General features: G+C 50.2%; 3 protein-coding genes across 5 annotated transcripts; all 3 read left to right on the top strand.

The window, feature by feature from the left end:
* The first annotated feature begins 9,189 nt into the window (after nt 1-9,189).
* MLEC (malectin) lies at nt 9,190-24,431 on the top strand. 2 transcript variants are annotated; one of them, XM_065903937.1, is made up of 5 exons: nt 9,191-9,576; nt 15,784-15,962; nt 17,008-17,184; nt 17,302-17,359; nt 18,825-24,431. In XM_065903937.1, exons 1-5 carry the CDS (start codon nt 9,369-9,371, stop codon nt 19,052-19,054), a joined length of 852 nt encoding a protein of 283 aa, XP_065760009.1. In that variant the 5' UTR covers nt 9,191-9,368; the 3' UTR covers nt 19,055-24,431. The 2 variants fall into 2 exon arrangements, with proteins under 2 accessions (XP_065760010.1, XP_065760009.1); XM_065903938.1 differs by lacking the exons at nt 17,008-17,184; nt 17,302-17,359 and having other exon boundaries at nt 9,190-9,576.
* Nucleotides 24,432-30,974: 6,543 nt separating this feature from the next.
* UNC119B (unc-119 lipid binding chaperone B) lies at nt 30,975-42,650 on the top strand. 2 transcript variants are annotated; one of them, XM_065904441.1, is made up of 5 exons: nt 30,975-31,246; nt 33,782-33,895; nt 36,710-36,830; nt 36,964-37,136; nt 39,197-42,650. In XM_065904441.1, exons 1-5 carry the CDS (start codon nt 31,003-31,005, stop codon nt 39,307-39,309), a joined length of 765 nt encoding a protein of 254 aa, XP_065760513.1. In that variant the 5' UTR covers nt 30,975-31,002; the 3' UTR covers nt 39,310-42,650. The 2 variants fall into 2 exon arrangements, with proteins under 2 accessions (XP_065760513.1, XP_065760514.1); XM_065904442.1 differs by lacking the exon at nt 33,782-33,895.
* A 2,090-nt stretch (nt 42,651-44,740) lies between these two features.
* ACADS (acyl-CoA dehydrogenase short chain) lies at nt 44,741-61,824 on the top strand. The gene is made up of 10 exons (XM_065904116.1): nt 44,741-44,897; nt 46,168-46,331; nt 58,666-58,815; nt 59,031-59,142; nt 59,501-59,652; nt 59,943-60,113; nt 60,203-60,340; nt 60,519-60,614; nt 60,812-60,868; nt 61,045-61,824. Exons 1-10 carry the CDS (start codon nt 44,852-44,854, stop codon nt 61,195-61,197), a joined length of 1,239 nt encoding a protein of 412 aa, XP_065760188.1. The 5' UTR covers nt 44,741-44,851; the 3' UTR covers nt 61,198-61,824.
* Nucleotides 61,825-68,150: the final 6,326 nt, after the last annotated feature.

Genomic DNA, 68,150 nt, shown 5'->3' with positions numbered 1-68,150 from the left:
GGGATCTGGCTCTCTGACCAGGCAGTGACAGTCTGCATGCTGTGGGCCTGTGAAGCGGCCCTGATGCTGTTGGCTGTGCCTGCGGCTTGGGCTGTGGGGCCAGGACATCCCTTCACCCCTCTGGAGGTGTCTGCCACCTGCTCCCATGATCTAGCTGATGTCTGTCTTTTCTAGAAGGAGGACAAAGGGGCTGAGGTTCATGATCAAGGCATGGGCTTTGATGATAATATGAACTTGTTTTCTAGCCCATCTCTGCCACTTAACCAAGTGAAGGGATACAGGTGTTAAGGGAGTCTCTCTTCCTTTTTGAGCCTTGTTATCCATTAGTTATGATAATAAGTGCATGTACCTGGGTAGGGGGGGCGGTTGGAGAAGTACCCCATGCATGATGCTTAATAGAGGGCCTGGCTCAGGGCCTTCACATATGCTGTTCCCTCTGCTGGGAGTGCTTTTCCCTGCATTCATTGAGTGGCTGGATCTTTCTCATTTCTTGGGGTTGGGCTTAAATAGTTCCTTGGCTTCCCTTCTTAAGGAAGAAAGGAAGCCACCACCACATCTTGTTTATATTCTTTAGAGCATATGTGACATTTCTGGCCTGACATAGTTTATTATATTACAGTATATTCTTCTTTTCATTCTTTGACACCTCCTGCCCCTCACTAGAATTGAGACTCTCCACGTTGGCAGGGACCACCTCTACCTTGTTCACTGCAGTATCTCCAGTGTCTAGTAGGTACCTGGCAATTATTTACTGAGAAAAATCCACAAACCTATAAATATGCATTATTTGCTTCTCTGCAGCCTGTCTTTTCTGACGGGTTTGTGAGGGACATAAGCACAAGGATCTTGCCTGACCGGTTCTCCGCTGTGTCTCCTGAGCCCCTTGCACTGGTCAGCGTGCACTGCATGGTCTGCAAATACTTGTCAGGTGGACAGGAGCCGGGGCTGCAGAGGGTGGCAGGCATCTGGGACCACTGCTCTCAGGTGCAGGAAGCACTCCAGGCCCTGTCCCTGGTGGCTTCTTGACTCAGGTCTCACTCTGTTCCAATGCTGGATTTTTGCGGACTATTTCTTTGTGCTGCGGGGCCCTCAAAGTGACAGGCAGTGCCCTGTATTGGGAAAACAGACAGCGGATTGGGAGTTGGGCAGACCTAGACGCTAGTCTCTGATGATCAGTCGTTAACAGTCTCTGGGACCTCGAGTCACTTGCTGAAGCTTCCGTTTTCTCATCTGTAACATTGTCCAATATGGTGTGACTATTTAAGTGAAGGCAAATTCAGTAAAAATTTACTTCCCTAGTCGTACCAGCCACATCTCATGTGTTCAACAGCCACGTGTGGCCAGTGGTCGCTGTGTTAGATGGTGCAGATACAGTACGCTTCCATCATGGTGGGAAGTTCAAGTCTAAAGGGACAACTGACAAGCAAACTGGCGTGCAAGTGCTGACTGTTACATTTCTTCTTGCTTCCCTAGTTTGCCCATCTCACGGGGAGGGAGTGGAAAGGATACAGCAGCTGCTTCATTTGTTTATACAGTGTTGCTGGGGGTGTTAAGTCCTTTTCATCCCTCATTTCACTCCATCTATATAACCACTCTATTTTACCGACGAGGAAACTGGGGTTCAAAGAGAGGTATGACTTGTCAAGACTGTCCCTGGTGTTCCCAACTCCAAAAAATTGTGTCCTTAACACAAGAATAGTCTGGGAGATAGTAAGAACAGCTAATATGTAGGAAGAGCTGATGATGGCTGTGTGAGACCCTCTTGGAAATTCACTTTATATAAATCTCATCCCAACCCTGGGCGGCTGAGCATTCTCACCACCTCATTTACAGGTGAGGAAACCAAAAACGCAGAGAGGAAGTGACTTGCCCATGGCAACCCAGATTGGAAGACGCTTGTTGTTTCTGACCTTGTCCCAGGCAACTTTCCCGTGACTCATATCCTCCTGTGGGAAGCCAAGAAAAGCCAAGTCCATACTCCCTCCTGTGAACTTGGAGACCCAGCCAGGTTTCTCTTGGTCCAAGCTGCCTATTTGGGACAGGACCAGGAGACACCATGGGCTGGTTCCCTGCCTCTCTGGGTGGCTCTGGTCTCCCTGCTGTCAAACTGCTGGAGGCCCTGGGCATGGAAACTTGGCTTGGGGACCAGACCACCCACCTCCAAGACCAAGGGCTGGCAGGGTGGGCTGAGCAGAAGGCAGGGCTGGCCCCCGCCCTCTCTCTGTGTTTACCTTTTGAACTTTTATTGTGAGCTTATCTTTAAAGTGGAAAAATATTCCATAAACTTAAAATAGGCAAGACTTAATTAATAGCATGCTTTGTTCTTCTGATCCTTATCCGTACAGGAAGACACACCCCTTTTCGGTTTTGTGGGTCAAGGTGAAATTACCCCTGGGGGCTTCCAAACAGCTGCTCTATTTTCTACTTTTGAACTCGGAGACCTTTTGGCTTTTCCCTGCCTGGGGTGGAAAGGTTTTTCCCAACTCATTAGCCTAAGGATTTCACCAGGGCCTTTTCTATTTACCATATCACTATTCTTACATGTTATAATTACTTCTTCTCATGTGATTAATAGCTACTATGCATTGAAGACCTACTTTGTTAAGGGCTCCTAACACTCTTACATGGTAGATCTTATTTCCATTTTACAGATGAGGAAACAGATCCGAAGAGGAAAAATTACTTTCCCAAGTCTGCACAACTCTTAAGATGTGGAGTTTGGCTTTGAATCTGGGCTCCATGCCTCCATAAACCCATGACTAATATTTTGCTGACTGCTTAGCTCTGAACTCAAGGGTCTAAAACACATCTTTTTTATTTTCCTTGTTTAAAACATCTCTTTTTACTTCTTACAGTCCCACAAGTCATGTATAATTATTCTCACCATTTCACAGATGAGGAAACTTTGGCTCAGAGAGGTGAATTCATTTACCCAGAGTCAATGCTGGAGCTGTGATTTGCACCAAGCTGTGTCTGATAGGTAGCTTGGCTCAGGAAAAGTAGTAGATTAGAAGCCAAAACCCCCCACAGATTTTGGCTCCTCATTGTGTGGGCAATCCACTTAAGCCTTCTGAACTTCATTTCTTATCTGCGAAATGGGGACACTTTGTTTTCCTAACTTCTTGAGGTGGTTGTGAGAATCAAATGGCTGGGAAACAGGTGATTCTTGAGAACTGTTCCCTCAGGGCCTGAGTTTATCCCAGTTTTGGATGGAACTGTGGTAAATTTTGTCTTTGTGAAATTCTCTTCTGAGTTTTCCAACAAAATGTGTATCTCTCTTCCACGAACAGAGAAAAATAATTTATGTCCTTTTTTAAACCATCTCATTCAATCCTTACAACAGTCGTGAGATGGATGATCTTTTTTGCATTTTAGGAGAGAAGTGATTAGAAAGAAAAGGAGTGACAGAGCTGGGAAGCTGCTGAGAAAGGAAGTGAACCCAGTTCTGTCTGACCATCAAATCTCCATGCACATCACTTCATAGAGGGCAAATCCTCCATTCTTAGAAGGTTCTGGAGAGTTTGGAGTAGTATTTTTTTTTTTTTTTTAGATAGACTTTATATTTTAGAGCAGTTTTAGGTTCACATCAAAGCCGAATGGAAAGCACTTAGAGTTCCCTTATTACTCCCCATCCTTACTCCATACACAGTTAGTTGTTCTGCCATCAACATCTCTCATCAGAGTGCTCCATTTGTTACAACTGTTGAACCTACACTGACATGTCATTATCACCTAAAGTCCAGTTTAACCTGAGAGTCACTCTTTAGTGCTGTATATTCTATGGCTTTAGACAAAAGTATAATGAATGGCATGTCCCTGGAGGAGGGCAAGGCAACCCACTCCAGTATTCTTGCCTGGAGAATCCCATGGACAGAGGAGTCTGGAGCACCACAGTCCATAGGGTGACAAAGAGTTGGACAGGACTGAAGCGACTTAGCAAACACACACACACACACACACACACACACACACACACACATAATGACATGTGTCCACTGTTACAATATTATACGGGGTAGTTTCGCTGCTATGACACGACTGAAGCAACTTAGCATGCATGCATGAATGCAAAACTTCTCTGTCCTTTGCTTATTCATTCCCCCATTCCCCACAATAACCCCCGGCAACCACGGTGTCTCCATAGTTTCAGCATTATACAGTATGTAACCTTCTCAGATTGGCTTCTTTCACTTAGTACTGTGCATTGAAGGTTCTTCCACATCTTTTCATGGCTTGCTAGCTCATTTCTTTTTTAAGCACTGAATAATATTAGAATATTGTAGAATATTGCATTGTTTGGAGATACCATAGTTAATTTATCCATTCACCTACTGAAGGACATCTTGGTTGCCTCCACGTTTTGTCAGTTATGAACAGAACTGCTGTCAACATCTGTGTGCAGGTTTTTGTGTGGATGTGGGTGTTCACCTCCTTTGGATAAATACCCAGGAGTTTGATTCCTGAATCTCACAGTAAGAGCATGCTGAGTTTAGTAAGAAGCTGCCAAACTGTTTTCCAAAGCGGCTTACCATTCTCACCAGCAGTGAATGAGCACTTCTCCTCTGAAGAGCTGAAGTAGTTTTTGGAGAAAACCAGCCCCAGTTGAAGGGGGCAGGGATGCAGCCACTCTGAGAGCCCTTGTGCTCTGAGGTGGGGCTGACCTTCCACAACGGGCAGGAGACATTGGAAGCTGGAGAGAAATGCCTGGGCCCAATGCCACCAGGGAACTGACACCCTTCTCTGCTTTCCTAGAGCTCACATTCCCTGCCATGTGGACAGCCAGCCTTGAGAGGAGGCCCAGGGCTATTTGGGGACTACTAGGTCAGCGACTTGGGATGTAATCCTGCCTTGGGATCAGGCCCTGCAGTCTGGCTTGGCAGCCGGGACCCTAACACTTTGGTCTCCCCCCCACCCCCACCCCAGGGGGCTTCCCTGTGGCTTAGATGGTAAAGAATCTGCCTGCAATGCAGGAGACCTGGGTTCGATCCCTGGGTTGGGAAGATCCCCTGGAGTGGCAACCCTCTCCAGTATTCTTGCCTGGAGAATCCCATGGATGGAAGAGCAGGGCAGGCTACAGTACATGGGGTTGCAGAGTCGGACATGACTGAGCCACTAACGCATTCATTCAACGTCACCCGCATCCCAGCCCTGAGTCCCGCTCCTGATAACTCTTCAGCTGCTAGAAGCTTAACTCCCCCAATCTCTATCACCACTTGCTTCCGTAAAACTGCCCCTGAATCACACTATCTCAGATAAGACTCACTCTATAGGTGCCAGCTTCTTCTTGCAGAAGCAATGCCTGCCATTTGAAATCTGCTGGCCCCTATCCCTGCAGGCTTGCTTTCTCAGTTATATGAGGAGAGTAGGTATGGGGCTTTCAAACGTTGTAAGAATCTCACACGGCTTCCCTGGTGGCTCAGTGGTAAAGAATCAGCCTGCCAATGCAGGAGACCCAGGTTTTATCCCTGTTTCAGGAAGATCCCATGAAGGAGGACATGGCAACCCACTCCAGTATTCTTGCCTGGAGAATCCCATGGAAAGAGGAGCCTGGCAGTCTACAGTGCATAGGGTCGCAAAAGAGTCAGACATGACTTAGCAACTAAACAAGAATGTCATGAGATAAGAAAAGATAAAGAGCTTGGTGAGTCGAGGGGCCCAATACTTCTGTTAGGAAATCCCCTGTTAAGTAGTACCACCAAATTTCACCAGCCCCAGGGTTATGGGGTGTCAGCTACAGAAGACAAGGGGCATAGGGCCCTTCAGCAGAAAGGAATTTGAAGAGGTTGCAGCTTCAGTGATTATACTTACCACTCCTGGCATTCCTAAGAAAGCCTAACTTTGGCAGCCTTTCATAGGACAGGTGAGGGTACAAATTGCAGAAAGCAAGAACTCAGGGACCCTTTCATTCCAGGATAACAACTGGCTGAGTGCCTGACTTGTGCCAGGCACTACTCTAATCTCTACTCTAAAGTACATCAACTTCTCTTCTTCCTCCTCTGCTCCCTCCTCTTACTCCTTTATCTTCTTTTTGGTATCAGTTTTATTTAAGTATAATTCACAAACCAGACAATTCATCTGCTTAACATGTACAAATCAGTGGTTTAGTACATTCACAGAATTTGTGCAACCATACCACAATCTATTTTAGATATTTTTGTTACCCAAAAGGACACCTCATACTCTAGTTATCACTCCCCAATCTCCCTACTTCCCCAGCCCCAGGCAACCACTAATCTACTTTCTGTCACTATAGATTTGCCTATTCTGGACATTTTATATAAATGCAGTATTAGATTTTATTTAGAGCCTTTCTTTTTTCTGGCTTCTTTCTCTCAATACAGTGTTTTCAAGGGTCATCCATGTTGTAGTCTGTACTGGTACTTTGTTACTTTTTCTGGCCGAATAGTCTATTGTACAGATACACCACATTTAAAACCCATCCAGTAGTTGATAGGCATCTGGGTTGCTTCCAGTTTTGGGCCATTATGAATAATGCTGCTATGAACATTCATGTACAATTGTTGGTGTGAACATGTGTTTTCATTTCTCTTGGGTGAAATGGAGTGAAATTGCTGAGTCAAATGATTGGATTACTTTCTCTAGTTCTACATCTACCCTTTGAAGTCGAAACTATCTTTAAGTCACAATTGAGGAAACTTGAAACTCAGAGAGGTTGCCTAAGACCACATGGTGAGTGAATGGTAGAACAGGACTTGGAACTCAGGCAGTCTAACTCAGATCCCCTGCTTCTCATCCCACTTTCAGGGTCTTAAAACTTCTGTTTTACCTAAGAGGTAGCCTCAACTACAAGCATCTGAATCTCAAAAATGGGCCCAGGCCTCTGGGTACTGGAAGATAGCCCAGCCAGGAATGAACTCTGAAGAGCCTAGTTTTGGGGAGGGGTTTGGAGTGGAGAAAAATCAGGTATCTTGTTCATCGCCTGGGGTGACCAAGGATCTAAGGTACTGAGAGAAGACTTAAGTTTAGGCTTTCTGTGTGTGTGTGTGTGTGTGTGTGTGTGTGTGTGTGTGTGTGGTCAGTCATGTCTGACTCTTCATAACCCCATGGACTGTAGTCCACCAGGCTCCTCTGTCCATGAGATTTCCCAGGCAAGAATGGGAGTAACGAATAATGCTGCTACGGAGTGGAGTGGGTTACTACTTTCTACCCCATGGAATCTTCCTGACCCAGGGATCGAACCCCAGTCTCTAGTGTCTCCTGTGTTGGCAGGTGGATTCTTTACCATTGTGCCACCTGGGTCCTCTTCAAAAGTTTAACGGTTTCTTAAAAAGTTTAACGGTTTTTGTGATAGTTTCTTTTAGACTAGACTGCCTTGAGGATGAAATAAACATGAATTTCTGGAAGCAGTGTAGTAAATGGTCGGTACATGGACTTTACAGGTCAACTGCCCAGGAGGGAGAAGTCCCCATCACCTCCCTGGGGCTGTGTTCCCCCACTTGCACTACACCCTGCTCTGGGGGCTCTTTAAGCTCTGATTTGTCAGGTTCCTCCAAAGCTGACAGTTTTCAGAGGAAAGTAGGATTAGAAACTCCAGAGCAGGACCCCAGAGGCCTTTGGAGGAGAAACAGGTCCCTGGAAGGAAACAAGTTCATATTCTTGCAAAAGAAGGGGGGAGACATAGGACTAAGAAGAGGATACTTCAAAAATGATCTCTGTGGGAATCTGCCCTTGGGTGCTGGGGAAGCAATTCAGGTGCATTTAAATTTACTACCTAGCACTTCTCTGGCAGTCCAATGTTTAAGACTCTGTGCTCCCATTGCAGGGGTCACAGGTTCCATCCCTGGTCTGATAACTAAGACCCTGCCGTGTTTCCCGGCAGGCACTCCATCCGCCGGGCCAAAAAGAAAAATTCCCCCAACTATACTTCACTTTGGTACCTCACTTTGTTCCTTTAGTACTCATCATTGTTCTAACTTAATAATTGAGTAAGGACTGTGATTCTCATGTGAGATCCGGAGTGTAGTTTTGTTCACGGCTGCCAAAAACTCATTGTCTGGCAGGTAGTAGGCAGCATTGTCAGAAAAAAATCCAAAAAGCCCAGTTAGATTTCAGTTTTAGATAAGCAGTAAATTATTTTTAGTGTATGTTCCATTTATTTGAAATTCAAATTTAACTGTGCTTCCTGTATTTTACCTGCTAAATCTGACAACCCTAGTAGGGTCTCGATAAATATTTGTGGAACAAATGGATAAAGGAGGTTTTGCCTTGGCTCCGCCCTATACTTGTGGTTTGACCGTTTGAGCAACTCTCGGTCCCTCTCTGGGCCTGTTTCTCTGACAGGTGGGAGTTCCGGCGGCGACCACAGCGCAGGATCGCCAAGGCAGGAGAGCGTGGTGTGAACTGCCAAAGAAAAGGAGGAAACTAGGGTCATCTCTGTGTGGGGCAGTCTGGACCTCCGGACTGGGTACCGCTCTCAAGTCCTTCTGCCGGGGCCGGGGAAGCCCCAGTCCCGCCCCTCCATAGCTGCGGCCAGCCTGAGGCTGTCGCCATGGAGATACGGGTAGCCTGGAGCCCCTCCCCGCCAGGCCACGCGTTTCCGCTGCGTTGGAGCCTCCTGATTGGACGGTCATCTGGACGCTACCACCAGCCCAGAGCCTGCTAAGGGGTGGGGGCGGGATCTTGTCCTCGTGGGACCCTTGCCCTGAAAACCTGTGCATGTAGCCTTTCTAGTGGAGGATGGGTTCTCTGCCTCACGTGGGGAAAAAGGCTGGGTATCAGGTCGGAAGCGTGATCATTGCTTCTCCTACTAGAGCTTATGTTCATGCCTCTCCCTGAGAAAGAAAGCGGGGATCGGGAAAGTCGGTAACGCCCCCCTCGAGAGCCTATTCGGCCCCCAAAATCTGGAGCACCGGAAGTGCTGGCGACGTGTCAGTGCGCCCTATCCTAAACCTTCCCCCCTAGGCCACATTTCCTATTCAGCTGCGGGATTCCGGGGCCGCCTGGGCGCTGCACCCCGCCACTTCCGCATTGAACCGCCGCTTCAACCGAACTCCCAGCCTCTGCGCGCGCTCCCTCTCAGGCCTGATGGTTGGGCTGGCGCCTGAGAGTAGCCACGCCCTCTCCCGCTCCTAGCAGCCAATGGGCGGGCGCCTCCCGGCGGGGTGGTGAGTAATTAATGAGGACCGGGCGCTGGTTGGCTACAGGGTCGTGGCCGGGGGCTGGGCGGTGGGGTAGGTTGTTCCTAAGGTGGGAGGCGGCACCCGTGGCTGAGAAGGAGGCCTGAGAGCGACATGTCCCCGGCGGCTGAGGCACGGCGGCCCGTGGCGCTGTTTCTTTGAGTCCGGGGCGGCCTGGCGGCCGGCTGAGAACAAGACTCGGCGGAGGCTGCCCCCGCTGCGAAGGCCGCCATGCTAGGCGCTCGGGCGGTTGAGGGAGCCGCCGTGGCGCTCCTGCGACTGCTGCTGCTGCTGCTGCCGGCGCTCGGCGTGGTCCGTTTGGCGGGGGCCGGGCTGCCCGAGAGCGTGATTTGGGCCGTCAACGCGGGCGGGGAAGCGCATGTGGACGTGCACGGGATCCACTTCCGCAAGGACCCTTTGGAAGGCCGGGTGGGCCGAGGTGAGAGCCCCTCGGCCGAGCCGCGGGATCCCGGGCCTGCCGTGACGGGCGCAGCGCGCCAAGGGCTGTGGGCCCCGAACCCCTTTCTCAACCTCAGGGCCACGTCTCTGAAGCCAAGTTTCTTTCTACAGTTTCCTCGGGGGCCCGGTCAGAGCCTAGAGACTGGCACTGGCTCGAAGCAACCAAGAGCCATCGAGGCAGAGAGTTGGCGAGAAGTTATATTTGGACCTCGCACCTTGTATTTTCTTAACCCCTCACCTCCAACCGCACTGGGAAAGTAAAGTCGGGGGCGGCCTATTGCCACCTCGAGGCTTCACCGGTTTTTCGGTTTTTCGCTATTCCTGGCCTGGTGGTTCTGCTCTCCAGTCAGTTTCGGGTAGATTTCTGCCGCCCCAGAAATCGGCCGCTCTCCTTACCCTCTCTGCAGGAGCGGAGCTTGATTCTTAGCCAGAATGGAAAGGAATCTTCGAAGAGGATGGGCCAGGAAAGTTTGATGGTAGCCTCCTCCCCCGCCCGCCCCCCTTTTGGAGCGGGGCATATGTGTGCTTAAAAGTAGAAGTTTTAAGGCCCTTCCCGGAGGGTGGTTATGTCGCCAACCCTACTGCATGCATGTGGGGCTGGTGTGTTAGCCGGGTCATCCGTGTAAGGTCTGAATATTCTGCCTGCCTCTGCGGAGAGCCTACCCCTCAGTGGTCCTGAGAGGTGTGATTCCAGCTTACGGGAAAATTGCTTTTGGCTTAACTGATTGAGCAACAGTAGTTTTGAGAGAGCTGCACAGTTAGTGTAAGAATTGCTGGGGGAGCTGCTTCAAAATGCAAATTCTAGACCTGTAGATGAAACCCAGGTTTCTGCAGCCCTGGGGCTTCTGATGTAGGTCGTCTGCAGACCACTCTTCGGAAAATCTAGACTTTGTTTCTTCTGTTCCTAGGATTGGAAAACAGGTTTAAGAAGGAAGTTCCCCGCTTCAGCTTCATATGTTGGAAGATTTATGCTGTAGGCTTGGTTCAGAGGCTGCCAGCTTGGCAACAGGCCATCTCCAGAAAAGTAGGAAACAAACTTTCTCACTCTTTTTGCCGCGATGCCCAGATTTGGCTCTTGCCTTTCCTAAAAGGTTTAACTTGGTTCTTCCAACCAAGTTAATTGCCCTGGCCTCCCTGGAATTTGTTGTATGGGGGGCAGTTTATTGCTTCCATAGACGTGGGGGTGTTGGGGCACAGAGCAGTTTTCCAAAGCTCCACGTTTGTCTTCACTTTAGCTCTGGAATTTATTTAGCCCTGGCATGTAGGTCTCCATAGCCTGGGTTCAGCTGAGTCAGGGCCCTGGTCTTCAGCAGCCGTCACAGCAGCCAAAGGCAGACTTAATAGCAGGAGGTGGTTGTTATCTTCAGCCTGGACCCTTCCTCTTTCTTCATGGGTGTGGGCAGGGCGGAAGGAGCCCTTGAGGAAATTATAGACCGTTTGTGGACTTCGCCTCTAGAGATAGCTGTGGTGAGGCCATGTACAGATGGTTCCTTTTCAATTAACAAATACCAGGCTTTTCATAGGTGACCTTATTCTCTTTGGTCCCTAGTGCAGAGGAGGGAGCTAAGACCATACAGGTTTAGGCCCCAGCTACTCTACTTCCCTTATTCAGAAATCCTGGTTTTCATTTGCTGGTGCGAGTGGGTTTGGTCTTTTTCTTTTTTTTTTTTTGAGCCTTATCAGCAGTCAGCCAGGCTGTCTGTCCTTAGGTTACTGGATCATAGTTGCAGTGCCTTTGGAAGAGTTTATTGTAGCAGGTAAAAGTGTGCGACTTACCATATTACCAAAGCTCACTTGTTCTGGAATCCTGACTGGAACCCTGGCACTCTAAATGGAGGTTCCCTGCTCCACGCTGGTAGTCTAGTCCACTTGGGTATGAATTGCAGCAGTGTTAAGGGTTGGATGAGAGTGGAGGGTGGTTGTCAGCCTGTAGGTTGATGTAGCTTGGGCCAGCCAGTTGCAACCTTGCACTTGGAGGGCTCCTGAGGGCAGCATTTTGCTGGCTGTAGGTCTGGGGAGAAGTGATTAGTCTTTCTCAGAAGGCAGCTCTTTAGATTCTTTCTGTGCAGGGGAGTCAGTACCACGAAGGGAAGTGCAGCTGCTGCCTCTGCCTGCCCTTGACTGGCTCTGTTTGGATAAGGGTGTGCCAAGTATTTGGAGACCCTCACCCCTGCCCCCCGCCACCGCCCCCACCTGCTGCTGTTTACACTAATTTCTGTCGGAGCTGAACGTCTTTATTTCTTTACCCGAGGAAAGTCCATTTTCGTGTTTAATGAATTCAGGTATTTGTTGCCGAGTTAATCCAGATAAGAGTTTGGCCTGCTTTTGAACTTGCTGTCTCTCCATAGTGTCTTTGTAGTTTGGCATTCTCAGAACTGTGAGTGGCCCAAGGCACCTAGTGGCTTCTGCTTTCAAAGGCACTTCACATTGTGTGTTGAGTTTCATTTCTGCCTTGAGGATAGCTAGTGCTCATAGAAGATGCTGACAGCCTGGGAAAGGCTTTTTTTCAACCTGTGTGCTTCAGCAGACAGAGGTACCACTATGGAGAGTGATTCAGAAGCGCTCTCTGTGTGGGATTCTGGCGTGCTCTGCATCCCAGGTTCTTCATAACTTGCTGTCTGTGGGTTCCTCTTGACTCTGATGGAAAAGACTTGGTTATTTGGCCTGAGGGCATAGAGGTTGGCTCGATTTTAGGAAAAAGGCTATTTCTTCTTCATAGAAAGATGCCCGCTAGTTAATTGTATGGCCTTGATGAATTTGCATTCCCTCTCTGAACCTTGTTTTCCTTCTTCATAAAACTTGTCATGCTTTAGGAATCAGTGACATGAGTCTGAAAATTCTCCTGTCCAGGGTAGGTTCAAGTGTCTGTCTTTTCTTTGCTCGAAGATCTTTTACAAGGAATTACAAGTGGAGCAGAACGTGGCTTTGGAGGGGAAAAAGCTGGCCAGGGGCCTGAGCCTATCAGATTACTAATTCTCTAGACCTAAGGAAGACGCTGCAGAGGCTTCCCTGGTGGCAGTGGTAAGGAATCTGCCTGCTAATGCAGGAGGTGCAGGTTCGATTACTGGGTCGGGAAGATCCCCTGGAGAAGGAAATGGCAACCCACTCCAGTATTCTTGCCTGGGAGAATCCCATGGACAGAGGAGCCTGGTGGGCTACATTCCATAGGGTTGCAAAAGATTCACACAGGACTGAGCAACTAAAGAACAACAAAGAATACTCTTCCCTTTTGGCTGGGGAAGGATTTGGCTTTGGGGAGATAAGAGCTTGAAAGATAATGTGAGAGAGACACTGCTACTTCTGATTTGCTTAAGGCCAAGGGATTTGTTTAAAATTCTCTTCCTATACTGCTTCCCTGATGGCTCAGACGGTAAAGAATCTGCCTGCAGTGCAGAGACCTGGGTTGGGACGATCCCCTGGAGAAAAGAATGCAACCCACTCCAGCATTCTTGCCTGGAGAATCCCATGGACAGAGGAACCTGGCGATCTACAGTCTATGGGGTCACAAAGAGTCAGACACAACTGAATGACTAATACTTTCATATACTGCTACATAAGAGGCCAGTTTCATTTGCAGGCCCTCCTAGGAGCAGTTCACTGGCGGAAAATTTAGGTAGATGATACCCTGTTTTCCAGATGAAAAAACACCTAGAGACAACAGCATGTTCTACATCACATAGTAGGTGGCAGAGCCAGAATTCAAATCCAGGCCCATCTTCCCCTCAAACCTGGACTGAGTTTTTCAAGTAGCCTGGTGACTCCATTGTCTAAAGCTAAGAAGCTGTGGACAGTGTGTGGCCCCTCTGGCCCCCTTTTATCTTTGGTTAACTGTCTGACCTCATTCGGGCTAACTCGAAATTTTAATTCCAGCTGCCATTGTATGCTCCTTGTGTCCACTTCACTGCTAAGGTAGCCATGAAGGCAAAAAGGCTCGGAGGGGAAGTTGCTATTGTCTCTCTTGAGACTAGGGCAAATTCAGCTTTGCATGTGGCAAATTTCTTGGGAAAGCCACTTGGAAAGCTTTTAAAGGTAATTCCAAGATTGTTGAGTAGTTCTTTGCTCACACGGCTGCATTTTCTTAGCTGTGAGACTGAGCCTGCCACAGATTACGCTACCGTCAGTTCCTCAGTTTTTCCGTGCCGGGAGGGGGAAGAGGTTCTCCAAACATGCGTGACATCTTATGTGTCTCCGAAAAGCAAATTGGGTGACCATTCCAAATTTGTAAGGATCACGGTCCTCGTGAACGAGGGAGATTCTTAGAACTCAGTTGGAAGAGGATCGGCAATCTTTTAATCTTTATAAGTTTGTGGTCTGAGCCTGGGGGATGGATCTGGGGCAGTTGGCAGCACATCCTTTGTAGAGCTACTCAGTACCACCACCACCCCCGCTCCGCCCACCGCCCCTTTGATTTTTCGAGAAGAAATAGGAAGAAAAAATGTCTGGAGACAAAAGTGCAATGAGTTTCCTGTTCATTGTCTCATCAGTCCATCTGATCTGGCTGCTATTCACTTACAGGAACTGTTAACAGTTCTGTTTATTTTTCTGGAAGGCTTGACCTTAGCCACTGGATCTTCTAGTTACTCTCTTACCTCCCGTGGAGATAAAAGATCCTATCTCTTGGAGTCTTGGAAGATAAAGCTGCCAGGGTGACCCTCTCAAACATTGCCCTGGGGATCCAGGTGCCAGATGTCTTCAGAGTCACCCTGTGAAGTTGGAAGGTGGTCTTGACACCTTAGCTCCAAGACTCCTCCCAGGTGGAGGAGAGACTAGGCCCGTGTACCAAAATCACTGCCAAGTCTGTGGTTTGGAAAGTAGATGGATAGAGCTCTGGAAGGCATAGCTATTCACCTCTGGGCCCTGAGTGTGGGATCATATTTTAGGAAGGACCCGGGTTTAGTTTGTTGTGTGGGAGAAAGAAAAACACACACAGAGTCATCTCCCTGTAAGACTGGGGGCAGCCTGAGGGCAGTAGAGGATTTTGGCTCTTCTGATGCCCACCCACAAGTAAGAACTTCTTATTTTACTCTGCCTTCTTCCTCATCTGTTTGAAATGGGAAAGGTGGCTCAGTGGTAAAGAATCAAGCCTGCCAATGGAGGAGAAGCAGGTTCAATCCTTGGGTTGGAAAGATCCTCTGGAGGAGGAAATGGCAACCCACTCCAGTATTTGGACAGAGGAGCCTGGCGGGCTGGAGTCCGTGGGGTCGCAGAGTCAGACACGACTGAGTGACTGAGCGCACACATGCACGCATTCCTCATCTGTCTGAAATGGGGAAGGTGGCTCCTGGACCTGGGCATCTGAGGCCAGAGATGCGACGGGACCGTGGACCCCTGCTAGGATGGCTCTGGCCCCATGGAGAGGAGCGTGTGACTTTACTACGCTGCGGGCACCTCCTTTGTTGCCATTTGTTTCTTCAGTGGATCACACTGAGCATGCTGACAAATGTGCCCAGGACGATGTTAGGTGCTGGGGATACAGCGGGAATCTTGTTTCTTCTTTCATTTTGTTGGGGGGAGTGTTCGAGACCTCGGGTGAGGTTGAGTTCTGTGAGTGTGGGAAGTAAGGTGTTAGACCCAGAGGAAATTAGAGAGCATCAAATCCTTTTTTTAACGACCTTGTTGCTTTTGACCAGCCCTGGAACTTTTTGAATGAAAACGTTGTAAAAAGCAATGAAAGCTGGTTTCTTATTTGCAGTAAGGACAATGAAGAATGACTTTCATAACAGATATCCTGTTTTTTTCACTTAGACTGAGCCTTCCAAATGAAGAAAAAAAAATTCTTTGAACTTAATCATCTTGCAGTGTTCCTGGCCATCCCCCTGCTTTTACGAGGTTTCTCTGAAGCCCCGCAGCTGTAGGGCAGTGCTTTGTTGTAGTAGTGAGAGACTTGTAGCCTTCCCATCACTCTGGATATAGCTGGGGAGAAGTCAGTTTCACGAATGTTTGAAAGTTTTGCTGTGAGGGTGATGGGAGCTTGTTGGGGTGATTGCTGTGTTGGTTTCTTTCATTTTATTCTTCCTTGGTAACAACTACCTGACTCCTGCCTTCGTGGCTGGTCTCTTTGGAGCCAGGTGCAGCGGGGGAGGGTTATTAGCTTTGCCCGGGGAAATGCCCCGGCCATTCTGGGGTCTCCTGCTCTTCATTTGTGTTTGACCTCTGATGTGGTTTCTCTCGTGTCTCTTGTCCCCAGCCTCTGACTATGGCATGAAGCTGCCAATCCTGCGTTCCAACCCGGAGGACCAGATCCTGTACCAGACGGAGCGGTACAACGAGGAGACCTTCGGCTACGAGGTGCCCATCAAGGAGGAGGGGGACTACGTGCTGGTGCTGAAGTTTGCCGAGGTCTACTTTGCGCAGTCCCAGCAGAAGGTGAGGCGGCTCAGGCCCCTACTCAGCCAGTAGGACCTCGCCACTCTGGAAGAGCGCTCCCAGAGAATGTAGGTGCTTAGGAGGGAGGAACAGTTGAGGTTTGAGAAGAAGCTGGGTTTTCTTTTTTAAGGTCACGCCACACAGCTTGTGGGATCTCAGTTCCCCGACCAAGGACTGAACCCCAGGCCACCACAGTGAAAGCCCGGAATCCTAACCACTAGGCCGCCAGGGAACTCCCAAAGCTGGATTCCTCTTGCCCAGCTATGTCCTGTCACTACGAGGCTGCATTTGCCTTGGGTTGACAGAAGGTACTTGTGACAGAAAGAACCTGATGCTGGGAAAGATTGAAGGCCAGAGGAGAAGGGGACGAAAGAGGATGGGATGGTTGGATGGCATCACCGACATGATGGACATGAGTTTGAGCAAGCTCTGGGAGTTGGTGATGGACAGGGAAGCCTGGTGTGCTGCAGTCCATGGGGTTGCAAAGAGTCAGACACGACTGAGCGACTGAACTGAACTAAACTGACAGAAGGCAATGCCAGAATCCTGGATCTTAGCAATTAACTAATCTTCTTAAGGTCCTCCTGGTCATAACCTCTCCCTTCTTGGTTGTCCGCACCTTCTTGTTTTTCACCGTGATATTTTCCTGTCCCTTCTTCTGACTTTCCTTCTTTTCACCTTGAGTTTTTTGTTTGCACTCTTTGTTCCCAGTTAGCAACCTTGACAGTGAAGGAATGTGCCTTTAGTTTGGCTCAGGTAAAGGTCTCTAGCCACCCTGAAGTCTACACAGCCCTGCCTGTCGTTCCTTAAATTATTTTTGAACCTGAAGCCCAGGCAGGTGCCTAATGTCCCAACCGCTGAGGGAGTGTGAAGCAGATGGTTTTTTGTTTGCTTGTTTCGGCTGTGTCGAATGGCATGGAAAACTTGCCCTACCAGGGATCGAACCTGCAACCCATACGTTAGAAGCACAGAGCCTTAACCACTGGACCCCCAGGGGAGTCTGAAGCAGGTGGTTTTGACACCGTCTCCTTGTCTGTCTTGGCAGGTGTTTGATGTGCGGTTGAACGGCCACGTGGTGGTGAAGGACCTAGATATCTTTGATCGCGTAGGGCACAGTACCGCCCACGATGAGATCATCCCGATGAGCATCCGGAAGGGGAAGCTGAGCGTCCAGGGCGAGGTGTCCACCTTCACAGGCAAACTCTACATCGAGTTTGTCAAGGTAACACTCCTCCTCTGCCCCTTTGCAGCCGAGGATAAGTTGAAAAGGATGGGTGCCAGGGGCAGGGGGGAGCTGTTTGCTGCTGTGTGGGGGTGACCGCTGTTTCCCTTACTTTAGGGATACTATGACAACCCCAAAGTCTGTGCACTCTACATCATGGCTGGGACAGTGGATGGTAAGTTGTGTTTCTGGTCTGCTTTTTAAAAAAAAGTATTTATTTTTGGCTGTGCTGGCTCTTCATTGCGGTGCGGGCTTTTCTCTAGTTGTGGCGAGCGGAGGCTCCTCTCTAGTTGTGGTATGCAGGCTCCTCATTGTGGTGGCTTCTCTTTGATGGAGCACAGTCTCAGGTACTCAGGCTTCAGCAGTTGCGGCCCAGGTGGGCTCCTGGGCTCTAGGGGACAGGCTCAGTAGTTGTGGCGCAGCGGCTTAGTTGTTCCCCCGCATGTGGGATCTTCCCGGACCAGGGGTCAAACCCATGTCTCCTGCATCGGCAGGTAGATTCTCTACACTGAGCCATCTGGGAAGCTCCTCTGATCTGCTCTTTGACGTGGGCTGAAGGATAGGTTTGAGGGAACCGCTAGGGGGTGATTTAGCTGATCACTGTTTTGAAAACACTAACACTTAAAACCATAACATGAGGAACCTGGAGTCAGGTGGCCCTAGCTGAAGTGTAGCAAGCACCGTGCTAGCCCTAAGCTTTGCAGCAGGGTCTGTGTTCAGATCTTCCTGTCACCATTAAATCAGTGAATTGGTTTTAGACAAAAATCCTTTTAACTGCTCTGTAAATCAGACTGGGTGTGCCCTGACCCTTGTAGTCATTTGGAATTGCCTAAACGGCACCCTTGTTCTGTTTCTTTGACTTCTATGAATGAAGGGCGGGGCGGGTAGGTAGAAAGAAGGAGGAGGCAGAGGAAGGGCCCTGAGTGTTTGGTGTGCTCTGAGCACAGTGTCGCTGGGCTGCCCTGAGCAGAGGTTCACTTGTTAATGTCTCCTTGTTCCTGGGATCCAGCCCCAAAGTCCATCTCTTTCTCAGGGTTGAAGGTCCTGTCTGCCAGCTTTCCCAGGCTGGTTTTTGCAGAGAAGGCGTCTGTCTCAGTGACTTTGCTCCCCCATCCCACCTCCATGCCTTTCCCCACCTCATCTGGAGGCACATCCCAGAGGATGTCTTACTCCCAGACTGATGGGTAGCCAGAATCCCTTGGGAGGGGACAGTGAACAGAGGGGGACGGTGTGTGGAGAACCCAGAACTCCGTGGATCAGCTTTTCCTCGGTTGCTTTGTGCATCAGAAGGGAATGTGGGGTTGAGGAGGGAGAAGGAAAGATTTGAAAGGTTAAGCTTGGGGTGTTGGGTCACTGTCCTTGTCCAGTCTGGTTCTCTCCAGGCTCTGAAGAGGTAGGATAGGGAAGGGAGACAGGTAGTCTTTCAGGGTGCAAGGCTTCTACTCCGTTTTAGTTAAATCTCAGAAAGACCCGTGTTTGCAGCGATCTGCTCTTCTCCAGGCTGGGAACTGTGACTGCTCCTTCCTGTGGATCCTGCTTGAGGTCATAGGGTCTCTTTCTTGTGGCTCATGTACTTCTCTTAAGGGCCTCATTTAAATGCCGTGAGTCTTACTTAAAAGGTGTTCTTGTTCTCGTGTCAGATGTACCAAAGCTGCAGCCTCATCCAGGACTGGAAAAGAAAGAAGAGGAGGAGGAGGAAGAAGAATATGATGAAGGGTCTAATCTCAAGAGACAGACCAATAAGAACCGAGTGCAGTCGGGCCCCCGCACGCCCAACCCCTATGCCTCGGACAACAGCAGCCTCATGTTTCCCATCCTCGTGGCCTTCGGAGTCTTCATTCCAACCCTCTTCTGCCTCTGCCGGTTGTGAGAACTGATCACCATCCTGAACAGGTGGAGGGGTGTGGGAAAGAAACCGAACGTGTTGGTTTGAGTTTCTATATTTTTTACAGTGATTAACAAAAACAAATGAGAAAACATACACACACACATACACACACATACGCACCCAAAATTAAAGGAGATGAAAAGAGGCGGAGTGACTAGAGAGCAACCCTCATCCACCACCTGGTCCCAGACCTGCTCTAGTCCTCGTCCTCTCCCTGGGGCAGCCCCCCAGCTATCTCTTTCTTCTCTAGGGTACATAGGGTAAACTGGATCCCACCTGGCCAAGGGTCTTCGTCCAGTGCAAGGGACTCTGAACTCAGAGCCGACCTGGTTCCTTATTTTAGGTTAGAAATTAACAGCAGGGAAATATGATCTTACTCCAGAAGACCAGTGCTGGGAGTTGGGTATGTTCTGAAGTGATGTCCAGGGAAGTTTTCAGACGTCCTGGGATTCCAAGTGGGTGTGTGGTGTGTGTGTGTGTGTGTGTGTGAAGGTGTATAATTTGTATGATAAGACAAAAACTGAAGGGGGATTCAAAAGGAGAAAAGTCGATACTTCTTACACGGAAGCCTGTCTGGTTTTAGCCCAGTGATGGTTCCACCTTAAGTGTTTGAGCTTTGTCATCGCTTGTCTCCCTGACACGTGCCAGTTAGAGGACTGTCTGGTATCCAAGACGATTCGTTTCTATCAGGTCCTCGAGTTGCCTCTGACTTCTTACTACAGCAGATCATTTGTTTTCAGTGCCTGTTGGGGACTTGGTTTCTTCTCTCTCTCTCTTTATTTTCTGAACCTGGCTCATTTGTAAATCTCTTCTCGCTCGCTCTCAACCATCCTGCTAAGTTATTGCCAAGAAGGGAAGGAGACATTGGGGATCTGGAGTTCCCTCTGCTTGAATGTCTTCTCCTCCACCACCTCACCTTACTGGTACCTCCCTCCCTGGATCTCTGAGCCAGCAGCCAGGAGGACCTGAGCGAGCAGCTCTTTTACTGGCCCCTTTGTAGGGGCTTGCTGCCAGGGGACAGAGGCTTTCCAGCCTGCAGCCACAGAACACTTGACCTTAAAAGTCTCTTCTGGTCTTTGGATTGGAAAAGGCTTACGTTAGCATAACTTAAGAGCAACCTCAGAGACCTGAGCCCTACTAAGTGACTGACCACTGTTGAGACTATCTAGTATCCGACGTTCATTGATTCCCTTGTTGTCCTACGTCACGGTTCAGCCAGTTTTGGTTTAAGGCTCGAGCTGCCCCAAGAAGCTAGACCGATTGTATCTGGCCCAGTGACGCCTCTCACTGACCTTAAGAGTGTGCCCTTATGACCTTTCATTTCCCTGTCCAGGTTGCTGCCAAGTTCTTGGTGTGATGGGGCAGGAAGATTACCAGGCAGCCCTAGTCCTGGCAGCCCCGGATATGTCTGTCTTGAATTCCCTGCGAAAATTTTCTGCGGGAAGTAAGGCTCCTCTGTTGTCCTCTTTTCTGATCCTCGTCATCCTTCTCCCCGTTAGGGGAGTAGTGAGCTGGGACCCAGCCAAGCTACAAGGAGTTTTGTGGATGGAGAGCCGCAGGACGAGCCGCTGCTGGGGCTGGAACAGCAGAGATTATCAGGCCAGGCCCATCTTTAGAACCTGTTGAATTTTGAGTTTGCCCTTTCGTTTCTGGTTTCCAAGAGCTCTGCATATTTGAGCTGCTCGTTTTGGGACAAAGGAAGTAGCCCCTGGGCTCCCGTCCTGGGTTTTTGGTTCTGACCGAAGTTACTCCAGGTCTGCCTTTTAGTCCTTCGAGAGAGTCAGAGCCCTTCATTTGAGCTGTGACTTAGACGTCTGTCCTCGGGCACAGAGCTAGGCAGCCTGCTGGCTGCGGCCTGAAGCTGTAGCCAGAGGCGCACTTGGAGTGCTTCACAAAGCCGCCCGCGTTTCGGGGGTACGTCCTGAAGCCTCTGTCCTGGGGACTGCCTGCCTGGGGCGGTGGGCGTCCCGACGGTCCCTCGGGCTTCTGACGGTGGCCTGGATTCCCGTCCCGTCGCCGCTCTCCTGAGGCCCCTGCCCACGGGTAAACAGGATGCAGGAGGGCCTGCGGCCGCCATCTTGCCTTGTCCATTCGTTTGCTGGGTCTCTCTGAGGAAGGCGGGCTCCCTGCCTCCTCACCTCGACCCTTTCCTCCAGTGACTCAGAGTCTCAGAAGGAAACCCCGACTCCTGGGGCCATTTCCTCACGGTACTGTAAGCCAAGCAGCCTTGCTTCTGCCTCTGTTTCCCAGCCCACCCTTTCCCTGAGCTCAGGGGCAGGGATGGGCGCTTTCCTCTTTGGTCGTGTCTGAAAGGAAGGAACAGCTTTCTGTGGCTCATAAAATCTAAAGGGGAAGCGAGGAAACAGGAAGAAGTATGGCGGGGGCTGGGGTCAAGTCCCCTGTAGCCAAGCCCACCCAGCTCTCAGAGCCGCCCAGGGCTGGTCACGGTTGGCTTGGAATGCTGAACTTGAAAGCTTTTTTTTGGTTTTTTTTTTTTTTTTTGCTCCTTCAAGATGTTATAGGTACATGAAGTTTAGGTTAAAGGGGTGGGGATGGGGTACTGTTTATTTCTATTTTTTGTATTGTGTGTGTCAAGAATTACTCTGTTGTTTATCCTTTGCTCTTTGCACTGTTTGTCCCCGCGTCTGTGTCTTGAGCTGGTGCTAGGGCTGAGAGTCTGCGCTGTAGGGGAGTTGCTGGCTGGGGTTGGGGAGGTGAGAAGTCAGGCCCGTTAGGGGGTGGGAAAGGAGAAGCCTCAACTCTTCTCTACGGGATCCACGTTCTGTCCGAGCTTCTGAGATCCTCCTCAGCCCAGGTGGCCAAAGCCAAGAGCAGACGCTAAGTGAGATGAAACTCCTGGTGCCAGAAGTGTGGCTCAGGTCCAGTTTCCATTTGGACCGGGCACAGATGTCCGTGGGAGGTGGGCTGAGTCTGCAGTGTCGCCCTGATGGGGGTCAGGGACCAGCTGGCCTCCAATCAGACTTTTAGGGGGCTTCACTCAATGCTGATGGAAACATCATGCCAGGAAACAAATCTGCAGGACCCACGTACCCTAAACCAGATATGTTGTTCTGGGGGAAAAAAAAACAACAGAAAAACCTGTATGATCGAGAAGAAGCTGCTCAATGTTTACCTTGCGTTCCAGTGACTTGAAAGATGGTTCTCTTTGTTTCAGTGGTGTTAGGACCACAGGGCCTGCAGGCCCCCCTGTCGCTTGGAGAGCGTGATCTTGTTTTCCTGTTCCCACCATTTACCTAAGAGATACTGGCCAGAAATTGGAGGATCATATTAGAAGTCACTTAGGCTTTGAAGAGATGGGGTAAAGTTTGAGTTAAGTTAACCGCCCCCTTTCTGTGCCTGGAGACTGTTTAATCCAGTTTTAGAATCGCGTTGTGACTTCTTTTCTTTTTGGAGAAGCTTCTGTTTTAAGGAATTTCTCGCCCCTCACATCCTGCTTTTGCCCTCTCCTGGGAAGGCCTGGCTTTGGCTTCTGGGATCTGAGTTGAACTTCGGAAAGCAGCAGCAGTATTTTCCCTTTCCTAGCACTTACGCTCCTTTCCCTAGAAATGGGCTCACCTTGGGAAGCCCAGGGGGAGAATCAGCAGGTTCTCCACCCTCCCTGGGGGTTGGGGAAGGACCCGCCCGGTCAGCACAGTGCCTTTTCCTCTCCTGCTCTGAGCCAGGATGGGTGTTCCCACGAGATTCAGGTCTGGGCAGGGGGTCTCACTGTTCCCGCCATGGGGCTGCCTCCCCGTCCCTTCCCTCTCTTCCCCTTTGCTGGCCGGCTCTGACCTAGTCCAAGTGTCTTCTTGCCTTGGGGAGCCTTAATGGCATCAAGTGGCAACATGTAATGCTGTCCTCCACGCCTCTCCAAAAAGACTTAGAGGAGCAGGTGAGCTTTTCAGAATGAGAGACTAATAAGAGATACTCCTGTGTCACAAAAACAAGGTGAGGAGGGAGGGTAAGCTTAGGGCCTCCTTCTGCTGTGACCCTGGGGGAGGGAGCCTAGGGATGGTGCAGAAGTAGAACCAGAGACACCCGGGATCCATTCAGAAACCAGAGAAGCAGTCTGCTCCTCTTCTATGGGAAGACACAATTAGGGATGAAAGAGCTCTAAGAAAATTGCAAAGAAGCCTTAACATTCAAGCTTCAGAGAGATCTGAGTCGTTTCTCCCTTTCAGTCCAAGCTAGGGCTCCTTCTGTATTTAGACCTCTCCTGGGGCAAGAGAGCTAGATTTCCTCGTTTTGTTACAAGACTAGGTTGGCACCAGTGGGTCCACTGCCAGGCGAGGGTGGTTTCTTCTCTATTACGTGGGTGGCTTACTGCCAATCTGGTATGTCCTTACCTAGCAGCCTTTGGCTAGCTGGCTTTCAGCTGCCAGACCATTTGGATAAGGGCAAGCAATTTGGGGCCTGGATGGGTTGGCAGGGAAAGAGCAAGATGGATCTCCTGGGACGGGTTCCCCGCTCCTGCCCCCGCCCCCCAGGAGTATAAAAACGAGGAGCCAGGATGGTGCTGGCAGCCAGGGAAACAGTGGTGCCTGCTGGAGTTGGCAGAGAGGCCCTTGGCACTCTTGCATCCAGGCAGTCTTGTGAGGCGGGGGCACACAGCACCAGGAAAAGCAGGACTCCATTCCATCTCTATTTTGAGCTTTGGGCCTTCATGTCAGTATGAGGAAAAACAACAACAATCTGAAGTGCGCCTTCCGTCCTTTGAAAGGACAACTGTCAGGAAAGGAGGGCTGAGTTGCCAGGTGGGAGAGGGGAGTTGGCAGGGCGAGGCAGGAGGACAGACCCGGGGGTGCGACACCCTTGACTCCTCTCTTCCCTGGTGCGTTGTGATCTGGGGAATGAAAAGAAATTGGACCCTGGATCAGTCCCCTCCGAGGATTTTCCTTCCCCCAAGCTCTTCCACACTTGGACCAGCTGTCCCTTCAGAGCTCAGGGCAGCCCCTTCAACTGTCACCCGCCTGAGCTGGGCTTGTCAGGACGCCAGCCTGCCCCTCTTGGTCGGTCGATTCTGTACCAAGTGCTGGAGCCACAGTGTCCGGTTCATGGTAGCCCCCGTAGCTCCTGTTCTAGAAGCCCATCCTCTCCCTGTGGAGGCCAAACCTGCTCTGTCTGTAGCCACAACATGCATTTACAGCAACACAGCGGGGTGTGACTGAGGAGCTTTGAACCTGGCTGGCCCGGGAAAGCTGCCGCGAGCGCAGAGCTGTCTTTCCTTCCGGGCTGTCTCATCTGTCCCTACCCCTCCCATGCCCCCACCCAACTCCCACCAAAAAGTGGAAAAAAAAAAAAATCAGGATGTTTTTCACTGTCCATTGCTTTGTGTTTTAATAAACAATTTGCAGTGACACTCAGTGTTGGGATTGAGTTTGAACTTGATCGCAAAGAAGTGAGGTGGAGACCCAGGGGTTCTCTTGGCTGCAAAGGGTTCTCCCGTGATGTGTCAGGGAGCTTTCTTTTCTCTTCACCAGCATGTTTGGCTAAGGGAACGAAGTTTTGTAAAATGGTTTTGTAAAATGCTGCTGGGCCTTTTCAACTGGCAGCAGCTCGCTCAAGGGAAAATAAACAGTTATTTTGTTTCCACTTTCACTGGAACACCAGGCCAGGACTCTTACTTCCAAGACACACTGAACCTGTTGCTGCCTCCCCCCTGGTTTTCCCCGCAGCTTCCACAGTAACCCGTGGACAGACTCGGCTGTGAGACAGTTTTCTCTGCTTTCTCCTCTTCTGGTGTGCTGTCAGTGTCGACAAGCTCAGGAACACGAAGCTCAAAAAACTTCAGAAATTTACCCCAGACTAGTCAGTAAATGGTCAAGCCAGGATTCAAACCCAGTCTGTCCAGCTGCAAAGCCCATGATCTTGCTAAGGCTATAGGAATAATCCTTACAGATAGCTTTGACTGAGCTTTTGAAATGGGCCTGGCAGAAGGCCCAGCACTTCCACAGATGTTAATCTGTTTAGTCTTTAACAAACGAGTTGGTATTCACCTTTAAGAAGTGAAGTGACTCGCCGAAGGTCACAAAGCCAGCAAAAGGCAGTCCTGAGGTTTTACACCAGGACTCTCGCTCTTGACCATGACTCTCTGGCCTTCCATACCTCCTCCGACGCCATGTTCTGTGTTTCTCCAAGCAGGAACCAAGGCTGCTGGTTTGGGGAGGGGGAGGGAGAGCGTGGCCTGCCTCCCCTCAGTTATCCCTTGAAGGGCAGAATTCAGCACTCGGCTCCAAGAATGAAACCACTGTTGATGGAGTCTGTTCTCAGGGCTCAAATAAGCCAGGAGGCCCACAGAGCCTCATTCTTAGCTTGAGCCCACCCATAACTAGAGTTCTTGACTAATTTAGACTTGGCTGTTACTATTTCAAGTAGCTTCGTGTGAGCTGCCAAACGGGGAAGAGACCTGAAGAAGCCCTACTCTAGGGACTCACAGGGAGGGAAATTGTCTGACAGAAGGTCTTGGGCCAAGTGCCGGGGGTTGGGTTAAACCACTCTTGGGTCCAGATCTTAATCTCGCTGAGGAAATCAGGCTCCCGGTTGGCTGGAGCCGATGTGTCGGACCTTTCTCCATACTTAGTACCCCACGCCCCTCCACCGCCCCCATAGAGGAAGAAAGAAAGAGTTTTTCCAACATTTACTGGAATGCCTGTTGCCATAGCAATGGTAAGAGGTCAAGGCAGAACTGAAGCGAAGCATGGAGGTCTGGATCAGGCGGGCCTCTGCTTTCTAGCAACTGGAAATGGTAGGTACCTCACCGTGGTTATTTGGCCCAAGACTCTTAGTTTTGTTTGTTGTTAACCACTTATATTAGTGAAAAACAAACCCACTTGTTTTTTGGCTTGGGCCTTAAGACTCCTCCTGAGTTTTTTTTTTTGGCCATGTGGTATGTGGGATCTTAGTTCCCTGACCAGGGTGTGAACCTGAGCCCCCTGCCTTGGAAGTGTGGGGTCTTAACCACTGGATTACCAGGGAAGCCCTCTCCTGGGTTTTCTCTGGCTTCTACTTGACCTCCCGTCTGTTGCTTCCTTAAACGTTGGTCCCCCGCGCATCTCCTCTGTGCTGACCTGACTGTTCTTTCAGTCATTGCACTGCACTCTCCCATCCAGCTCCATGACTTCTCCCTGCCCAGGGTGCCTGCCTTCAGCAGAGGGCTCGTGGAGAAAGTGGGCTGAAATGTATTGCCATAGCGACTGTTCATGAGACACTCTCACTGGCGCCAGCCGAGTGCTTTTCATTGCTGTTTTCATCTCCTCTCAACCCCAAGAAAGACCAGTCACTGGCCTGACGTGTAAATAAGAAAACAAAGGCTCAGAGGGCATATGTGACCTACCCTGTGTTTTTTAACATCATGATGTATTACTTTTTTTTTTTTTGAGATGGAGTTTTAATTAAAATTATTTTTCTTTTTTAAATTATGAAAGTATGATAAAACATTTATAGGAAACTTGGAAATACAGAACAAGGTTACATATAGTTCTATATATTACAATTATCTTTTTAAGTAGATTAAGATTTTTAGTTGGTGTTTCAATATCAAACTCTCAAAAATTAATAGAATGAATATACAGAGAAGTAGAAGGATATAGTAGACTTGAAAAGCACTATGAACCAGTTCCACATAATTGAGATTTTATACAGTATTCAAGTTCCCATAGACTGTAAACCAGGATATGTCCAGGGACATAAAACATGATGTACTATTTTTAAGAAGGAACCTTTTGAGGGTAGATAATTCAGGAAGCTGGGTGTTGGTTACACGGAGGTTTATTATATTCTTTCTTGGAAAAAGAAAAGTAACCTTTTAAGGCTTAGTGATACAAAGTGCAAAAGTACATTTAAAAATTTTATATGGGGTACAGGATGTGAAAAAGATTCATCTGTCTTAGCCCTACCTCTTTAATCCCTAGAGGATGATACAAATTATCATGTTTGGTGTATATCTTCCATTTTATATGTATTTATATATATTTATATGTACGTATACAGTTGGAGTCAGACACGACTGAAGCGACTGAGCACACATGCATACACATATTTACATATGTATTTATTTTGCACATGTGCAAATGTGCCTTTAGAATTCCATTAAGGAATTACTGAAAACAGTATATGCAAACAGTATACGGTTAAGACTCCTTGGTTCCACTGCAGGCACTGCAGGTTCGTTCCTTGGTTGGGAAACTAAGATCCTGTGTGCCATATGGTACAGCCAAAACAAAAATCAAAATCAATATATGCACTTAAAATGTTGACATGTCTGCCCTCAAGAAGACTACACGAATGTCCACCCACCAGTCTTGTGCTGTATGGCTTTGGAATATAGAACGAATCTTTTTTGGAAGCAGGTGGGATAAAAGTAATAAATGAATGCTTAAAAGAGCCCTCAGCTAGGGAGAGAAGTGACTTGGGTACTAGGGAAATTCCTAGCTCTCAGTTTCCCAGACCACAAGGCCCGCCTGCAGTCCCAGCCATAACCCGCCGATTCAATGGATGTCACCTCAGGGAGGCAGCAGGAAGGAGGACTGAACTTCCCCGTCAGCAGAAAGAAGCCCTGTGGTGTCCTGCTTACCTCGGCTGCACCAGCTCTGGGCCCCACCTGCCTGGCCTGATTTGAGGCCGACTGCCTGGCAACTCTGAGACTGTCCTGGAAAACAGCCACTACCACACCTCTCAGAGAAGAAACTAACCAGCTGAAGGAGAGGGACCTGAAGAGGAACCGAGTTGGGGTGAAAGGGAGGCCAGCCTCTCCACTCCTGTCTCCCCGTGTTCTGGCCCAGGCAGACACGGGGGCTGTTATTTAATGCAGTAAATCTATATTTTCCTTTTTCCACCAAACAGGGAATGAGAAGACGTACTTTTCAAAAAAACACTTTTTATTTAAGAGCCTTTTGATATAGCTAAGGAAGATTTGGTGAGGAGAGGCAGATTGGAGTTTACAGCCCTGATTTTTCCAACTCCTTTTTAAAAAGGAATAATCACAGATATTTTTTCTTTCTTTTTGGTGTGCTTGCTATTCTCCTAAAGACATAATCCTTTTAACCACAGTTTACAGATAGTGATCAGAGAGAGTACAGGTCTCAACTCCCATATATGGCAGTATTTATTTAAATTTCTTTTTGAACAGAAAAAAGTGATCCAGTCTGAGGTAGCTTTCAAGTTTTTAAGAGATAATAAGGCTACTTTGACTTAGAATCTACCTCCAAGACACAGATCCAAAGTTATTTATTTATTTATTTCAAAGTAAACAAGCAGCCCATGATCATGTGCTTCTTGTGATAAAATAGCATAGAAAAAAAGAAAAAATAAAATAGCATAGAAGCAGCTCAAGGGTGTTGAAAGAGAATATATCCCCCTTCAGTCCCTTCTAATACTCTGCTCCCCAATGGGAACCTCACTTAATACTTTATATCCAAACCCCTTCCATTGCAGTCACATATAAATATTCATGTACTTTTAAATTTTAAGTGAATGAGATTGTATGCCTTGTCCACCTCCCCCCACAAACTTAATCTATCTTTGAGGTCTCTCCATACTAGTACATAGAGATGGATCTCATTCTTTTTAATAGCTGTATGACATGAATAGATGCAACTTACTGTTAACTTTTCAGTGTTAGAATGATCCAGCATCTTTGTGAATACATACCGGCTAAATTCCTGGATGTGGAATTGCAAGTAAAGGGGTCAACACGCTTGTCATCATCCCTAAAAAGAGAAAAGCCGGGATCCAGGTAACTCGAGTTCTGGTGCTCTGAGAACAAAGATTCATGGAGCAAGTGATTGTGGGAAATGGCTGTATGCTCACCCCCGCCCCGCCCCTCACCATCTTAGTGATTCACAATCAAGTAGCATATTAACAGTTCTGGAAATTCTTCAGTAGTTACTTACCGCTGAGTAGTTTAAAAAGAATTGTTTGCAAAGGGAAAGAACTTAATTTTCTGTACACATCTTAAAATTCCCTGAACAGTTTGAGAAGTCCCACCCGGGGCAGAGGAGGGAGGTAATCTCTCCAAGACAGGACAGTGTTTTGATAGGAACTTGACCACATACTGTTTCACCCTGCTGGGCAACTGAGGTGGAGTCAGGTTTGGATTTTATCCAGAAACCAGATGAGGCTTATCAGCCGCTCCCAAACCCCTCATATCAGGTGAGAGGGCCCAGCAAGTCCTGCATAAATCCAGTCTTTTGAGGCTAAGGCTCAAAAGAGAGTCAGAGAGACTCGTAGAGAGATGGGTAGAGTTTCACTTTGGCCTGAGCCTAACAGGTGACATCAGCCTTGCAGACACATTTTGCAGCACTCAGGCCAGGGGCCTCCCAACACAGAAGAGAGCGGATCCTGACTCGAGCGAAGGAGCCACTTGCGGTGTAAGGGAGCAGCATCTTCCCCGTCCCACTCACCTCCAGTTGACATAGCAGTGAATTTCCAATTTTCAGTGCAGAAATTACCCCTGAAGCCTCTCTCCCACCCCCCAGACCTCTCCTGTGTACTCTGCTAGCACCTCTGCTGCCACAGTTAGCAGTCTGGTTTGTCCTCTAGTTCGTCCACACTAGGCTGGTCAAGAGGAAGGGCCATGTAGTGAATTATGTACCTCAGGCTTCCCCAGCAAAGTGGGAGCTCTTCCACAGCACTGTGCTGTGCAAGCCTTCCTTCACTCCTTCATTCATTGTCAGTCAGTCATTACTGAGCACCTGGTGCTTTCAAATTGTGCCGCTGGAGAAGACTCTTGAGAATTCCTTAGCAAGGAGAGGAAAGCAGCCAATCCTAAAGGAAATCAAACCTGAATATTTGTTGGAAAGACTGAATCTGAAACTTGAATACTTTGGCCACCTGATGCGAAGAGTCGACTCACTGGAAAAGACCCTGAAGCTGGGAAAGATTGAGGGCAGGGGAAGGGGGCGACAGAGGATAAGATGGTTGGATGGCATCACCAACTCGATGGATATGAGTTTGAGCAAGCTCCAGGAGGCAGTGAAGGACAGGAAAGCCTGGAGTGCTGCAGTCCATGGGGTCTCAGAGAGACAGGACTTAGCCACTGAACAACAGGCATAGCTCAGTTCCGTTCAGTCGCTCAGTTGTGTCCGACTCTGCGACCCCATGAATTGCAGCACGCCGGGCCTCCCTGTCCATCACCAACTCCCGGAGTGTACTCAAACTCATGTCCATTGAGTCGGTGATGCCATCCAACCATCTCATCCTCTGTTGTCCCCTTCTCCTCCCGCCTTCAGTCTTTCCCAGCATCAGGGTCTTTTCAAATGAGTCAGTTCTTCCTGTCAGGTGGCCAAAGTATTGGAGTTTCAGCTTCAACATCAGTCTTTCCAAAGAATATTCAGGACGGATCTCCTTTAGGATGGACTGGTTGGATCTCCTTGCTGTCCAAGGGACTCTCAAGAGTCTTCTCCAACACCGCAGTTCAAAAGCATCAGTTCTTTGGTGCTCAGCTTTCTTTATAGGGTGCCGAAATACAGTGGTGAATACAGCAGTCTCAATCCCTGCCCCCTTTCATATTCTTACATTCCTTGTAGCCTAGTTCAGTGTCTAGCCCAAAGCCTGACGCAGTAGGGTTTAAGAATGGCAATCTAATCGGAAAGCTGCTTTTGCACAGCACACAGTCTTACCTTCTAGGCTGCAGATGAAAACACATTTTCTCAAGATGCCTTGTTTACATTTTACGTGCTAGAAAGTCATTTGACCGTACGAAATATATGTTAGATGTTTGAGGTGACTTCGGGGGCCAAGAGGAGAGTCCCGAGTACTAAGGTGGCGGCCCACCTGGCTGGACCAGCGCTGGAGGGGCGGGCGGGGTGGCGCCATCGACGCGGCTCGCAGGCCCCGCCCACCTCGGCCCCGCCTCCAGGTCCCGACCCGGTCCCGCCCCCTCTCTCCATAGTTACGGCTGCGGAGGCGGCGGCCATCTTGGCGGCAGAGCGATGAGCGGGTCGAATTCGAAGGCTGCGGCCGTGGGGTCGGCTGTTGGGCCCGGGGGGCTGGTAACTGGCAAGGAAGAGAAGAAGAAGGCGGGGGGCGGCGTCCTAAACAGGCTCAAGGCGCGGCGGCAGGCGCCCCACCACGCGGCAGACGACGGCATCGGGGCAGCGGTCACGGAGCAGGAGCTGCTGGCTCTGGACACCATCCGGCCCGAGCACGTCCTGCGCCTCAGCCGGGTCACCGAGAGTGAGTGCGGGGCCGGCCGCGTCCTCCCCTCGGCGCCGGGCCCCTGGGCCCCCGGGCCCCGTGTCGCCTTCCGCGGAGCCGGCCGCTCGCCGCTCGGCGGGTCCAGGGGGTCCACCCAGGCGCCCCCGACTGGCCAGGCCTCGCTGCCCACTGCTCCGCCCGGCCGAGTCGGCGCTCCCCACCTTCACCTACACCTGGTTGGGATGGGTCCCCTTGAGCTCGACTGCCCTCTCCTGACTCCGGCCACGCCAGGCTTCCCTGTGGCCCGTCCCGGTTGGGCCCTCAGGCCCGGCCGACCGTTCTCCTCCGCTGGATCTCTTTGGGTGGGGACGGACCCCGTCTTGTCTTCTTAACTAGCTCCTGACCCTGGCCAGTGGGCCGCTGCCGCTCCCCCACTCTTTCAGCCCCCAGCTCCCTGCTATTAGTGAAGTTCCTGCTCAGCTTGACCCCCTCGATCTGAACCAGCCTCTGCTGCCCTCTGCTAGCCCAGACCCCTACCTGCTTTCTCCGCGTTTCCCTCCACTCCGGCCCCCCGGACAGCCCCTCCAGGTTCCAGCCTGCCTTGGCTCCCTGCCTCTGCCCCCTGCCTCTTTTGGGTCCCAAGCGTTGCCCTCTTTGTGTGCAGGTGGACTCTTCCTTAAGTATATTGCCGCGGCGGTTCCTGCCGCATTTATATGTAAATAATGTATATATTAATAAAGTTTCAGTTCCACGTATAAAACCAGAATGTGAATCCTGCTTTTGACACTTGTTCTAGTGTTGAAGAATATGTCAGAGTATCAGAAATGCATTTCTTGCATAGAATGCAGCGGTTTTACACCTTTTATTGATAGGAGAAATATATAGCCCGCTCGCTGTCCTGGTTCTCCGCCCTCTTCCTGTTCTCTTCCAGGTCATTCTCTGACTTGATGCCCTTTCTCTTGCTGCTACCTCCCCCTGAGTTTCCAGTCTGTAGGTTAGATCCTGCTTGCCCAGCCCACCCACCTGCCCCATCCTCTAGATGGCCCTCAGGAAGCTGAAGGCCACCCCAGTGATTTGAGGGTGGCAGTTTGAGGGGATGGGCCTTGGTTCAGCTTGTGTGAAACGGAATGCCCATCTTCTAAGACAGTTTTAATTTGATTCTGAGTATTGTCATGTGTCCGTTTTCAATCACTGTTTGGCTCGGGACTATCCTTTGCACACCTGAGTGTGTCTTTAGAAGGTCTTGCTATTCTGTTTCATAGAAACATTGTGAAAAAGCTGCTTCTGTTCTGACCCAGTTACCACCAGGGGTTCTGAAAGTAAGGAAATGCTCACCACCTCACCTTTTCTCACCACCTGCTTTCTCGTGATAGCAAGAGTGAATCCAGCCGCTAGTGCCTGATGCTGAGTGGCATGCTCAGAGGGCATTCAGGCCTGTGTAGGAACTTGAGCTTGGTACCGTTGCTTCCGAACACCTCTGCAGCTTCTTGGAGAAAGTAGTAAGTCAGCTTGGTGACCTCTGGATTTTGTTACTTAAAGTCTGTTCCGTTTAGCAGGGTATTTATTGAGGCCCCTGTAAAGGTGTAGAACCAATATCAGTGCCTTGGGAAGTTATGGAATAATCAGTAGCTGTCAATTTTGCCATCTTATTGGAGAGGCAGCTTGTAAAACACAAAACAGCGAACACAGCGGGCAGTAACTGTGGAGAAGATGCTCTCAGGAGTCATGGTAGAAAGGAAGAAATGAAATCATCTTTGGTCAATACTGTCTTGATTAACATGTTGATGAAGCTATTGGAGGCTCCATTTCCCTTTGGCCTCATGCCCTCTCCAGCAAATCTGTCCTGCCACCTGGGTGGGTATGGCCCACCACCTGGTTTTGTGCAGTCCACAATCCAAGAATGATTTTTATCTTTTCAGATGGTTGGGGGAAAAAATCTCTTGGGACACACGGTTATATAAAATTTGTATTTTTTTGTCTGTAAATAGTTGTGTGACTACATTTGTGCTACAGTGACAGAGTTGAGTAGTTGTGATGTGACTGTGTGGCCTCAAAAACTAAATTACTCATTTTCTGACCCTTTACAGAGAAAGTTGGCTGCTCTCTGCTTTGTGATACCCTCAGCAAGCATGCACCATGTTCACTATTACATGTGTGCGTGTGTGCTCGCTCAGTCGCATCTGACTTTTAGGTCAGCATAAATGTTTCCAAACGGATTTCTAAAAAAGTTCTGTTGTGTTGTGACTTCTAATGAAAGGTTTGTAGGTCATTTTTGAAGTGTTTCCAAAGAAATTCTCTTCTACCATCCCTGTTTCTAAGTGTTACGATAATCTTCCATCTAAACCAACGATAATCTTCCATCTAAACCAAGTCCATGCACTTTTCTTCTTTCTTGGATCCCATAATTCTTTCCACACAACTTTTGCCTGTAACATAAGAGGAAGTTCTGGGATATATTTTAAGTGAATTATGTAAGAAGAAAACAACCCGAGTTTGCTTCACAACTTGAGAAAGAAATGGTAGTTTTGGAGGATTATTTAACAACATTGGGGTTTCTCTCTGTCTCATTTTCAGATTATTTATGTAAACCCGAAGACAACGTCTACAGTATTGATTTTACCCGCTTCAAAATTCGAGATTTGGAGACAGGGACAGTGCTGTTTGAGATTGCCAAACCTTGTGTTTCAGGTAGGTCTCAGGATCGTATCAACAGTAGTCAGTTGACCGTTGGAGCAAAGAGTCTGAGGCTTGAGTTTTTGCGCGCCATCGCATTCTGTGTCACTGATGCCAGCGAGGCCTGCCTCCGGGCCTCCTCCTAAAGCCTGGCCTGCGGGCTTGACGCTGTGCTTGTTGAGTACTCTGCACTGGTTATCGGTTCCACAGCTTTCTGTTTATGTCAGCTCATGGAGTCCTCACACCTCTGTGAGGGGTTATTATCCTTATCTTACAGATAAGGAAGCTGAGGCCCAGAATTTCCAAGTGACTTTCCTGAGGTCCCGTGCTCTTTGATCTGACCGTGTCACCTCCACTTAGGAAGGCATCCTTGAAATGAAAGTATAATGAAGAAAGCCTGACTGAGCCTTGCGTCCTGGGGACACTCTGGAAGGGCGATAGGGAGGCTTCCAGTCCACATCATGAGTTTCTCTTCTCACACCCTTTCCATTGAATAGTGTCTCAGATTTCCTAGTTAGTCCCGGTTTGGATTTTAATCTCCAGCATCTTCTGGATGACCAGAAGGCCCAGGCCTGTGAACTCATTTGCTTGGGACCCCTTCAGTTAGCCTTGAATGAACACTGCTTGTGCTTGTGATGCGGTTCCAGGGCACTTCATTTCTGACCAGGGGACCACGTGTAGGTCTGGGGAGCATGTCACTGGAGATTGAGCGCCCCCTGGAGTTTGTTTTTAGAACACCAGCCCAGATAGTCCAGAGGTGCAGCCACAGTCTGTGTTAATGACTCTTTTTGCCAAGCTTTTTTCATCTATTTGCTATTCAGAAAGAGCCTGTAAGTTTGGTAAGACAGCTGTTAATAACCAAGTAAGTCAGAGGCTTTCATGAAAAAGTCTCAGCCAAGACTAGGGCATCTGTCTCCTGACCCCACTTGAGATTCCTTGTGCTACTGTAATCCTGGACTGACCAGGGCACTAAAGACTTGAGCTTGTAGGTACTTATCTTGTATTGGGAGGGTCAGGGCCACCTAGTTTCCTGGGTCTGTACCATTCGCATCTCTAAACTTCCTGTTCTTGTGGTGTTAAGATGTTCCCAGGACCCAGGGAATACCAGGGCTACTTCCTGGTGTGTGGATTTGGATGAGACAGGACTGAGAATAGTCATTTCAGTACAAAACTGAAGTGTCACAGGAAGGTCAGCATCAGACACTGTAAAAATACCGTGATTTTCAGCCCATCCAGTCTTTAAGGATCTTGACTCACTAAGGCTCACGCTGAACCAGAGCCCCCCTGCAGCACTTTTCTGATGAGCTCGAATCCCCGAGAAGATCTGCTCTGTTTCTTTCTGAATCCCATAGTTGGAGCCGGGCCTCTGGAGTCTTTACCTCTGAACTCCCACTCTGTCTGGTTGCCCGCTGCTCTTGGGACGTTTGATGCTGAAAAAGACTTCCCTTTTATTGTACCTCTGTTCAGCCTAGACCTGGAAAAAAATGCTCTTGCTGGACACTGGGTGGCTACTAGACACTGGGTGAACTCCTGGTTCACATTAGAATGTCTGCCAGTTCCTTTTACAGATTCTTCATTCCTGGGTTCAGGAATGGGCTAGACCAGAGCCCGTCATTACTGGTGTGGACCGTCTCCTTTCTTGGGTCCCACATGTTGGTGCATGGCCCATCTGCTTCATGCTTCACCCTTTCCCAGATGGTCAGAGTGTTGGGCCTGGTATGGCCTGGAATAGGCAGTAATCCAAGGAGGTGCAGTTCCCCAAGGCTGAAGGTCACTGTCTTTCATTTAAATAGCAGAATTATTTCTAGGGATTTGTCTTTGCTGTGTCAGAAATTTCTGCATTCTTTGAAAGTGCCTTCTTGATAATTTCAACTTTTGGATCCTCATTATTTTGCTCAGCAGCAAGCACATTAACTTGGTCAACAGCAGACCTGGTCTGTATAGCACAGACCACCTCAGGGGCCTGGTACCAGCTGGTCTTCCAGGCTTCAGCGTTAGGACATGGCCCAAGGCCTCAGATTATATAAAAGGGAAATAGCCTTGTGTTTAAGAATAGGCCTCGAGTCTTATGGGCCTGGATCCACATCCCTGCTCCCTCAATTTACTATAAGCTCACTTCGCTTTGTTGAACTTCACAGATAGTGTGTTTTTTTTGTTTTTTTTTTTTTTACAAATTGAAGGTTCATGGCAACCTTGTATTGAGTAAGTCTGTTGGCTCCATTTTTTCAACAACATTAAATTTTTTTTTTTATTGAAGTATAGTTGATTTACAGTGTTGTATTTCTGGTGTATAGTTATACATATATATTTTTTCATTTTCTTTCCCATTATGGTTTATTACACGATATTGTATGTAGCAACATTATTTATTTTTTGCTATGTCACGTGGCCTTGCAGGATCTTAGTTCCCAACCCATGCTCCCTGCAGTAGAACCACAGAGTCCTAACCACTGGACCACCAGGGAATTCCCAGCAGCAGCATTTTCATTTTAATTTTTTAAAAATATTTTATCTATTCAATTTACTTCTTTGACTGCTCTGAGTCTTAGTTGTGGCATGGGGGATCTAGTTCCCTGACCAGGGGTTGAACCCTGGGGTTTTGATTGAAGACTGGGGGCACTTTGGACCCCTGAGCTCACCTCTCTGGGTCTGTACAGTGGAGATAAAATGAAGACAACAGCTCCAGGGTTGTTAGGACCCTGTGAGGTGTGCAGGATGGAGCCAGGCATGCCAACAGATGCTCAGTGAGCACTGCCGTCCTGCTGTGGGTGTCGGTATCCCCGATTGGTCGTGCTCTTTGCTGAGCTGGCATTCCATGTGCCCTTTCAGACCAGGAGGAAGAAGAGGACGAGGAAGGGGAAGCAGGCGGGGATGTGGACGTCAGCGCCGGCCGCTTTGTCCGCTACCAGTTCACACCGGCCTTTCTCCGCCTCCGCACCGTGGGCGCCACGTGAGTCCCGGCTTCTTCTGAGGGGAGCACCTTCTTCTGGTTCACAGAGGAGAATGTCCTCTGTTGGGTTGGGGTTGGCCGTAGAGGAGGGAGGAGGCAACAAAACCAAGGTGACGGAGATTGTGTTTCGCAGGGTGGAGTTCACGGTGGGAGACAAACCTGTGTCAAACTTCCGGATGATCGAGCGGCACTACTTTCGGGAACGCCTGCTGAAAAATTTTGACTTTGATTTCGGCTTCTGCATCCCCAGCAGCAGGAACACTTGCGAGCACATCTATGAGTTTCCCCAACTTTCTGAGGATGTCAGTATGTATCCCCCAACTTGTGCAACATTATGGATCTTTCAGCTTATCAGGAGTGCACCTTGAAATGAAATCCATCTGGTCTGGTGACCTCCTTGGCAGAGAAACAGGGACATGATGGGTCTCGAGTCACTTGACCTCAGGCTTCTCATTTCTTTTCACTACTGTCTCATGTTTCAGACTCTGGCTCTGCTGGCAGTGGGACTCTGAAGGTATTAATACAGGCCATCCTTTAAGAAGCCTGCTGTGGGGAAGGGTGTGATGGAGGGAGATGAGAGGAGACCCTGACCCTCCCTGGGGCGCCCATTCCATACACAACGGTTTCACGGTTCTGGTCCTCAGCTCCTGCTCAGCACTGCGCTGGCCCTTTGCTTTCTCCTTAATCAGAGCTGTGTGTGAAACTGAGCTGAGTGGGATTCTCGATCTGAGGACCACCTCTTTCTCATTCTCTGCCAGTAGAAGGGTCATGAGATAAACTGTCAGAATAGATCAGGCAGGAAATAGCGAGCTGGTCGAGATCTGGGAGCAGGAGTGACAGAATGAAAACAGGGTCTTAGGAGGAGATACGGGGAGGAAGACCTGGGGGAGGCACCAGGCAGAGAAGGCCAGTCCAGAGAGGAGATGGACCTGATGACAGAGGACGAATAGGCTGTGTAGAACTGTGAGTTCCATCTGGCCCTCTCACATTAGCATCGCCTGTGAGTCATGAGGGGAAGTTGTTCCGGAGCAATGAGGATACGATGGGATCCTGTGAGTAGTGGTGGAGTTTAGTTGAATTGTGACCAGTTTCTTCAGAGTCCCAGACCCGTGAAAGTGTTGTTTTCTGACAAGTGTTCGGTGCTTGTGCAGCAGTACTGTTCGCAGGTAAAGTGAGGTTTGATGAGGAGTGGGCAGGCTGTCAGCTGCATCTGCTATCATCACGATCCTGTTTTTAAAGCCCTTTCCCCACACTGGCCTGGAACATGTTGATAACTGCAAGAGAAGATTAAGTACAGCATTTCAAGTTTTTTTATCAAAGGCCAGCCATCTAACTTTCTCTCCTTGAAACCAGATAAGCTAAAAGAGGATGGGGGTCAGTCATCTGGATGTGAGCTAAATAACGTTGGTGAGTTCAAAGAACTTGAAGCAGTCACTGTGCCTTTTGAGAACTGTGGTCAGCGACAGCATTTCCTCCAGGGGATTCAGAATAGCACATGATCACTGACTCAGAATCAACCAGGGGTGGTGGCTCGCAGGTTCCTTGACCCTCCATTTATAGTTAAAGACCTGGGGCAGCTGCCTCAACACACAGAAGATTCAAGTCTGGGTCCCAGGACAGGTTTGCCGTTGCAGGGTCGTTGGCAAGTTAACCCCACGCGCCATCTCTGGAGAAGACGCCTTGCCCCCCTGCACTCATGCACACCTAGGATTTCTTTGTTGTAGGGACGCCTGTGGGTGGGCTCAATGAGGCACCGCATTCTAAATTTGGACCAGAATGTCTGGAGGTGGGGGCCAGAAGCACTGATCAGTCAGCTGCTTTGACGCATGTTGGCAGACGGGCGAGCTTCTCTCTGGGGTCTTGACTGAGCACCAGGCTGGCAGTGGCCTCGGAGGGCCAGGCCCAGTGCTGCTGGCCTCCTGCTGTGGAAGCCGAGGACACGCACCAGTTGGGGGCCTCGGTGGTCCCAGGTCTCCCCAGCTTTCCAGGCCTGGCTCCCTCTGTTCTGACCTCATTATTCTGACAGCACATGCTCACATTTTCAGGAAGGGCTGGTTTATGCATTTTTATGTGTGGGTGCTCAGTCATGTCCAACTCTTTGTGACCCCATGGACTGCAGCCCACCAAGCTCCTCTGTCCATGGGCTTCTCCAGGCAAGAACACTGGAGTGGGTTGCCATTTCCTCCTCCAGGAGACCTTCCCGACCCAGGGATTGGACCTGCGTCTCTTGCGTCTCCTGCATTGGCGGGCGGGTTCTTTACCACTGAGCCACCTGGGAATTTAGAGGGGATGCTAAGCTTTTTCCCACCTGGCCCATAGGGCAGACTCACACATAACTGCATTTTTTCCCTTCTCCTAACTTGCAGTTCGTCTGATGATTGAAAATCCCTATGAGACCCGTTCTGACAGCTTTTACTTCGTCGACAACAAGCTGATAATGCACAACAAGGCCGACTATGCCTATAATGGGGGCCAGTAGCAGCGGCTGGAGCAGACGGGGAGGTGCTTTGCTATGGCCCGAGGTCCTGGTGCACGGAGGTGGTTGAAGCTGTTGTCTGTCGACACATATCTGGAACCTGGCCCCAGGAAACCGAGGCTGGGGTGGCAGTTTCCTGTGCTCCAAGAGAGGTGCCAAGCAGTGCTGTGTCTCTTTCCCCCCGTATTTTTTTCCTCCCTTTTCCCCCTGCCCCTTAGGTTGCAGAAGTAGTAAAACTTAGAATAAGACTCCTGGAATCCAGATAGAAAGACAGTTTATTTTCCCGGCTCCTCCAGGATGTCCTGATGAGCCTGGGTCCCTGCAGGCACAGCTGTACCAGAGAGAGAAGGCTCTTCTCTAGGTTCAGGACCCTCTGCGAAGCTGAGACTCCTCCCTCACCGGCAGGGCCGCCATCAGCACACTCTGACCTCAGCCTGAGTATCGTCCTTAACCTCCTGGAGAGGACCCTGAGCGGAGCGGAGGGGAGGATGGGGCCAGGAGTTGAGGCGCGGGAGTGGGCAAAGCTGCCGAGCCTAGGGAGCCGCTTACCTGTCTGACTTCCGGGATCTTGGCTGCTCCTCCCGGGGCACCCCCAAGGTTTCAGCCAGGCTGTGCCTTCCTGTTCTCCTTCCAGACAGAAGACGAGCTTGCTCTGCTTTTCCTAGCTCCTACCTTTTGAGTTTCTCCTGAAATCGAATGTGTCCGTTTTTGCTCTGGGAATTGTAGTGTCGCTCGAGGCCAGCACAGGCCTCGTTGTTTTGTTTTTTTATTTCTAGGCTTCTTGTGGGGAGGTTTTACAAAATGTTGGGGGTGCTCCCAGCGTATGTTATATGTGGCTAGACTTCTCCGAGTACCGATTAGGCTCCTGCGGCTCCTCTGGCCCTTGTCCCCTCTGCTTTTGTACTGAAGCTGCTCTGGAACCATCCTGGCCGGTCCCACCTAAGTAAGGCAAATTCTGGTCCTGTGGACCGCTAGTCGGAATGGTCTCAGTGTTGGGAAAGGGGGAAATGGGCTGAGGTGGCCTGGCAGAGGTATGTGTTCTCCAAAACGTGTCTCTTTGCACTTCCCTCAGCCCCTCATAGGGCGAACTCTCCCCACCTCAGCTCCCCACCGCTGTCTGTGTGGGCGGATGTAGGTGCTCAGCCAGCCGCTGCCCTTCTGGTGAGATTGTCGCCGTGGCCAGGGCTCAGCGTTCATAGGAAGGTCGCAGTAGGAAGCACCCAGGTACGTGGTGCCTCTGACAGGAGCGACGTCTCCCGTGTTGGGGACAAAGGCCGGGCGGGGCCAGGAGAGGCGGACCTGGCCTTCACTGCCCCGCGTTGCACCCTGTTTGGTTTCTAGAGTGCGAGTGGCCTTGAACTTTGGTCCAGCGCTTTGTGCCAGGCCGGAGTCTGGGCTGTGCCAGAGGCTGGCAGCTCTCTCACTGAGAGAACCCTGGTTCATCCTGGGTGCTGGCCCTGGACCCAGCCCCCAAGGGAGGAAGCAGCCGGGCTCCCTGCAGGGCAGGCTGCTCACCCCAGACCCGATGAGCCCCAGAACTGGAGTTGGCTGCAAATCCAGGTGCCTTCAGCGTGGCTCCTTCCCGTCCCTGGCAGACAGACAGCGTCACTGCCTCTTCACTTTCTCTCTCACTGGGGCACCTTCAGATCTGTGTTCGTTGGGCTTCGGAGTAACCCCTTCTCTCTGTGACAAGCCCAGTGGGGAGAGTTTCTACTATTTGATGTTTAATTACTGTCTAGGAAATGGTTTGGAGCTGCCCAGCGCTCTGCTCAGGAGACCGTGTCCCAGGCAGACCCCGTCTCGTGGGCTCATGGGCTGTCCCTCGCCGCAGTGTTGGCTGTTGCTGGGAGGAGGGCAGGCGTAGGGGAGGAGGCCGGGGTTCTGGCGTGAAGAGGGCTGCGCCCTGTTCCCAGGAACTTGCCTCAGTCTCACTGGAGACCACCATGAGGTCGAGCGCCCGCTCTGTGCTCGGCGGGATAGGGCTTGCTCCCCTTCGGCACCTGAAGGTCTGGTGTCTGTACCTGGGACTCCAGGTTCTTGTGTCCAGCTACTCAGGAAACCTTGAGAAGCATCTGGGGTGTTAACTAGGATAAGTCTGAAATTAACCCTTCTGTACCCGAGCTGGGGAGAGAATTGGAAATTATACTTTCTCTGAAAGTAGCTGAACTCATCAGAAGCTGAATCAGGAGCCCGTGGCATTGAGAAGTCTGGACTGTGGGCAGCAATTACCTACCTGTGGGCACTGGGGTGGCAGGACAGAAACTGCCTGCCCAGGGAGACACACCCTCCCTCTGTTCAGAGCTGGCACCAGTGAGGCAGCTCCTGGAGGGAACGCGTCCCAGCAGGCCGGCTCGCCCCGCTGTGGGGCCTGCCACCTGCACCCCTCCTGTCTCGCTCCTGTCCTCCTGCCCTGGAGGCTCCTGGGAGAGCACCTTTCTTTTCCTGCGGCGCCTTTGGGCTGAGATACCCTTTTAGCTTCTGCAGAGAAGACCATGGTTTATTTTATTCTATGTTTTAAGAGTAAACAGGAAATAAGTAAAAGTTCTGGGATAAAGTAGGTCATCCTCTCCTCATGTGTCAGCTTATAGCTGTCTTGCAGGGAACGCAAGTTTTCAGGGCTCTGCAGGACTTCCTGAAGGCACTCACAGTGTGGGCCACCTGATTCTCAAATAGAGGCAGTGATTTGGGGCTCTTGGAGCTCTTCTTAGACTGGAGAGTTGTGACGTGGCAATAGCTGGGGGGATCTTCAACTTGTTTTTTAGTCGAAGTGGGACTCACATCTGGAATTGCCTTCCCAGGCGGTGTCCAGCTCACCCGTTGGGTGTCTTGCCGCCCTTGGTACTCTAGTTTAGTACTCCCAGTACACTCTTACTTTTTTGCTGTAAAGTCACTTTCTTCCTGGTGGCCGTTGTCACTACATCAGTGAGGTTGGGGAATGGGGGCAATTCTCAGAATTACGGCACAGACTCTGTCTGTGGGTGAGGACCCCTGATGCAGAGGGTGCCACTCTACCCAGTGAAGGAGCCTAAGTGTCAATCATATTTCTCACATTCCATGTCACTGAACGTCTTAGACACAAGAAGGAGGTGGATTTACCCCTTGTTGTATACAGAGGATCACGTAAAGTCGAACTTGTGAAAGTCTATTTTTTCCCCCATAAATCTATTTTTCACAGAATGTAAGAAACGTCAGTGACCAAATCTGTCCTTCCTCCCTTTCCCCTTCACCTAAGATCCTCATTCCAGTTTGTATTGTCTTTGTGTCCAAAGTAAACTAGGTGACTTATTTGTATAAAATGTTATTTTGCCACAAGAGACAGTAATAAAAGAAAGATTTTCACAGTATGTGTGCCCTCTCGTGTCTCCTGACTGGGCCTCTTGCTTCGCAGGGGGAGTAGGTGGACTTGGGGTGGCCTTTCTATAAATACTGGTTTAATGGGTAGAGCTGGTTTCTAGAGTGATTAGAACGCAGTATTGTGCTTTAGGTTTCATGTGTTTTTGCTTTACATTTTAATGAAATGCTTTCAAAATTTAAAATGCATATATATTTTAAAGTTAGGTTCATTGAGGTGTGTTTTAACCATACCTCATTTAAAAGTAGATTCAACTCATTTAAGAGTATGGTTTGATGAGTTTGATAAATGGATACCTGATCACAGTCATGATAAAGGATGTTTTCATCACTTTGGAAAGTTTCCTGGTGTCTGCCGCCAGTTCCCTCCCTCCATCCAACCTCTTGCAACCATCTTCTGAGTCCTATCTTTTTTGGAAAACATGCATACTTTTAATATAAAACTTACATCCATGTTTAAGGTCACAAACAATGTAAGTTAAAAACAACTCTCGTTTAGACAGTTAGCGGCACCTGAAGGTCTGCTGGCCTCTGCCTTCAAACACTCATTTATTTTCCCCTTCTCTTCCCCCTTTTCTTCTACCCAGGGCTGGTGCCCAGGTGTGGAGGTAAAAGGTGAGGAAGCCTCAGAGGAGCATTTGCCAATGACAGTAAATGTACTGTAGGTTTAGAGGCTTTCTTTTGAATGCATTTCTTTTAAATGCAAGGTAATATAGAAGCACCAACTCAGTGGACATGAATTTGAGCAAACTAAGGGAGATAGTGGAGGACAGAGGAGCCTCATGGGCTACAGTCCTTGGGGTTGCAAAGAATTGGACATGACTTAGTGACTTAAGGAACAAAACATTTGAAAGACCGCCACATCTTTTAATAGATCTTCAGAAAGCAGAGCAAGTTCTGGTTTCAGCCTGAGACAGTCAGCTGGCTGAGTTAATGGGGGAAGAAAGGCAGCTGGAGGGACTGGGTTCCTGGGTGCATGTGGGTGGTGCCTAGAACCTGTGGAAGTCTGACTCACACCTGGGCCCATGGAAGATGCTTGTCAGGCAAGAGAAATCGCTGTAATTTTGGGGGGCAGGGCGAAGGGGTCCTGACAAACGACAAAATGCAGGGCATTAGGGCACAGAGTTCAAGGCTCCCGTTGGAGGGGTAGGTGGGGTCCTCTGCTCCACAATTGGGAGAGAGACTCGGGACCACAGGGGGAGAGGGAAGCATCAGTGCTGCCCCACCTTCACAGCCTCCTAGCACCCCAACTCCTTATGCCAAGAGAATGAGCAGCAGCGTAAGATCCTTGCGCTGGGCACTCACAGGCTAGTAGGGGACTTGGTAAGATTTCAGATGCTACCTGCCAGAAATAAAACAATGGGATGGAGAATTTGCCAGGGGAAGCACCGGCCTCCTCAGGGAGGTGTTGATGGGAAGGAGTCTTCCAGAGGAGGGAATGGTGACTGCAAAGGCCCTGAGGCAGCAAGCAGCTAGAGATCCTGGAGAAAATCTGCACTGTGAGGCTTCAGCGGGGGCGCGGTGAGTTTGGGGCGCGGGAAGGCTAAGTGGAGTTTTTTTAGATTATGGAACTGGATTTTAGGAGAGAGCTAGGCTCGCCCCCTAAAGAGTTTTAAGGTCAGCCTAAAACCAGGAAATCAACCCTGAATATTCATCGGGAAGGACTGAAGCTGAAGCTCCAATACTTTGGCCACTTGATGCGAAGAGCCGACTCATTGGACAAGACCCTGATGCCCGGAAAGACTGAAGGCGATTGAAGGCAGGAAGAGAAGGGGACGACAGAGGATGAGATGGTTGGATCGCACCACCGACTCAATGGACACGAATTTGAGCAAACTCCGGGAGATGGTGAAGGACAAGGAAGCCTGGCGGGCTTCAGTTCATGGGGTCGCAAAGAGTTGGATACGACTTAGCGACTTAGCGGGCTGAACAACAACAGAACCAGCTTCGGAGTCTTTCCCTAAAGAGCTGGATTACCTCCGCGGTGGGGCTGGTGGGCTGAGGCGGGGCTCAGGAGCACCCGCGGCCGGCCCCGCCCCCGGAGCTCGAGGGCGCGCCGGTCCCGCCCCGAGGCCCGAGGGGCGGGGCTCCTGGCGGGCGCAGGTCCCTCCCCGCGCGGCCGGAACCGTGCTACGACCCGGAGGTCGCCGGGAAGAAGCCCAGTACCGTCACCAGCCCGCCGTGTCTGTCCTCCATGGCTGCCACGCTGCTCGTCCGGGCCTGTGGCCTTGTCCGCGGAGGTGAGTGCGTTCCGACCCCGCACAGTGGGGCGGCGGGAGGGGCGGGCGTGGGTCCGGGCAGCGGGTTCACCCCCGCTGCAGGGCGGGCGGCCGGGCGGTGCCTCTCCTGATCGCGAGGCCTTTGCCCCAGTTAGCCTGCTTCTCGCGCCTGCGTGGCCTCGGCCCCTGCTCCGACCCCCAATCCCAGCCCGCTTCTCACGCTGCACCCACACCCCCCACCAACCCACTTATTGCACCTGCGGAGGAGGTTCAGGGTGCGCCATTCCTAGGGTGCCAGGTCTGGGGTTGAACCCAGACTGTGCATATGTGACCTTGGGCCCTTGTGTGAAACGACCACCGTAATAATACTGCTGTTCTCCTAGAGTTGTTACAAGGATTAAAACACAGGTGCCTGGCAGATTACAGGAGCTCACTGGTAGCCTCTTTCCCATCTTCTAATTTCACTACCCTGTAGCAGCAGTGACCCCTGTGGCCAGGGCTTCCTTTGCCTGGTCGAGACCCACTCACCCTGAATAATAACAAACGGGACCCTCTTTGAGAGCTGTTGCTACTCTGAGCAGGGTTAAGTGCTAAGTGCTACAGTTAGTTTTCATGGTTCTAGCCCAGGAGCAGAGTACTGCTGTCCTCCACATTTAGAGAAACCAGTGAAGTGAAGATCCTTGCCTGAGGTCACAGAGTTGTGCTCCTACTGTTACTGGTGTTATACTGGCCACTGAGTAGGACTGTTGTACAAAGTATTCAGCAGGCATGGTGAACATTCCATTCTATTCTCAATAGCAGTGTTAGTGACATTTTGGGCCCCTAGTTCTTTGTCGTGGGTTCCGTCCTGTACAATGTTTAGCAGTATGCCTGGCTTCTACCCACTCCCTACCACGCACCAGTTGAGACAACCAAAAATGTCTCTGGACTTTGCCAGATGTCCCCTGGGGGACCCGAGTCATCTGTGGTGGAGAACCAGCCAGTAAGTGAAAAAGTGAAAATGAAAGTGTTCATCACTCAGTCGTGTCCAACTCTGTGACCCCATGGACTGTAGCCCGCCAGGCTCCTTTGTCCATGGAATTCTCCAGGCAAGAATACTGGAGTGGATAGTCATTCCCTTTTCCAGAGGATCTTCCCGACCCAGGGATCGAACCTGGGTCTCTCGCATTGCAGGCAGTTTCTTTACCATTTGAGCCACCAGGGAAGCCCACCCAGTAAGTGGATCACTGTTATTATAATTACATGAGACCTCTTGCATTCCCTTTCCACTGACTCCTCTTCTTTCTGGCAGCCCCCTGGCCTTGGGGCTGGCGTTGCCTACATACCGTCTACCAGTCTGTTGAACTGCCCGAGACTCACCAGATGCTGCGGCAGACGTGCCGCGACTTTGCCGAGAAGGAGCTCTTTCCCATCGCAGCCCAGGTAGACAAGGAGCATCGCTTCCCAGCAGCTCAGGTGAGAATTCCGCCCTCAGCACCCAGTGATGGACTCTGCCTTCTGCTCCAGGATAACTGGTGATGGTGACAGCCAGAGGCAGTGACACTGCAGTCAGGGAACCCTCAGAGCAAGTGATCCTGGGAGCCAGAAAATGCCCTGGAGGCTTCTGCTCTCCAGCATGAGGCCTGTAGCCAGGATAATAACTTCTGGAATAACAGTAATCATGGTGGATGAATGCTATGCCTACTGTATACCAGGCATTGTGTTGCTAATAATAGTTAACACTTATGCTTACATGTGCGTGGCACTCTCCTAAGTGCTGATGGGTTAGCACACCTGTTTCTTTTCTTTTTTCGGTTGCACCATGTGTGACCCAGGATCTTAGTTCCCTGAGCAGGGATCGAACTCATACCCCCTTCAGTGGCGTCTTGGAGTCTTAACCTCTGGACCACTAGGGAAGTGCCTAGCTTATCTATCTCTTAAAACGTCCAGTGAGGTGAAGGTGCCATTGTTTTGTATCCTGTTGTGTAGTTGATGAAACTCAGATTGATGAGGGGAGTAAATGATGCGCCCAAGGTCATGGAGCTAATGAGTTACAGAGCTAAGGTTCCAGCCCGTCCGTCTTCTCCAGCCGCTGAGATCCCAGTCGGTGCCATCCTCCCTGTGTCACTGTATCATTCCCGTGAGGACAAGTGCTTCTGCTCTGCCCTCCCACCGGATTTAACAAGTTGTCTGCTACATGGTTATAAACACTTAGTAGACATTTGTTGAGATAACTCATGATAAATTGATTCTGTCAGGCCTTCGCGCCCTGTTTGCCCATCTGGGGAATTCAAAAGTTGTAGTCACCATGCTTCTTCAGCCTTGGGACTGCTTTCTCATCTTAGTGCATGTTGTGTGTTCACAGTGTACCGGGCACTGTGCCTTGACTGTTGATATAACATCTAAAGAGCTCAAAGTAGGGTAGGTGGGTGGCATTCTGAGCACCAACATGAGTTGGGCGACTTTTATGAGGTAAGCCTTGAAGTCGTCATCATCGCATTGAGTCCTAAAGGCATCCCCAGCTGCAGGGCTAATCTCCATTTGGCTTCCTGGAATGGTTGTGAGGATTGTAGGCGATCATGTATGTCAAGTTCGTGGTGCATTTGAAAAACAGAAGCTATTAATACTATTATTATTTTTATCACAGTTGATAAACTTGAAGCACCGAGAGGGGATGTGACTTTCCAAGGCGTACCGGTCTGGGGGGCTGGAATTCATGCTCCAGGTGTAGTAGGCTCCAAAACCCTGCTCCACCCACTAGCCACAGGGTGTCCCCGAAGCCCAGCTGGGAAGCCCTCTTCTGGTTGGAAATATCATCCTCCATAGCCACACACCCTGGTGCTGCCCCAGGGCCGTTGTGACTATGACATAGGGCTGCCCTATAACGTGGCCATATATTGCAGCTTTTCCTGCCTAATGACAGACCACTTGATTTTTTTTTTCTATATCCCTTCAAATTACTTATTATGTTAATAGACATAAGACTTGCTTTGCACAAGAAAGCTGGCAGTAGCGGCAGGCTTTCTACCAACCTGCTCTTAACCAGTTCTTTGGCTTTATAATCTCTTACTTACTTTATAGGGCTGGGGAATTTGCAAATTAACCCTGCCACTAAATAGTGGTAGAAAAGGATGTGGAAGGAAGAGACCAAAGGCATCAGTCTCCTTCCCTTCTGGCACATTCTAGCATACAGCAGCTGTCCAAGCCAGACTTGGTGAATGCATTAGCTAGCTTAGAGTAGTGATACCATTTGTTATTTCATTTTATCTTGGATAGCTGTCTTCATATCTGTAATCTTACTAGGTTATCAGGAGTCCTGCCATTATTTCCTTGGCCTAGAGGAAAGAACTGTGCAAAAAAGGCCTTAATGACCTGGATAACCGCTATGGTATGGTCACTCACCTAGAACCAGAAGTCCTGGAGTGCCAGGTCAAATGGGCCTTAGGAAGCATTACTACCAACAAAGCTAGTGGAGGTGACAGAATTCTAGCTGAGCTATTTCAGATCCTAAAAGATGATGCTGTGAAAGTGCTACATTCGATATGCCAGCAAATTTGCAAAACTCAGCAGTGGCCACAGGACTGGAAAAGGTCAGTTTTCATTCCAATCCCAAAGAGGGGCAATGCCAAAGAATGTTCAAACTACCACACAATTGCACTCATTTCACTTGCGAGCAAGATAATGCTCAAAACCCTTCAAGCTAGGCTTCAACAGTACATGAACCGAGAACTTCCAAATGTGCAAGCTGGGTTTAGAAAAAGCACAGGAACCAGAGATCAAATTGCCAACATCCACTGGATCATCGAAAAAGCACGAGAGTTCCAGAAAAACATCTGCTTCATTGACCATGCTAAAGCCTTTGACTATGTGGATCACAACAAACTGTGGAAAATTCTTCAAGAGATGGGAATACCAGACCACCTGACCTGCCTCCTGAGAAATCTGTACAGAGGTTAAGAAGCAACAGTTAGAACTGGACATGGAACAGCAGACTGGTTCAGAATTGTGAAAGGAGTACATCAAGGCTGTATATTGTCACCCTGTTTATTCAACTTATATGCAGAGTACATCATGTAAAATACCGGGCTGGAAGAAGCACAAGCTGGGGTCAAGATTGCCAGGAGAAATATCAATAATCTCAGATATGCAGATAACACCACACTTATGGCAGAAAGCGAAGAGGAACTAAAGAGCCACTTGATGAAGGTGAAAGTGGAGAGTGAAAAAGTTGGCTTAAAACTCAACATTCAGAAAACTAAGATCATGAAATCCAGTCCCATCATGTCATGGCAAACAGATGGGGAAATAATGGAAACAGTGACAAACTTTCTTTTCCTGGGCTCCAAAATCACTGTGGATGGTGACTGCAGCCATGAAATTAAAAGACGCTTGCTCCTTGGAAGAAAAGCTATGATAAACCTAGACAGTGTATTAAAAAGCAGAGACATCACTTTGCCTACAAAGGTCTATATAGTCCTTATATAAGCTATGGTTTTTCTAGTAGTCGTGTATAGATGTGAGGGTTAGACCATAAAGAAGGCTGATTGCCAAAGAATTGATGCTTTTGAAGTGTGGTGCTGGAGAAGACTCTTGAGAGTGCCTTGGGCTGCAAAAAGATCAAACCACTCAATCCTAAAGAAAATCAACCCTGAATATTCAATGATGCTGAAACTCCAGTACTTTGGCCACCTGATGCAAAGAGCTGACTCATTGGAAAAGACCCTGATGCTGGGAAAGATTGAAGGCAGGATGAGAAGGGGACAACAGAGGATATGTTTGGATAGCATCACTTACTGAATGGACATGAGTTTGAGCAAGCTCTGGGAGATGATGAAGGACCGGGAAGCCTGGCGTGCTACAGGCTTAGCGACTGAACAACAGAGGATAAAGGAACAGTTGTAGAAATTGCCTGAGGTTGTAGGGCTTGGGGAGAAATAGCGCTAAATCTTCTGATCTCTGATCTTGCCACTGCCTCGCATGAATTGGACTCTCTCATTTTGGTCACTGATGGGATGCAGTGGTTGCCCAAGGTGTCCCTTCGCTGAGGATCAAAGCGTATTGACTATTGCTCTTCTCACTGTCTGTTACTGTGGGTGGTGCTCAGCTATAGTTACAGAAGGAAATTCAGGACTTAAACAAGCAGAAGGATCAAAACTGTAGACACAGGGGACAGGCTGCAAAATTAAAAATAATACCACTCGTGTTTTACAATGACGATAGTAATAATAACAGGAGTAACTCTCATTTGGGGGTTACCACATTCCAGGTTGCCGCCCAGTCGTTCGGTCATGTCTGACGCTTTGCGACCACATGGACTGTAGCCCGCCAGGCTCCTATGTCCTCCACTGCCTCTTGGAGTTTGCTCAAATTCTGTCTATTAAGTTGGTAATTTTCATGTACTTACCCTTAAATCGTCAACAAGACACTCAGGCAGTTTTGTCATTGATATCAGTTTTTGGATGAGGAAATGGAAGCCAGGAATTACATTTCTCGGTCAATCGAGCCACAGGGCTGGGATCAGAGGAGCCAGATGTAGATTCTGTGCTCCCTCCAACCTGCAGGAGATGCTAAGTGAGTGTTTTCTAATATTTTGTTTCCTGAAGACTTTTCTCCCAGGAAAAGTGGGTTTCCTGAGGAAGAGTCAAGGGGAGAAGAGTTGAGAGGTGGACTGGCCGTGAAGGAGGCGGAAGGCTGGTGCCAGCTTCTGCTTACTTGACTGGTTTTGTAATCCAAGTTGAACTTTGGTCTTTCTGTGTCCAAACCTACCTCCTACAACTCCTGGGGGGGAAAAAAGGAACAATTATGAATATATAATGCTATTATATAATAAAGGGAAATTAGAAATAGAATGGTGTTTCCAAACCAGCTTTAGACTCTGGAACCTGGGAATGTATATGGGCATTTTTATCTGTTTATGTATTTTTGGCTGCACTGTGTGGCTTGGAGGATCTTAGTTCCCCAATTAGGGATCGAACCCAAGTCTCCTGCAGTGGAAGCACCACGTCCTAACCACTGCAGCCGCCAGGGAAGTCCCGGAATGTGCGTGTTTATATCTCGAAAACTGAACCCAGTTTCTCTTCCTTCACTCAGTGAATGTTGATTGAGTAAGTTTAATATATTGGGTGCAAAATCTGCTTTTTCTCCTCTTGCCCTAATGTCAGATGATAGTTTACCACGTACATAGAAGCCTCTCGAGCCATACTCCATTTTCCCTCTTATTCATATGCACAGATTCTTGTTAACGCCACCTGGGCGGTGTCCCCTGAATAGCATCACCTTTCACCTCTCCCACCAAGAGTTCGTCACTCTGTGTTCATAATCCCTGGTTCTCTGGGTGTGCTTATCATGCTGTTGTGTGTGTCCTATGTCCCAGTTATTTTCTAAGGTTGCCTTCCTGAAGGCCAGGCTTGTTCAAACCCCTAACTCCTGGCCCAGCCAAACACCTCCTTGCCAAGTAAGTGCTTGGCATTCAGCAGACGTTTGCTGAGTGGACTTGAACTTTCTGGTCAAGTCATCCTGAATGTTCTTACTGTCCCAGCACTCGGCACCCACCGGCACAGAGTAGAAACTGGGGAGGTGGCTCCCGTGGCCCTTTCCCGTGAGTAAAGCAACAAATCTTCAACAAGTGAGGAGACGTGATTCTCTAAAGGGAGTGAGTTTGGACTCTCATGGGCATCGGCAGACTCAGGACAAATTTGATTTTTTAGAAATGTGAGCTTTAGAAGTGACTTAAAAGCACCGCTTTTTGTACAAAGCATCCTCTAAAACAGGTCCCACATATGAAGGTGGCAGGTGCTGAAGGCTCGCTCTGCTAGGAAAGGGGTCTTTCACTTCCTCACATGTTCTCTTGGGAGTTTTGTTTTTTTTTTTAAATAAACTTCATGCATTTAAAATATTTATTTATTTATTTACTTTTGGCCATGCAAGTGGGGCCTTCCCCGGGGCTCAGATAGTAAAGAATCCACCTGCAATGCAGGAGACGCGGGTTTGATCCCTGGGTCGGGAAGGTCCCCTGGGGGAGGAAATGGCAACCCACTCCAGTCTTCTTGCCAGGAAAATCCCATGCACAGAGGAGCCTGGTGGGCTACAGTCCATGGGGTCGCAAAAGAGTTGGATACAACTTAGTGACTGAGAATGTACGCAGTGCGTGGGAACCCTTAATTCCCCAACCAGGAATTGAATCCGCAACCCCTGCGTTGAAAACGGGGAGTCTTAACCACTAGACCGCCAGGGAAGTCCCTCGCTAGCGGGTTTGGAGACCCCTCGGCATGGCCCGGTCAGGGTTGCAGGTCCACACTCCTGGTTCACAGACGCGGGCATGGAGTGACCCCCGTGGGTAGCGTCTCTGAGGGGTTCTCGAGATTGCTCAAAATTGGCAAAAATATTGGCTAAAACATTAGGGAGGCTGGCTGCCGTTAGCCAGTTACCATCAAACATGCGGGATCAGAAATGATTTCTGCAGCTGGACACACAGTCTGTGTGTGTGCGCTGCTTTTTCTTTTGTCTTTGCTTTCTTTTTCTTCTTGATCACACCGTCTCTTCTCTCCACTGCCTTCCTGTCTCCACATTTCCCCTAGAACGTTCCTGCAGCTGGCCGTGGCGTATTGCCAGAAATCTCCAGATACACTTGAGAATGAGGAAGGTTGGGGGAACAGCATGCTGGTGAGGCCGCCCCTCGGGTGCAGTCGCTGTGGGCTCCGGCAGCTTTCTGTTCTGAGAGCACCAAGGGCAGGGCGAGGGGCCGAGAGCCAGGGGCCCGGCTTTCTCCTCCGACTCCGGGTGTCCTGGGAGCGCCACCATCTGCGCAAGGGCCCCCCGTTACAGGAAAACGGGGTGGTCCTTGTCCCGCCTGTACTCCACCTGGGAATTTCCGTTCCCCTTCTGTCTCCTGGCGTAAAATGGAGTCGTCTTGGTGTGATGGGCTGGTGTGTCAGTTATCCCACAGTTGTGGACCAGAGATAGAGAGAGGCTGAAGAGGAGGGTGTGTGTCTTAATGCCTAGAGAAGCTGGATGGTGCACGTAGGGTGAGACAAATGGGGCTTTTTTTTTTTTCCTACTTCAGTTTCTTTTGCTGTTTGGCCACGGAAAGCCCTCCAGTGGGGTTCCTGTCTGGGCTTGAGCATGAATCTTGGGGACCCTGTGTATTTTTGGCTCCTGGTAGAATGCAGCCCTAGCTGGTGAGCCAGCACAGGCCTCCCCAGTAAACCACCCCCTCACTCTGGAATAGGTTTGCCGGAGGCCCCCATGTGGGTTCGAAAGGGGCTCTGTTCTGAGGCCACCCCAGGGCTGGCATTGGGCTCTGAGTCCCCAGGTCGTGCTTAGAGACAGACAGTGGCTCAACTGCTCTCTGCTTCCCACCTCACCCACTCTTTGATCTGACAGCTTACAGTGAAGTATGTCAGGTTCAGTGATCTCCCAAGAAGATGATTCAGCTTCGGGCCCAGAGACCAGGCTCGACTACTCAGGACTGTTGTGTGGCAGAAGTTTTATTACAGTGAGAAGGGACAGAGGAAGCTTCTGACACAGACATCAGAAGGGGGCGGAGAGTGCTAGTCTTGGCAAGGGAGCTATATACTTTTTAAATTGGTTATTACAGTAAATCAAAAGAATGTCTCAAGGTTGTAAAGATCTTACTAGACCCACTCCCACAATTTACATTTTAAGATGACAGAATTAGAACTAACAATAGAAAGATTTTACTAGACCCCCCTCCCATAATATACATTTTAAGATAACAGGATTAGTCAGAAGGTTCTCAAGAAAGAGAAACATGTCCTCAAGCAGGATACATATGTTATATGTGTGTGTGTGTATATATATATGTATGTATGTATGTATACATATATAAGTTATATATGTAATCCTTGTTGTTATATATGTAATCCTTGGGCTTCCCTCATAGCTCTGTTGGTAAAGAATCCACCTGCATTGCCAGAGACCCCGTTTTGATTCCTGGGTTGGGAAGGTCTCTGGAGAAGAGATAGGCTACCCACTCCAGTATTCTTGGGTTTCCCTGGTGGCTCAGCTGGTAAAGAGTCTGCTGGGTTTGATCCCTGGGTTGGGAAGATCCCCTAGAGAAGGAAAAGCCTACCCACTCCAGCATTCTGGCCTGGAGAATTCCATAGACTATAGAGTCCATGGGGTTGCAAAGAGTCGGACACGACTGAGAAACATCATGTCCAAGAGAACAGGATCGTGGACAAGAGAAACATGTCCTCAAGCGGGGTACATTGTTGTTTTATATATAAAATCCTTGGTACAGAGTTTAAGCTGAGTTTTATCAGCTCTGGGCTTAAAGATAAAAACGTCTTACGTGACTAAGACTAAGGAATGTAGGGGGGAAAAAACTTGTCCTTCTCTCCTCCTCGAGAGCTCCAGACCCCTATCCTCTTTGAGAGCTCCAGACCCCTCTTTCCTCCTCGGGGACCCCTGCCTTCTTATCAGCGCGCCTAGAAACTGGCTCTCGGACCCTCCCACCCTCACCCACTCCTCGATTCCCGCCAGCTTTCCTGAGCGGTGTCACCCTCTGTTGTCCCCAGGTGTGCAGTGACCACATTTTTTTTTTTTTTTAGTGACTCGAAATGCCACGTCGCTGTGGCTCTGAATCCTATTCGTCACTGTGTCCGAGCTTCCTGTTGCTGCTGCAGCTCCTGGCCCCAGAATCAGTGGCTAGAGCAGGCAGGGCCCACTTAGTACCTGACCGTTCCTGGGGGGCGGAAATCCAAAGCTGCTCTCTCTGGGTCTGATCAAGGTGTGGGCAGGCCTTCGGGCGGGCCTCAGGGAGAATCACTGCCTGGCCTTGTCCAGTTTCTCCTCTTTCCCTTACAAGGACCCTGTGAGTACACTGGCCTCCCTGGACAATCCAGGGAAGCCCCTCCTGACCTCAGGTCCTTTGCTTACTCTCCTGGCAGTCTCTTTGAACCTGGGGGTTAGGGCGCGCTCGTCTCTGTGAGGCTGTCATTCTGCCTCTCCGGCACGGGCCACCTCCTCCCTGTGTTACAGGGGAGACCCTGAGGTGTGTCAGGCCCACCCCGAGCCTAGAGTCTTGCAAATTGTCTCACATGGGAACAACTCAAGGTGGAATCAAACACCCAGTTTCATCAGTCAGTTCAGTCGCTCAGTCGTGTCCGACTCTTTGCGACCCCATGATTCGCAGCACGCGAGGCCTCCCTGTCCATCACCAACTTCCGGAGTTTACTCAAACTCATGCCCATCGAGTTGGTGATGCCATTCAGCCATCTCATTCTCTGTCGTCCCCTTCTCCTCCTGCCCCCAATCCTTCCCAGCATCAGGGTCTTTTCCAACGAGTCAACTCTTCGCATGAGGTGGCCAAAGTATTGGAGTTTCAGCTTTAGCATCAGTCCTTCCCATGAACACCCAGGACTGATCTCCTTTAGGATAGACTGGTTGGATCTCCTTGCAGTCCAAGGGACTCTCAAGAGACTTCTCCAACACCATAGTTCAAAAGCATAAATTTTTCAGCGCTCAGCTTTCTTCACAGTCCAACTCTCACATCCATACATGACCACTGGAAAAACCATAGCCTTGACCAGACGGACCTTTGTAGGCAAAGTAATGTCTCTGCTTTTTAATATGCTATCTAAGTTGGTCATAACTTTCCTTCCAAGGAGTAAGCATCTTTTAATTTCATGACTGCAGTCACCTTCTGCAGTGATTTTGGAGCCCCCAAAAATAAAGTCTGACACTGTTTCCACTGTCTCCCCATCTATTTCCCATGAGGTGATGGGACCAGATGCCATGATCTTAGTTTTCTGAATGTTAAGCTTTAAGCCAACTTTTTTACTCTCCTCTGTTACTTTCATCAAGAGGCTTTTTAGTTCCTCTTCACTTTCTGCCATAAGGGTGGTGTCATCTGCATATCTGAGGTTATTGATATTTCTCCCGGCAATCTTGATCCCAGCTTGTGCTTCTTCCAGCCCAGCGTTTCTCATGATGTACTCTGCATATAAGTTAAATAAGCAGGGTGACAATATACAGCCTTGATGTACTCCTTTTCCTATTTGGAACCAGTCTGTTGTTCCATGTCAGTTCTAACTGTTGCTTCCTGTCCTGCATACAGGTTTCTCAAGAGGCAGGTCAGGTGGTCTGGTATTCCCATCTCTTTCAGAATTTTCCACAATTTATTGTAATCCACACACTCGAAGGCTTTGGCGTAGTCAATAAAGCAGAAACAGATGTTTTTCTGGAACTCTCTTGTTTTTTCGATGATCCAGCAGATATTGGCAATTTGATCTCTGGTTCCTCGGCCTTTTCTAAAACCAGTTTGAACATCTGAAAGTTCTCAGTTCACGTATTGCTGAAGCCTGTCTTGGAGAATTTTGAGCATTACTTAACTAGCGTGTGAGATGAGTGCAATTGTGCGGTAGCTTGAGCATTCTTTGGGATTGCCTTTCTTAGGAACTGGAATGAAAACTGACCTTTTCCAGTCCTGTGGCCACTGCTGAGGTTTCCAAATTTGCTGGCATATTGAATACAGCACTTTCAGAGCATCATCTTTCAGGATTTTGAAATAGCTCAACTGGAATTCCATCACATCCACTAGTTTTGTTCATAGTGATGCTTCTTAAGGCCTTCACTTCGCATTCCAGGATGCCTGGCTCTAGGTGCGTGATCACACCATTGTGATTATCTGGGTTGTGAAGATCTTTTTTGTACAGTTCTTCTGTGTATTCTTGCCATCTCTTCTTAATATCTTCTGCTTCTGTTAGGTCCATACCATTTCTGTCCTTTATTGAGCCCATTTTTGCATGAAATGTTCCCTTGGTATCTCTAATTTTCTTGAAGAGATCTCTAGTCTTTCCCAGTCTGTTGTCTTCCTCTGTTTCTTTGCATTGATCACTGAGGAAGGCTTTCTCTCCTGGCTGTTCTTTGGAACTCTGCATTCAAATGGGAATATCTTTCCTTTTCCCACTTTCATAGAGGGACACAAATCATTGTGAAAGTTCAGCAAATTCACTGATGCCCCTCTTCCCGGACATTGCTGTCGAGTCAAGAACTTCTCAGTCACTTAATGATAAGAAATGCCATTTTAATTCTTAGAGAAATGCAAATGGAAACTGCAAAGAGGTACCACCACACACCAGTCAGAATGACCATCATTAAAAAGTCTCCGAAGAGAGGGTGTGGAGAAAAGGGAACCCTCCTATGCTGTTGGTGGGAATGTAAATTGGTGCAGTGGATAACAGTAGGGAGGCTCCTCAGAAAACTGAAAATAGAGTTGCCATGTGGTCCAGCAGTCCCAGTACTGGGCATATATCCAGACAAAGCTATAATTTGAAAAGATACATGGGCCCCTGTGTTCATAGCAGCACTGTCCATGATAGCCAAGACATGGAAAGAACCTGTCCATGGATAGATGCATGGATAAAGAACACGTGATACGTATATACAATAGAATATTACTCGGCCACAAACAGGAATGAAATAATGTCATTTGCAGCACCGTGGTGGATCTAGAGGTTATCATACTAAGTGAAGTCAGTCAAAGAAAAAGACAAATACCCTATGACATCACTTACATGTGTTATCTAAAATACAGCACAAATTGAACCTGTCTAGTAATATGGAACAGAGTCTCACAGACAGGGAGAGCAGACATGTAGTTGCCAAGGAGAAGGGGGGTGAGGGAGGGATGAATTGGGAGTTTGGGATGAGCAGCTGCAGACTATTGTATATAGGATGGATGAACACCCAGGCCCTACCGTACAGCACATGGGCCTATATTCAGTATCCTGTGGTAAACCATATGGAAAACAATTTGAAAAAGAATATGTGGAACAGGAACTTTGCTATACCGCAGAAATTCACACAACATTGTAGATCAACTAGCGTTCAATAAAACTTTTTTTTTTAATGCTGGTCACGGATCACTCACCTTGTGCAGACTGAGCTGGTTGTGGTCCTGGAGTCAGTGCTGGGTTTCAGTCTCAGCCCCACCATTGACGAGGCCCATCCTGTGCAGAGTGCTCCACCTCCCAGAGCTCCAGCTTCCTCACCTGTGACGTGAGGCTGACTCAGCAAAGCTTTGAGCTTCGGAGAGACTCGACCGAGAATACACATGAAGCACTTTCCAGCGCTGAGCATGTAAAAGGCACTTGATAATTAACCCCAGCCACTCCTGGATTCCAAGTCAAACATTCCAAGCTCTTCCCCTTTATCGAATCTTTCACTGGCACTGGAATAAGCAGTGGCCAAAACTGCGCTGTCTCTGCCCTTGTGGTCAGGCAGAGAGACCGTAGTCAGAACAAGCACATGAAGAGGTGTGAAGTTACAAGTGCTGCGGGAGTGTGTGATTAAAGGATTTGACTCAGTGAGGTCCGAGATGGCCACCCAGCGGAAGTGATGCCTGAGCTGAGACCCACAGGCGGGAGCAGTTAGCAACCAGTTGATACTGGGCATCACTGACAGGAACAGCATGTGCAAAGGCCCTGTGGTAGGGAGGACAGGCTGTGTGGTGAGCATGAGGGACTGAAAGAAGGTCTGTGTGGCACTGTGCTGCCCTGCTCCTTCACCTCGGAGGCCCCTGAAGCCTTCTTGTGCCTCCTGTGTGCTCACTGGTTGTGACTGTAGACACAGAGATGAGTGAGAGCAGAGTATGGAGGCAGGGCTGACTGAGACAACAGGGCCTTCTTACCGATCCTTGGGGGCTGCAGGGTGGGTGGTTAGGGTCGCATGACCTGAGTTTCTGCGGGCACCAGCCTGGGGGCAGGTGGGTTGGGGCTGGAGAGGCTGGGCCCTGGCCCCACCTCCACCCCCGTCCCGTTGCCATGACATCCTTTTCTGGGGCCAGGTGAAGAAGATGGGCAAGCTGGGGCTCATGGCCATGGACGTGCCTGAGGAGCTCAGCGGAGCCGGCCTCGATTACCTGGCCTACTCCATCGCCATGGAGGAGATCAGCCGGGGCTGCGCCTCCACGGGAGTCATCATGAGTGTCAACAATGTGAGTCTCCGCCCGGGCCGCGGACACACAGGCAGAGGGGGAGGCTCCGGGCGGCCCAGCATCCAGGGCACAGCCCTCCCTTGGCTTCCTGCCCCTGACCACCTCGAGGCCTGGTCCTTTGCATGGGGCCTCTGGAGAGAGGAGGCCTGGGGGTGGGTATGCGGGCGGGTGGGGGTGCTGGGGCCTGCGACGACCACCCCCCACTGTCCCCCCAGTCCCTCTACTTGGGGCCCATCCTGAAGTTCGGCACCAAGGAGCAGAAGCAGCGGTGGGTCACTCCCTTCACTACTGGTGACAAAATTGGCTGCTTTGCCCTCAGTGAACCAGGTACCACTGTGGGACAGGGGGTCACCTACCCCCACCCCTACCCCCACCCCGCCCGGCATCCACCTTGACAGAGCTGGGAAGGAGGCACTTGGACCCCGGGGTCCCTTTGGCTTGGAGGCAGCTGGGTGCCACATCCCCCCACCCCGAGAGCTGAGGGAGCTGGTGTGGCCCTCCAGCCCCTTCTCTCCGGAGCCAGACCCTGATGCCCTGCACCTGGGTCTGGCTCACCAGCTTGGTTGGGGGGGTGGGCAAGATGGGGGGGTTGCTTGGGGGGGTTGGGGGTGCTTGGTGTGGGAGGTGCGAGGTTGGGTCCCGGGTGAGCTGGCGGCGGTGAACTCTGAGTCTCCGTGTGGGGCAGGGAACGGCAGCGACGCAGGGGCCGCGGCCACCACCGCGCGGGCAGACGGTGACTCGTGGGTCCTGAGTGGCACCAAGGCCTGGATCACCAGTGCCTGGGAGGCCTCGGCCGCCGTGGTCTTCGCCAGCACCGACAGATCCTTGCATAACAAGGTGGGGGGCCCGCAAGGGAGGGGCGACGAGCCGCTCAGAGTTTCTCCAGCCGCGTCTCTGCGGTTCAGTGGAGCCTCTTGGGCTCTGGGGCTCTTGCCAGCCCACCTTTACCGGCCCCGGGGCGGCGCTGTCCCCGGAGGAGCCAGCAGAGGGCGTCACAGCGAGGTTCTGAGGGAGGTGGAAGGGTTGGGGGGGACCCGAGTGGGAGTCTCGGGTGGTTCGTCTGAGGGGCGTGGCCTCGGGCCGGTGCGCAAGCCAGGGGCGTGTCAGGGGCGTGTCTCGGCCTCCAGGGCATCAGTGCCTTCCTGGTCCCCATGCCCACACCCGGGCTCACGCTGGGGAAGAAGGAAGATAAGCTGGGCATCCGGGCCTCGTCCACGGCCAACCTCATCTTCGAGGACTGTCGCATCCCCAAGGACAGCCTGCTGGGGGAGCCGGGGCTGGGCTTCAAGATCGCCATGGTGAGCCCGGCAGCGAGGGGCGGGGTGGGGGGGGGCCCTAGGGTGGGGCCCAGGGGAACGGCCGGCCCCTGACAGGTGGGTCCTCACAGCAAACCCTGGACATGGGCCGCATCGGCATCGCCTCCCAAGCCCTGGGCATTGCCCAGGCCGCCCTGGACTGTGCTGTGAGCTACGCCGAGAACCGCAGTGCTTTCGGGGCGCCCCTCACCAAGCTGCAGGGCATCCAGGTAACAGAGGCGCCCAGCCTTGCCTGGACGCCAGAGGGACGTGATTTCGGCCTCTCCTCCCTGCCTCCCAGACGGCCTTCAGCCGCTGCCCTGTCCTCCGCCCTCCTCCGTCCCGCGCCTCAGGGGGAGGGGAGGGCTGGCAAGCAGTGACGGGTGGGGCGGGCCTGGGTTGTTGCAGTTCAAGTTGGCGGATATGGCCCTGGCCCTGGAGAGTGCCCGGCTGCTGACCTGGCGCGCTGCCATGCTGAAGGACAACAAGAAGCCTTTCACCAAGGTGCCAGTGGGGCAGGGGTCTCCCCGGGCCCAGCCCAGAGCTTCGGTGGCGCCAGAGGCACTGAGGGAGCCGTCCGGGCGGGGTCCCAGTTCCTTGAGCCTGTGGGTTTATCGCTCCAAGGGGCGGCTTCCCCAGGCCCGCCCTGTTGAACAGGCCAGGTGCTAAGAATTTCTGACGCCACCGTCCTCTGTGGTTAGGAGGCGGCAATGGCCAAACTGGCTGCATCAGAGGCCGCAACTGCCATCACCCACCAGGTGAGCGTCCCCACTGCCTGGGTGAGCTCCCCAGGGCTGGGTAAGCGGGAGTGTGCCGGCTGCCTTTCCCTCTCCGTGGTCCTTCTGTGTGGATGGTCCTGCCCTGTCTTTTCCCCACGAGTTGGGGAGGGTGGGGGGGATAGTCTTCTCTTCCTGAGCCCCGCGTTCCCCCTCAGGCCATGCAGATCCTGGGCGGCATGGGCTACGTGACGGAGATGCCGGCCGAGCGGCACTACCGCGACGCCCGCATCACCGAGATTTATGAAGGCACCAGTGAGATCCAGAGGCTGGTGGTCGCCGGGCACCTGCTCAAGAGCTACCGGAGCTGAGCCCTCTCTGGAGGGCCGACCGTGCGGGCCGGGAAGCCGGGCTGGCCTGAGGACCTTGGGAAAGGGGGCCCCTCTTGCCAGGACCCCTCCCACCCCCCAGGCCCAGCCTCCTGGGTGGGCCTGCTGCCCGCTGTTAACCTCTGTCCACCCAGAGCCGGCTTTCTGGGAATAAGCGGAGGCGGGGCTGCGACCTGGCCTGAGGACGCCCATCTCCAGCTGTTTCTTAACTTTGTTGCCTCTCCACCGCTGACAGTGCTTTATTTTCTTTCTGGGCGCTGGGCCGTGGAAAGAGAGAAATGATCCCCCCGGGGATCCCGGGTTCTGTCCTGTGGGTCCTGGCGCTCAGCAGGAGACCCAGCCTCTGCCGTTTCCTCTGAGATCAGAGTCTGGAGGAGTGGGGTGGGGGCCCGAACGACCACATCTCAACGCAGAAATTGTGTCCTCTGAGGCCCCCGCCGCCTTGGGGCTGGGTCATTATGGAGGCCTTCCTGCGCACCGATAAGCTTTGTGAAGTATAAATGAGTACAGGTGAGGGGTCTGACTTGGTGCTTTGGGACAGTCATGTGTGGGAACCGAGTAATAAAGCATACCTGTTGCCGGCGCAGTCGTAATTCACCAGTCCAAAAAAAAAAAAAAAAACCATACCTGTCCCTTGATCCGTGTGTCCTTGCCTGGGTGCTGCTGGGGAGGGAATGATGGTCCTTTGGTCTGCCCTCTACAGACCTCCACTATGTGTGAGTGTGTGTGTGAGAGGAGCTGGCTGCTGCGGCAGCAGGGTCCATCTCCAGCCTGGGAGAGCTCCTGCAGGAGGCAGGAGAATAAGGAGCTGAGTCCCGTGGCCGCAGGTGTCTGGAAGACTAGCTGCTGGGCAGGGAGGGCCAGCCAGGTCAGGGCCACTGCCGGGCGGGCAGGCAGGGCAGTACCTGGTGGACCTAGCCTCGGGGCTGGAGGAGAGAGGATGCCAGAGGGGCTGGGGGTAGCGGAGAGCAGAAGGAGCAAAGAGAAACAAATGGAGACTTTCATAGCATGCCTTTTGCTTACTGTCTTCACCGAGAGCTGCACTGAACCTGTAGTGAGAGGCTCCCGGCGCCAAGGCAAACTCAGGTACACTCAGCTGACATGCAGCAAAACCAGTCTCCTGACACTGTGGTGAAAGGACATACAGGGTTTACTGCAAGTGCCAAGTGAAGGAGTGGGAGGCAAACCCCGAAGTCACTGCCTCCTGCATGGTCCTTGAGGTGGGGGTTTTTAAGGGGAAGAGCAAAGAGGCCGGCATTAATGGTTTCTGTGATTTTTCTTAATAGCAGTTTTGGGAGTTGGGGGTGTCTCTGATTTACAATTCTCTGGCCCAGTGGTCTCTGGCTGGGGGTCCGTGAGCTCCTCTTGCCCTGGAGAAGCAACCTGAGTTTGTAAGATGATGATAGGATCTTTAATAGTAACTTGAGCACAATAGCGATGATATGGACAGCAGTTGTAGCCATCTGCCTTGGACTGGTTAAGATTCAGTTAGCAGAGCACTGAGGTCATGGGGGGCCAGGAAGGGGGTAGAGTTTTGGAAAGTGAAAGTGTTACTCTCTCGGTCCTGTCCCACCCTTGGCGACCCCATGGGCTGTAGCCTGCCAGGTGCCTCTGTCCATGGGATTCTCCAGGCAAGAATACTGAAGTGGGTTGCCAGTTCCCTTCTCCAGGAGATCTTCCCGACCCAGGAATCGAACCAGGGACTCCTGCATTGCTGGCAGCTTCATTACTGTCTGAGCCACTAGGGAAGCATAACGTTTTGGAGAGAGAGATTAATCATAGACTCAGCAAGGAATCGGGTTTTAGGAGGGTTGGATTTTCAGTCCCGGTGCTGCGGGGCTGGCGTTGGAACGGAAGAGCCTCTGCGGGGTGGGGGGGAGCACGCGACGATCACCGCTGTGGCCCAAGGCAGAGAAGACAGTGGAGCTGCTGGAGAAGACGAGGGAAAAGGGGGTTGGGTTGGGGGTGAGAAAAGCCTGCAAAGAGAACTTCAGAGGAGGTGGGGACAGCCCGCCGCCGCCGAGCGGGAAGGGCTGAGACATAGGCTTGAGGTCTCTGGAGGGAAGAGGGGACGGAGACATGATCCATTTGGAGCCGCCATCCAGTGGGTGCCCAACCACGCGGGGCTCCAGCCCGCCCTCCCCCGGGCGCCCAGGGCCGGCCTTGCTTTTAACCCTCGGGCAGCGCCGGAGCCGAGGCTCCTGCGGGAGAGAGCGGCTCTCTGGGCACACGTTCCTTGGGGGCGGGGCGGAGCACCTGGTCCAGGTACGCGGGATGGAGGAGCCCGGCCTTGCGGGGCCGGGAGGTGCAGCGGCGGCGGCGTGTTTCCCCCACCGCGCAGGCGGGCGGGGCGTGAGTGGTAACAGGTGCGGGATCCCGGATCCCGAGACGCCCTGGCGCACGGACGCGGCCGCCGGGCAGAGCGCACGGACCGCTTCGCTGCCGTCTCGGCATCTGCGGAGCTGCGCCTCCTCCTACTCCAGGTAAGCGGTCAGCGCACCCTTCTGCGGGGCCCTGGGCTGGGGTGCAAGCTGAAGGTGCGGGGAGCAGCCTGGGATTCAGGGCTCTTGCCCCAGAGCAGCCACGGTTGAGCCATCCCACCTGGCAGGCAGGGGAAGGACGGTCTTTTCCCAACTCAGTGACCCTGCCAACTGGGGCACCACAGGCGACCAGATGGCACCACCCCGCCTCCAACGAGGCAGTCCTGGCTCCTGGCCCTGGTGAGGGTGTGGGGACAGGCGCGAGGTTGAGGCGGTCTCTGGGCCTTTCCTCCAGGCAGTGGTGGAGGGCGACGGGGCTTTGAGGTTCACAGGGGACCAGAGGAGGCCCAACCTGAGCCTCCTCTTCTGATCCCGGGTCCCAGGCGGGATGCCAGGCTGAGAACCCACTTCTCCTGCTCTGGACTCCGGCCCCTCCTGGCCTGGCATCAAGCCAGCCCGGCCTACCTGCTGAAAAGGCTCCAGGCCTTGAAGGGCCAGGCAGCCAGGGCCACAGAGCGCCTGCGGGCACAGGGCTGGGCCAGCGGAGTCAGCCCCACCTGGGAAGTGTGCTGATTTACCCAGTGGCCACCCTAGCTGACCGTGTTCTTCTCAGATGGGGCTGGGAAGCACCTCAGCAACAGGGCCAGATAAAGCCATACCACCCTCCGTTTTGCCCATGAAGAGCCAGGGTCTCTGAGCCAAGGTCCAGTATATGCACTCCTGGGTTTCCAAAAGCTCTCATAGGTCTCGGGTCTCCCTTTCCAGTTGGGGGGGGTGGAAGTTAGTTCATTCGCTCAGTCATGTCCGACTCTTTGCAACCCCATGGACTGCAGCATGCCAGGCTTCCCTGTCCATCACCAACTCCCAGAATTTACTCAAACTCATGTCCATCACATTGGTGATGCCTTCCAACCATCTCATCCTCTGTCCTCCAATTCTCCTCCCGCCTTCAATCTTTCCTAGCATCAGGGTCTTTTCCAAGGAGTCAGCTCTTCGCATCAGGTGGCCAAAGTATTGGAGTTTCAGCTTCACCGTCAGTCCTTCCAATGAATACTCAGGACTGATCTCCTTTAGGACGGACTGGTTGGATCTCCTTGCAGTCCAAGGGACTCTCAAGAGTCTTCTCCAACACCACAGTTCAAAAGCATCAATTCTTCTGCGCTCAGCTTTCTTTATAGTCCAACTCTCACATCCATACATGACCACTGGAAAAACCATGGCTTTGACTAGACGGACCTTTGTTGGTCTCTGCTTTTTAATGTGCTGTCTAGGTTAGTCATAACTTTTCTTCCAAGGAGTAAATGTCTTTTAATGTCATGGCCGCAGTCACCATCTGCAGTGATTTTGGAAAAAATAAAGGCTGTCACTATTTCCATTGTTTCCCCATCTATTTGCCATGAAGTGATGGGACCAGATGCCATGATCTTAGTTTTCTGAATGTTGAGCTTTAAGCCAACTTTTTCACTCTCCTCTTTCACTTTCATCAAGAGACTCTTTAGTTCTTCTTCTCTTTCTGCCATAATGGTGGTGTCATCTGCATATCTGAGGTTATTGATATTTTTCCCAGCAATCTTGATTCCAGTTTGTGGGGAGAGTCAACCATGAACGCTCCGTTTTGAGCAGGGAGCAGGCCTTCGTTAGTTGAAGCTTCTCCAGCTCAGAACTGAATGTTGAACTCCACCTGAGGTCTCCTTGAACCTGAACTACCCAGGTGGGTTGCAAACATCATGTCGCTGTGTGCCTCTCATTCTAGGATGGTTTCTCAGACTGAATTTGTTTTATGTGACATTGGCATTTTTGAAGTGTGCAGGCAGGTTAATTTTTATTTTCTTTTTGAATTATGAAAGCATAACACATTTACAGGAGACTTGGAAAATACAGAACAAGGTTACATATAGTTGCACTGTATATTACAGGTATTTTTTTTTTAAGTAGATAAAGATCAGGCTGGTTAACCTTGCAGACTGTGTATCTGATATTATCGATATTTCTCCCAGCAATCTTGTTTCCAGCTTGAAATTTATCCAGCCCAGCATTTCTCATGATATACTCTGCATAGAAGTTAAATAAACAGGGTGACAATATACAGCCTTTGCCGGGGTCCAGCTTGACAGGATCCAGGGGGTACCCTCGGGATGGATGGCGTCGGCGAGAGAAGACATGTGAGACCAGCCTTGATAGGGCCAAGTCTGCGAGGGAGAGAAAGAGAGAGAGTGAATGACCAGACGGGGGGGTGCAGCAGAGTCTGGCAGGGTCTGGCAATGCTTTATTTTTTACCGTAACTTTTATACTAACTTTTAAATGTAAGTTAGTACATTTCTAAGGGGAAGATAGTTTAACATTACATCAGCTTGTTCTTCACGAAATCAGGGTGTTTTGTGCGTACTTCTTTGTTTATGAGGGTCTTGTACATTATCTTCTGGCCTTGGGGCCTATTAACATCTTATGCAAGTCAGGTGAATGTAAACCTATTTTCAGTTTCTATGGTGACCTTAACTGAAAGGTAGCAGTCTTATAGGGCAACAGTACAGAGTAGAAGTATAACCTTGTTAACACAAAAATTAATCCTTCTGCAGAGGTTGTCAGTTGCGTTTATCTAAGAAGTTTACCCCAGACTGACTCTGCGACTTTGGTGAGGCAGCTTCTACCTAGCACTCCTGGCTGACAATTAACAACCATCTCATTGTTACCACACCAGGGTTAAACTCTTATTTTTCTAGGTCTATAACTATATTAACAGTGGTTTCTATAACACAACCTTAGCACATTAAGAGCAAAAACACAGCAAGCAAATGTTAACCCAATAGCTACTTTTAGAATAATTTTTCTTGTGTTTTCTAATAGGGCTTCCTCACCCCCCGAAGGGCTCTATGTCTATTAGGGCCTTTATATGATCAGGTTCTTATGCTGTTTTATGATTAGGGTATTATAAGCAATCATGCATATTAGTACCAAAGGCACAGACGCATTTGCCAAACAAACTAAAATACCAGCAAAGGAGTTTAAATTAAAACACTCCTTTCACCCTGGATAATCTCATAAAATACCACCACCCGGGAAATTTATTGATTAAAGTTCTAAATTGATTCTTATTTGGGAAGAGATCAGGGAAGGTCTTCTGCCTGTGTCACAGAAATTAGGGAGTAGCCTATTGAAGCAAGCATCAGAAAGACAGATATCATCTTTAAGGTGAACGCCGGGGGCAGCTTTTCAGAATCCCTGAAAACCTGATCTGCCTTGCCTGTCAGGTTTTCTCCTCGTGACCTTGTCATGGGTAGGTGCTGAGGTCCAGCCCCGGCAGGACCAGGAGTACCCAAGGGATGAGTGGCGTCGGCGAGGAAGAAGACAGACAGACACACACACACAGACATTGCGTAGAAGAGGTAGCTTTTTTAAAAACATTTTTAGGATAGCTCAGTTTTTATAGAATGAATGTTACCTCCCCCTTAAATCACCACATGTTACATCAGATATTGGTTTATGCTTCCGTCAATATTTTTTTCCCCCATGTTTTTTCCCTAAGCATTCATCTAGAATGTTTCCGATGACAGGGTTTATACTTAAATATCCTGTACATAGTCTTCTTGCCCCATGGCCTAACATTCTCACTCTAACAAAAACAATGTTCCACAAATCTCAGGTATAATGTAAATTCTTTGGACAATAAAACAATACATGGGAAGGGTCACAGTAACATGTTTGACATTTCTGAAAATAGTACCATGAGAAAAACCTGATATTTTTCTTTACCTGAAACCACAAAATCTCAATTTACAACAATTAACTATTAAACAGCAAAAACACCTCTAAAGCAGCAAAATACCTCTATTAATAGTAAGATAATGGCAGTAAAGCTGGTTAATATAAATCTTCTATTAAAATCATGTATACCCCATTTTCTAATTTTACAAAAATACCCATAATATCCCATGTTGTTTAAAGAAAGGGAAACAATGAACAAATAGCAGCCAGGAAATAGCAATAGTGAAAACCCTTTCAACCAAGGAGCAAGTAACCTAAAGCAGTATATCTACTTCTAAATCTAAACACCTCTACTCTTTTCAATTCTAGAACATTATAATCTTTTAAGCAAGCAGCCAAACTATACCTGTGGCCTTTTCTTTTATGACTTGATGTTTATGGTCGTGTCCTGAGCCAGAGCACTCTTGAGCATTTCCAAAAAGGCTTGGACTTTTCCAGCAAGGCCTTATTAAACTATATATTATCATTTCCAAAAATTAATAGAAAACCCAACAACAGTAAGACAGAAGGAAGAAAGGGACATACTGGGCACCTGGGACAACCTCGAGGGGAAGAGCTGCCTTGCAGGTTCCTTTCTCGTCCCGGCGGCTCCGGAGGGGACATATTGGGCCCCCGGGGCAGCCCCATGTGAGGAAGAGCTGCCTTGCAGGTTCCTCTCTCGTCCCATGACCTTGTCACGGACTGGGTGCATCC

The sequence above is a fragment of the Muntiacus reevesi genome, chromosome 13 (genome assembly GCF_963930625.1).
Source record: "Muntiacus reevesi chromosome 13, mMunRee1.1, whole genome shotgun sequence".
Taxonomy (NCBI): Eukaryota; Metazoa; Chordata; class Mammalia; order Artiodactyla; family Cervidae; genus Muntiacus; species Muntiacus reevesi.
The sequence above is the reverse complement of the archived record's forward strand: the minus strand, read 5'-3'. Positions and strand labels throughout refer to the sequence as shown.

Coding starts and splice junctions, on each gene's coding strand:
- ACADS (XM_065904116.1), top strand. CDS start 44,852: ATGGCTGCCACGCTGCTCGTCCGGGCCTGTGGCCTTGTCCGCGGAG. Junction 46,332..58,665: donor ATCGCTTCCCAGCAGCTCAG/GTGAGAATTCCG, acceptor TTCTGGGGCCAG/GTGAAGAAGATGGGCAAGCT. Junction 59,143..59,500: donor CTTTGCCCTCAGTGAACCAG/GTACCACTGTGG, acceptor CGTGTGGGGCAG/GGAACGGCAGCGACGCAGGG.
- MLEC (XM_065903937.1), top strand. CDS start 9,369: ATGCTAGGCGCTCGGGCGGTTGAGGGAGCCGCCGTGGCGCTCCTGCGA. Junction 9,577..15,783: donor GGAAGGCCGGGTGGGCCGAG/GTGAGAGCCCCT, acceptor TCTTGTCCCCAG/CCTCTGACTATGGCATGAAG. Junction 15,963..17,007: donor TTGCGCAGTCCCAGCAGAAG/GTGAGGCGGCTC, acceptor CTGTCTTGGCAG/GTGTTTGATGTGCGGTTGAA.
- UNC119B (XM_065904441.1), top strand. CDS start 31,003: ATGAGCGGGTCGAATTCGAAGGCTGCGGCCGTGGGGTCGGCTGTTGGG. Junction 31,247..33,781: donor CCTCAGCCGGGTCACCGAGA/GTGAGTGCGGGG, acceptor TCTCATTTTCAG/ATTATTTATGTAAACCCGAA. Junction 36,831..36,963: donor CTCCGCACCGTGGGCGCCAC/GTGAGTCCCGGC, acceptor TGTGTTTCGCAG/GGTGGAGTTCACGGTGGGAG.